The sequence below is a fragment of the Schistocerca americana genome, chromosome X, assembly GCF_021461395.2.
Source record: "Schistocerca americana isolate TAMUIC-IGC-003095 chromosome X, iqSchAmer2.1, whole genome shotgun sequence".
NCBI lineage: Eukaryota > Metazoa > Arthropoda > Insecta > Orthoptera > Acrididae > Schistocerca > Schistocerca americana.
In genome coordinates this window covers 8,432,224-8,504,312 of record NC_060130.1, presented here as the reverse complement: position 1 = coordinate 8,504,312, position 72,089 = coordinate 8,432,224, and positions in this window count along the sequence as shown.

Below are 72,089 nucleotides of genomic sequence, written 5' to 3'. Positions count from 1 at the left end.
TTGTACTTAAGTCGGCATTGTGCCATTTTAATTTTACTCCGATGCAATCTCTGTGTTTCATCGTCAATAAGAAGGTCAGAGGGATACAGTAAACCTGAAGTGACGAATCGGTATCTATAACTAGTGTCATATGAATGGTGCAAACATAGACAGGTAAGAAGAGTCAGTTTTCTTGTACATATGTCGGCATTGTGCCTTTTGCATTTAATTCCGATGCAATTTCTATGTTTCATCGTCAATAAGAAGGTCAGAGGGATACAGTATACCTGAAGTGAAGCATCGGAATCTATAACTAGTGTCACAGGAATGGTTCAAAACATAGACAGTAAGAAGAGTCAGTTTTCTTGTACTTAAGTCGGCGTTGTGCCTTTTGAATTTAATTCCAATGCAATTACTGTGTTTCATCGTCAATAAGACCGTCAGAGGGAATCAGTGAACCTGAAGTGAAGCATCGGAATCTATAACTAGTGTCACAGGAATGGTTAAAATCATAGACAGTAAGAAGAGTCAGTTTTCTTGTACTTAAGTCGGCATTGTGCCTTTTGTATTTAATTCCGATGCCATTTCAGTGTCTGATCGTCAATAAGAAGGTCAGAGGGATACAGTAAACCTGAAGTGAAGTATAGGAATCTATAACTAGTGTCACAGGAATGGTTCAAAACATAGACAGTAAGAAGAGTCAGTTTTCTTGTAATTAAATCGGCATTGTGCCATTTGTATTTAATTCCGATGCAATTTCTGTGTTTCATCGACAAGAAGAAGGTCAGACGGATACAGTAAACCTGAAGTGAAGCATCGGAATCTATAACTAGTGTCACAGGAATGGTTCAAGACATAGACAGCAAGAAGAGTCAGTTTTCTTGTACATAAGTCGGCATTGTGCCTTTTGTATTTCATTCCGAAGCAATTTCTGTTTTTCATCGTCAATAAGAAGGTCAGAGGGTTACAGTAAACCTGAAGTGAAGCATCGGAATCTATAACTACTGTCACAGGAATGGTTCAAAACATAGACAGTAAGAAGAGTCAGTTTTCTTGTACTGAAGTCGGCATTGTGCCTTTTGTATTTAATTCCGATGCAATTTCCGTGTTTCATCGTCAATAAGAAGGTCAAGGGGATACAGTAAACCTGAAGTGAAGCATCAGAATCTATAACTATTGTCAAAGGAATGGTTCAAAACATAGACAGTAAGGAGAGTCAGTTTTCTTGTACATAAGTCGGCATTGTGCCTTTAGTATTTAATTCCGATGCAATATCTGTATTTCATCGTCAATAAGAAGGTCAGAGGGATACAGTAAACCTGAAGTGAAGCATCGGAATGAATAACTACTGTCACAGGAATGGTTCAATACATAGACAGTAAGAAGAGTCAGTTTTCTTGTACTTAAGTCGGCATTGTGCCTTTTGTATTTAACTCCGATGCAATTTCTGTGTTTCATCGTCAATAAGAAGGTCAGAGGGATACAGTAAACCTGAAGTGAAGCATCGGAATCTGTAACTAGTGTCACAGGAATGGTTCAAACATAGACAGTAAGATGAGTCAGTTTTCTAGTACTAAAGTGGGCATTGTGCCTTTGGTATTTAATTATTCCGATGCAATTTCTGTGTTTCATCGTCAATAACAAGGACAGAGGGGTGCAGTAAACCTGAAGTGAAGCATCGGAATCTATACCTAGTGTCACAGGAATGGTTCAACTTTAGACAGTAAGAGGAGTCAGTTTTCTTGTACTTAAGTCGGCATTGTTCATTTTGTATTTAATTCCGATGCAATTTCTGCGTTCATCGTCAATAAGAAGGTCAGAGGGATACAGTAAACCTAAAGTGAAGCATCGGAATCTATAACTAATGTCACAGGAATGGTTCAAAACATAGTCAGTAAGAGGAGTCAGGTTTCTTGTACTGAAGTCTGCATTGTGCTTTTTGTATTTAATTCCGATGCATTTTCTGTGTTTCATCGTCAATAAGAAGGTCAGAGGGATACAGTAAACTTAAAGTGAAGCATCGGAATCTATATCTAGTGTCACAGGAATGGTTCAAAACATAGACAGTAAGAAGAGTCAGTTTTCTTGTACTTCAGTCGGCGTTGTGCCTTTTGTATTTAAATCCGATGCAATTTCTGTGTTTCATCGTCAATAAGAAGGTCTGAGGCATACAGTAAACCTGAAGTGAAGCATCGGAATCTATAACAAGTGTCACAGGAATGGTTCAAAACATAGACAATAAGAAGAGTCAGTTTTCTTGTACTTAAGACGGCATTGTGCCTTTTGTATTTAATTCCGATGCAATTTCAGTGTTTCATCGTCAATAAGAAGGTCAGAGGGATACAGTGAACCTGAAGTGATGCATTGGAATCAATAACTAGTGTCACAGGAATGGTTCAAACATAGACAGTAAGAGGAGACAGGTTTCTTGTACTTAAGTCGGCATTGTGCCTTTTGTATTTAATTCCGATGCAATTTCTGTGTTTCATCGTCAATAAGAAGGTCAGAGGGATACTGTAAACCTGAAGTGAAGCATCGGAATCTGTACCTAGTGTCACAGGAATGGTTCGTAGCATAGACAGTAAGAAGGGTCAGTTTTCTTGTACTATAGTCGGAATTGTGCCTTTTGTATTTAATTCCGATGCATGTTCCGTGTTTCATCGTCAATAAGAAGGTCAGAGGGATACAGTAAACCTGAAGTGAAGCATCGGAATCTATAACTAGTGTCACAGGAATGGTTCAAAACATAGACAGTAAGAAGAGCCAGTTTTCATGTACTTAAGTCGGCATTGTGCCTTTTGTATGTAATTCCGATGCAATATCTGTGTTTCATCGTCAATACGATGGTCAGAGGGATACAGTAAACCTGAAGTGATGCATCGGAATCTATAACTAGTGTCATAGGAATGGTTCAAAACATAGACAGTTAGAAGAGTCAGTTTCTTGTACTTAAGTCGACATTGTGCCTTTTATATTTAATTCCGAACCAATTTCTGTGTTTCTTCGTCAATACGAAGGTCACAGGAATACAGTAAACCTGAAGTGAAGCATGGGAATCTATAACTAGTGTTACACGAGTGGTTCAAAACATAGACTGTAAGAAGAGTCAGTTTTCTTGTACTTAAGTCGGCATTGTGCCATTTGTATTTTACTCCGATGCAATCTCTGTGTTTCATCGTCAATAAGAAGGTGAGAGGGACAAAGTAAACCTGAAGTGAAGCATCAGAATCTATAACTAGTGTCGCAGGAATGGTTCAAACCATAGACAGTAAGAAGAGTCAGTTTTCTTGTACCTAAGTCGGCATTGTTCCTTTTCTAATTCATTCCGATGCAATTTCTATGTTTCATCGTCAATAAGAAGGTCAGAGGGATACAGTGAACCTGAAGTGGGGCATCGGAATCTATAACTAGTGTCACAGGAATGGTTCAAATCATAGACGGTAAGAAGAGTCAGTTTTCTTGTACTTAAGTCGGCATTGTGCCACTTGTATTTAATTCCGATGCAATTTCTGTGTTTCGTCGTCAATAAGAAGGTCAAAGGGATACAGTAAACCTGAAGTGAAGCATCAGAATCTATAACTAGTGTCACAGGAATGGTTCAAGGCATAGACAGCAAGAAGAGTCAGTTTTCTTGTACTTAAGTCAGCATTGTTCCTTTTGTATTTAATTCCGAAGCAATTTCTTTGTTTCATCGTCAATAAGAAGGTCAGAGGATTACAGTAAACCTGATGTGAAGCATCGGAATCTATAACTAGTGTTACACGAGTGGTTCAAAACATAGACTGTAAGAAGAGTCAGTTTTCTTGTACTTAAGTCGGCATTGTGCCATTTTAATTTTACTCTGATGCAATCTCTGTGTTTCATCGTCAATAACAAGGTCAGAGGGATACAGTAAACCTGAAGTGAAGCAGCAGAATCTATAACTAGTGTCACAGGAATGGTTCAAAACATAGACAGTAAGAAGAGTCAGTTTTCTTGTACTTAAGTAGGCATTGTGCCTTTTGTATTTAATTCCGATGCAATTTCTGTGTTTCATCGTCAATAAGAAGGTCAGAGGGATACAGGAAACCTGAAGTGAAGCATCGGAATCTATAACTAGTGTCACAGGAATGGTTCAAACATAGACAGTAAGAAGAGTCAGTTTTCTTGTACTTAAGTCGGCATTGTGCCTTTTGTATTTAAATCTGATGCAATTTCTGTGTTTCATCGTCAATTTGAAGGTCAGAAAGATACAGTAAACCTGAAGTGAAGCATCGGAATCTATAACTAGTGTCACAGGAATAGTTCAAAACATAGACAGTAAGGAGAGTCAGTTTTCTTGTACTTAAGTCGGCATTGTGCCTTTAGTATTTAATTCCGATGCAATATCTGTATTTCATCGTCTAAAAGAAGGTCAGAGGTATACAGTAAACCTGAAGTGAAGCATCGGAATCTATAACTAGTGTCACAGGAATGGTTCATGACATAGACAGCAAGAAGAGTCAGTTTTCTTGTACTTAAGTCGGCATTGTGCCTTTTGTATTTAATTCCGTAGCAATTTCTGTGTTTCATCGTCAATAAGAAGGTCAGAGGGATACAGTAAACCTGAAGTGACGCATCGGTATCTATAACTAGTGTCATATGAATGGTGCAAACATAGACAGTAAGAAGAGTCAGTTTTCTTGTACATATGTCGGCATTGTGCCTTTTGCATTTAATTCCGATGCAATTTCTATGTTTCATCGTCAATAAGAAGGTCAGAGGGATACAGTATACCTGAAGTGAAGCATCTTAATCTGTAACTAGTGTCACAGGAATGGTTCAAAACATAGACAGTAAGAAGAGTCAGTTTTCTTGTACTTAAGTCGGCGTTGTGCCTTTTGAATTTAATTCCAATGCAATTTCTGTGTTTCATCGTCAATAAGACCGTCAGAGGGAATCAGTGAACACGAAGTGAAGCATCGGAATCTATAACTAGTGTCACAGGAATGGTTCAAATCATAGACAGTAAGAAGAGTCAGTTTTCTTGTACTTAAGTCGGCATTGTGCCTTTTGTATTTAATTCCGATGCCATTTCAGTGTCTGATCGTCAATAAGAAGGTCAGAGGGATATAGTAAACCTGAAGTGAAGTATCGGAATCTATAACTTGTGTCACAGGAATGGTTCAAAACATAGACAGTAAGAAGAGTCAGTTTTCTTGTACTGAAGTCGGCATTGTGCCTTTTGTATTTAATTCCGATGCAAATTCCGTGCTTCATCGTCAATAAGAAGGTCAGAGGGATACAGTAAACCTGAAGTGAAGCATCAGAATCTATAACTATTGTCACAGGAATGGTTCAAAACATAGACAGTAAGGAGAGTCAGTTTTCTTGTACATAAGTCGGCATTGTGCCTTTAGTATTTAATTCCGATGCAATATCTGTATTTCATCGTCAATAAGAAGGTCAGAGGGATACAGTAAACCTGAAGTGAAGCATCGGAATGAATAACTACTGTCACAGGAATGGTTCAAAGCATAGACAGTAAGAAGAGTCAGTTTTCTTGTACTTAAGTCGGCATTGTGCCTTTTGTATTTAATTCCGATGCAATATCTGTGTTTCATCGTCAATAAGAAGGTCAGAGTGATACAGTAAACCTGAAGTGAAGCATGGGAATCTATAACTAGTGTTACACGAGTGGTTCAAAACATAGACTGTAAGAAGAGTCAGTTTTCTTGTACTTAAGTCGGCATTGTGCCATTTGTATTTTACTCCGATGCAATCTCTGTGTTTCATCGTCAATAAGAAGGTGAGAGGGACAAAGTAAACCTGAAGTGAAGCATCAGAATCTATAAGTAGTGTCGCAGGAATGGTTCAAACCATAGACAGTAAGAAGAGTCAGTTTTCTTGTACCTAAGTCGGCATTGTTCCTTTTCTAATTCATTCCGATGCAATTTCTATGTTTCATCGTCAATAAGAAGGTCAGAGGGATACAGTGAACCTGAAGTGGGGCATCGGAATCTATAACTAGTGTCACAGGAATGGTTCAAATCATAGACGGTAAGAAGAGTCAGTTTTCTTGTACTTAAGTCGGCATTGTGCCACTTGTATTTAATTCCGATGCAATTTCTGTGTTTCGTCGTCAATAAGAAGGTCAAAGGGATACAGTAAACCTGAAGTGAAGCATCAGAATCTATAACTAGTGTCACAGGAATGGTTCAAGGCATAGACAGCAAGAAGAGTCAGTTTTCTTGTACTTAAGTCAGCATTGTTCCTTTTGTATTTAATTCCGAAGCAATTTCTTTGTTTCATCGTCAATAAGAAGGTCAGAGGAATACAGTAAACCTGATGTGAAGCATCGGAATCTATAACTAGTGTTACACGAGTGGTTCAAAACATAGACTGTAAGAAGAGTCAGTTTTCTTGTACTTAAGTCGGCATTGTGCCATTTTAATTTTACTCTGATGCAATCTCTGTGTTTCATCGTCAATAACAAGGTCAGAGGGATACATTAAACCTGAAGTGAAGCAGCAGAATCTATAACTAGTGTCACAGGAATGGTTCAAAACATAGACAGTAAGAAGAGTCAGTTTTCTTGTACTTAAGTAGGCATTGTGCCTTTTGTATTTAATTCCGATGCAATTTCTGTGTTTCATCGTCAATAAGAAGGTCAGAGGGATACAGGAAACCTGAAGTGAAGCATCGGAATCTATAACTAGTGTCACAGGAATGGTTCAAACATAGACAGTAAGAAGAGTCAGTTTTCTTGTACTTAAGTCGGCATTGTGCCTTTTGTATTTAAATCTGATGCAATTTCTGTGTTTCATCGTCAATTTGAAGGTCAGAGGGATACAGTAAACCTGAAGTGAAGGATCGGAATCTATTCCTAGTGTCACAGGAATAGTTCAAAGCATAGACAGTAAGAAGAGTCAGTTTTCTTGTACTTAAGTCGGCATTGTGCCTTTTGTATTTAATTCCGATGCAATTTCCGTGTTTCATCGTCAATAAGAAGGTCAGAAAGATACAGTAAACCTGAAGTGAAGCATCGGAATCTATAACTAGTGTCACAGGAATAGTTCAAAACATAGACAGTAAGGAGAGTCAGTTTTCTTGTACTTAAGTCGGCATTGTGCCTTTAGTATTTAATTCCGATGCAATATCTGTATTTCATCGTCTAAAAGAAGGTCAGAGGTATACAGTAAACCTGAAGTGAAGCATCGGAATCTATAACTAGTGTCACAGGAATGGTTCATGACATAGACAGCAAGAAGAGTCAGTTTTCTTGTACTTAAGTCGGCATTGTGCCTTTTGTATTTAATTCCGTAGCAATTTCTGTGTTTCATCGTCAATAAGAAGGTCAGAGGGATACAGTAAACCTGAAGTGACGCATCGGTATCTATAACTAGTGTCATATGAATGGTGCAAACATAGACAGTAAGAAGAGTCAGTTTTCTTGTACATATGTCGGCATTGTGCCTTTTGCATTTAATTCCGATGCAATTTCTATGTTTCATCGTCAATAAGAAGGTCGGAGGGATACAGTATACCTGAAGTGAAGCATCTTAATCTGTAACTAGTGTCACAGGAATGGTTCAAAACATAGACAGTAAGAAGAGTCAGTTTTCTTGTACTTAAGTCGGCGTTGTGCCTTTTGAATTTAATTCCAATGCAATTTCTGTGTTTCATCGTCAATAAGACCGTCAGAGGGAATCAGTGAACCTGAAGTGAAGCATCGGAATCTATAACTAGTGTCACAGGAATGGTTCAAATCATAGACAGTAAGAAGAGTCAGTTTTCTTGTACTTAAGTCGGCATTGTGCCTTTTGTATTTAATTCCGATGCCATTTCAGTGTCTGATCGTCAATAAGAAGGTCAGAGGGATACAGTAAACCTGAAGTGAAGTATCGGAATCTATAACTTGTGTCACAGGAATGGTTCAAAACATAGACAGTAAGTAGAGTCAGTTTTCTTGTACTTAAGTCGGCATTGTGCCATTTGTATTTAATTCCGATGCAATTTCTGTGTTTCATCGACAAGAAGAAGGTCAGAGGGATACAGTAAACCTGAAGTGAAGCATCGGGATCTATAACTACTGTCACAGGAATGGTTAAAACATAGACAGTAAGAAGAGTCTGTTTTCTTGTACTGAAGTCGGCATTGTGCCTTTTGTATTTAATTCCGATGCAAATTCCGTGCTTCATCGTCAATAAGAAGGTCAGAGGGATACAGTAAACCTGAAGTGAAGCATCAGAATCTATAACTATTGTCACAGGAATGGTTCAAAACATAGACAGTAAGGAGAGTCAGTTTTCTTGTACATAAGTCGGCATTGTGCCTTTAGTGTTTAATTCCGATGCAATATCTGTATTTCATCGTCAATAAGAAGGTCAGAGGGATACAGTAAACCTGAAGTGAAGCATCGGAATGAATAACTACTGTCACAGGAATGGTTCAAAACATAGACAGTAAGAAGAGTCAGTTTTCTTGTACTTAAGTCGGCATTGTGCCTTTTGTATTTAATTCCGATGCAATATCTGTGTTTCATCGTCAATAAGAAGATCAGAGTGATACAGTAAACCTGAAGTGAAGCATCGGAATCTATAACTACTGTCACAGGAATGGTTCAATACATAGACAGTAAGAAGAGTCAGTTTTCTTGTACTTAAGTCGGCATTGTGCCTTTTGTATTTAACTCCGATGCAATTTCTGTGTTTCATCGTCAATAAGAAGGTCAGCGGGATACAGTAAACCTGAAGTGAAGCAGCAGATTCTAAAACTAGTGTCATAGGAATGGTTCAAATCATAGACAGTAAGAAGAGTCAGTTTTCTTGTACTTATGTCGGCATTGTGCCTTTTGTATTTAATTCCGATGCAATTTCTGTGTTTCAGCGTGAATAAGAGGGTCAGAATGGTACAGTAAACATGAAGTGAAGAATCGGAATCTATAACTAGTGGTCACAGGCATGGTTCAAAGCAAAGACAGTAAGAAGAGTCAGTTTTCTTGTACTTATGTCGGCGTTGTGCCTTTTGTATTTAATTCCGATGCAATTTCTGTGTTTCATCGTCAATAAGAAGGTCTGAGGCATACAGTAAACCTGAAGTGAAGCATCGGAATCTATAACTAGTGTCACAGGAATGGTTCAGAACATAGACAGTAAGAAGAGTCAGTTTTCTTGTACTTAAGACGGCATTGTGCCTTTTGTATTTAATTCCGATGCAATGTCAGTGTTTCATCGTCAATAAGAAGGTCAGAGGGATACAGTGAACCTGAAGTGAAGCATCGGAATCAATAACTAGTGTCACAGGAATGGTTCAAACATAGACAGTAAGAGGAGTCAGGTTTCTTGTACTTAAGTCGGCATTGTGCCTTTTGTATTAAATTCCGATGCAATTTCTGTGTTTCATCGTCAATAAGAAGGTCAGAGGGATACAGTAAACCTGAAGTGAAGCATCGGAATCTATAACTAGTGTCACAGGAATGGTTCAAAGCATAGACAGTAAGAAGAGCCAGTTATCTTGTACTTAAGTCGGCATTGTGCCTTTTGTATTTAATTCCGATGCAATATCTGTGTTTCATCGTCAATACGAAGGTCAGAGGGATACAGTAAACCTGAAGTGATGCATCGGAATCTATAACTAGTGTCATAGGAATGGTTCAAAACACAGACAGTTAGAAGAGTCAGTTTTCTTGTACTTAAGGCGGCATTGTGCCTTTTGTATTTAATTCCGATGCAATTTCTGTGTTTCGTCGTCAATAAGAAGGTCAGAGGGATACAGAAAACCTGGAAGTGAAGCATCGGAATCTATAACTAGTGTCACAGGTATGGTTCAAAAATAGACAGTACGAAGAGTCAGTTTTCTTGTACTCAAGTCGGCATTGTGCCTTTTGTATTTAATTCCAATGCAATTTCTGTGTTTCATCGTCAAGAAGAAGGTCAGAGGGATACAGTAAACCTGAAGTGAAGCATCGGAAACTATTCCTAGTGTCACAGGAATGGTTCAAAGCATAGACAGTAAGAAGAGTCAGTTTTCTTGTACTTATATCGGCATTGTGCCTTTCGTATTTAATTCCGATGCAATTTCCGTGTTTCATCGTCAATACGAAGGTCAGAAAGATACAGTATACCTGAAGTGAAGCATCGGAATCTATAACTAGTGTCACAGGAATGGTTCAAACATAGACAGTAAGGAGAGTCAGTTTCTTGTACATAAGTCGGCATTGTGCCTTTAGTATTTAATTCCGATGCAATATCTGTATTTCATCGTCAAAAAGAAGGTCAGAGGGATACAGTAAACCTGAAGTGAAGCATCGGAATCTATAACTAGTGTCACAGGAATGGTTCAAAACATAGACAGTAAGATGAGTCAGTTTTCTTGTACTTAAGTCGGAATTGTGCCATTTGTATTTAATTCCGATGTCATTTCAGTGTCTGATCGTCAATAAGAGTTCTGAGGGATACAGTGAACCTGAAGTGAAGCATCGGAATCTATAACTAGTGTCACAGGAATGGTTCAAAACATAGACAGTAAGATGAGTCAGTTTTCTTGTACTTAAGTCGGAATTGTGCCATTTGTATTTAATTTCGATGCAATTTCTGTGTTTCATCGTCAAGAAGAAGGTCAGAGGGATACAGTAAACCTGAAGTGAAGCATCGGAATCTATAACTAGTGTCACAGGAATGGTTCAAGACATAGACAGAAAGAAGAGTCAGTTTTCTTGTAATGAAGTCGGCATTGTGCCTTTTGTATTTAATTCCGAAGCAATTTCTGTGTTTCATCGTCAATAAGAAGGTCAGAGGGATACAGAAAACCTGAAGTGAAGCATCGGCATCTATAACTACTGTCACAGGAATGGTTCAAAACATAGACAGTAAGAAGAGTCAGTTTTCTTGTACTTAAGTCTGCGTTGTGCCTTTTAAATTTAATTCCAATGCAATTTCTGTGTTTCATCGTCAATAAGAACGTCAGAGGGAATCAGTGAACCTGAAGTGAAGCATCGGAATCTATAACTAGTGTCACAGGAATGGTTCAAATCATAGACAGTAAGAAGAGTCAGTTTTCTTGTACTTAAGTCGGCATTGTGCCTTTTGTATTTAATTCCGATGCCATTTCAGTGTCTGATCGTCAATAAGAAGTTCAGAGGGATACAGTGAACCTGAAGTGAAGCATCGGAATCTATAACTAGTGTCACAGGAATGGTTCAAAACATAGACAGTAAGAAGAGTCAGTTTTCTTGTACTTAAGTCGGAATTGTGCCATTTGTATTTAATTCCGATGCAATTTCTGTGTTTCATCGTCAAGAAGAAGGTCAGAGGGATACAGTAAACCTGAAGTGAAGCATCGGAATCTATAACTAGTGTCACAGGAATGGTTCAAGACATAGACAGAAAGAAGAGTCAGTTTTCTTGTAATGAAGTCGGCATTGTGCCTTTTGTATTTAATTCCGAAGCAATTTCTGTGTTTCATCGTCAATAAGAAGGTCAGAGGGATACAGTAAACCTGAAGTGAAGCATCGGAATCTATAACTACTGTCACAGGAATTTTTCAAAACATAGACAGTAAGAAGAATCAGTTTTCTTGTACTTAGGTCGGCACTGTGCTTTTGTATTTAATTCCGATGCAATATCTGTGTTTCATCGTCAATACGAAGGTCAGAGTTATACAGTAAACCTGAAGTGAAGCATCGGAATCTATAACTAGTGTTACACGAATGGTTCAAATCATAGACTGTAAGATGAGTCCGTTTTCTTGTACTTAAGTCGGCATTGTGCCATTTGTATTTTACTGCAATGCAATCTCTGTGTTTCATCGTCAATAAGAAGGTGAGAGGGATACAGTAAACCTGAAGTGAAGCAGCAGAATCTATAACTAGTGTCACAGGAATGGTGCAAAACATAGACAGTAAGAAGAGTCATTTTTTCTTGTACTTAAGTCGGCATTGTGCCTTTTGTATTTAATTCCGATGTAATTTCTGTGTTTCATCGTCAATAAGAAGGTCAGAGGTATACAGTAAAGCTTGAAGTGAAGCATCGGAATCTATAAACTAGTGTCACAAGAATGGTTCAATCATAGACAGTAAGAAGAGACAGTTTTCTTGTACTTAAGTCGGCATAGTGCCTTTTGTATTTAATTCCGATGCAATTTCTGTGTTTCATCGTCAATAAGAAGGTCACAGGGATACTGTAAACCTGAAGTGAAGCATAGGAACCTATTCCTAGTGTCACAGGAATGGTTCAAAGCATTGACAGTAAGAAGAGTCAGTTTTTTTTGTACTTAAGTCGGCATTGTGCCTTTTGTATTTAATTCCGATGCAATATCTGTGTTTCATCGTCAATAAGAAGGTCAGAGGGATACAGTAAACCTGAAGTGAAGCATCGGAATCTATAACTAGTGTCACAGGAATGATTCAAAACATAGACAGTTAGAAGAGTCAGTTTTCTTGTGCTTAAGTCGGTATTGTGCCTTTTGTATTTAATTCCGATGCAATTTCTGTGTTTCATCGTCAATAAGAAGGTCAGAGGGATACAGTAAACCTGAAGTGAAGCATCGGAATCTATAACTAGTGTCACAGGAATGGTTCAAGACATAGACAGTAAGAAGAGTCAGTTTTCTTGTACTTAAGGTCGGCATTGTGCCTTTTGTACTTAATTCCGATGCAATTTCAGTATTTCATCGTCAATAAGAAGGTCAGAGGGATTTAGTGAACCTGAAGTGAAGCATCGGATTCTATAACTAGTGTCCCGGCAATGGTTCAAAACATAGACAGTATGAGGATCAGTTTTCTGGTACTTAAGTCGGCATTGTGCCTTTTGTATTTAATTCCGATGCAATTTCTGTGTTTCATCGTCAATAAGAAGGTCAGAGGGATACAGTAAACCTGCAGTGAAGCATCGAAATCTATAACTAGTGTCACATGAATGGTTCAAAACATAGGCAGTAAGAAGAGTCAGTTTTCTTGTACTAAAGTTGACTTTGTGCTTTTTGTATTTAATTCCGATGCAATTTCTGTGTATCATCGGTAATAAGAAGGTCAGAGGTATACAGTAAACCTGAAGTGAAGCATCGGAATCTATAACTAGTGTCACAGGTATGGTTCAAAGCATAGGCCGTAAGAAGAGTCAGTTTTCTTGTACTTATGTCGGCTTTGTGCTTTTGTATTTAATTCCGATGCAATTTCTGTGTTTCATCGTCAATAAGAAGGTCAGAGGGATACAGTAAACCTGAAGTGAAACATCGGAATCTATAACTAGTGTCACAGGAATGGTTCAAAACATAGACAGTAAGAAGATCAGTTTTCTTGTACTTAGGTCGGCATTGTGCCTTTTGTATTTAATCCGATGCAATTTCTGCGTTTCATCGTCAATTAGAAGGTCAGAGGGATACAGTAAACCTGCAGTGAAGCATCGGAATCTATAACTAGGGTCACATGAATGGTTCAAATCATAGAGCGTAAGAAGAGTCAGTTTTCTTGTACTTAAGTCGGCATTGTTCCTTTTGTATGTAATTCCGATGCAATTTCTGTGTTTCATCGTCAATAAGAATGTCAGAGGGATACAGTAAAGCTGAAGTGAAGCATCGGGATCTATAACTAGTGTCACAGGAATGGTTCAAAACATAGACAGTAAGAAGAGTCAGTTTTCTTGTACTTAAGTCGGCATTGTGCATTTTGTATTTAATTCCGATGCAATTTCTGTGTTTCATCGTCAATAAGAAGGTCAGAGGGATACACTAAAGCTGAAGTGAAGTATCGGAATGTATAACTAGTGTCACAGGAATGGTTCGAAACATAGACAGTAAGAAGAGTCAGTTTTCTTGTACTTAAGTCGGCATCGTGCCTTTTATATTTAATTCCGATGCAATTTCTATGTTTCATCGTCAATACGAAGGCCAGAGGGATACAGTAAACCTGAAGTGAAGCATCGGAATCTATTACTAGTGTTCCGGGAATGGTTCAAAACATAGACAGTATGAGGATCAGTTTTCTGGTACTTAAGTCGGCATTGTGCCTTTTGTATTTAATTCCGATGCAATTTCTGTGTTTCATCGTCAATAAGAAGGTCAGAGGGATACAGTAAACCTGAAGTAAAGCATCGGAATCTATAACGAGTGTCACATGAATGGTTCAAAACATAGACAGTAAGAAGAGTCAGTTTTCTTGTACTTAAGTCGGCATTGAGCATTTTGTATTTAATTCCGATGCAATTTCTGTGTTTCATCGTCAATAAGAAGGTCAGAGGGATACAGTAAACCTGAAGTAAAGCATCAGAATCTATAACTAGTGTCACAAGAATGGTTCAATCATAGACAGTTAGAAGAGTCAGTTTTCTTGTGCTTAAGTCGGTATTGTGCCTTTTGTATTTAATTCCGATGCAATCTCTGTGTTTCATCGTCAATAAGAAGGTCAGAGGCATACAGTAAAGCTGTAGTGAAGCATCGGAATCTTTAGCTAGTGTCACAGGAATGGTTCAATACATAGACAGTAAGAAGAGTCAGTTTACTTGTACTTCAGTCGGCATTGTGCCTTTTGTATTTAATTCCGATGCAATTTCAGTATTTCATCGTCAATAAGAAGGTCAGAGGGATTTAGTGAACCTGAAGTGAAGCATCGGATTCTATAACTAGTGTTCCGGGAATGGTTCAAAACATAGACAGTATGAGGATCAGTTTTCTGGTACTTAAGTCGGCATTGTGCCTTTTGTATTTAATTCCGATGCAATTTCTGTGTTTCATCGTCAATAAGAAGGTCAGAGGGATACAGTAAATCTGCAGTGAAGCATCGAAATCTATAACTAGTGTCACATGAATGGTTCAAAACATAGGCAGTAAGAAGAGTCAGTTTTCTTGTACTAAAGTTGACTTTGTGCCTTTTGTATTTAATTCCGATGCAATTTCTGTGTATCATCGGTAATAAGAAGGTCAGAGATATACAGTAAACCTGAAGTGAAGCATCGGAATCTATAACTAGTGTCACAGGTATGGTTCAAAACATAGACCGTAAGAAGAGTCAGTTTTCTTGTACCTATGTCGGCTTTGTGCTTTTGTATTTAATTCCGATGCAATTTCTGTGTTTCATCGTTAATAAGAAGGTCAGAGGGATACAGTAAACCTGAAGTGAAACATCGGAATCTATAACTAGTGTCACAGGAATGGTTCAAAACATAGACAGTAAGAATAGTCAGTTTTCTTGTACTTAAGTCGGCATTGTGCCTTTTGTATTTAATTCCGATGCAATGTCAGTGTTTCGTCGACAATAAGAAGGTCAGCGGGATATAGTGAACCTGAAGTGAAACATCGGATTCTATAACTAGTGTCACAGGAATGGTTCAAAACATAGACAGTAAGAAGATCAGTTTTCTTGTACTTAGGTCGGCATTGTGCCTTTTGTATTTAATCCGATGCAATTTCTGCGTTTCATCGTCAATTAGAAGGTCAGAGGGATACAGTAAAGCTGCAGTGAAGCATCGGAATCTATAACTAGGGTCACATGAATGGTTCAAATCATAGAGCGTAAGAAGAGTCAGTTTTCTTGTACTTATGTCGGCATTGTGCCTTTTGTATGTAATTCCGATGCAATTTCTGTGTTTCATCGTCAATAAGAATGTCAGAGGGATACAGTAAAGCTGAAGTGAAGCATCGGGATCTATAACTAGTGTCACAGGAATGGTTCAAAACATAGACAGTAAGAAGAGTCAGTTTTCTTGTACTTAAGTCGGCATTGAGCATTTTGTATTTAATTCCGATGCAATTTCTGTGTTTCATCGTCAATAAGAAGGTCAGAGGGATACAGTAAAGCTGAAGTGAAGCATCTGAATGTATAACTAGTGTCACAGGAATGGTTCGAAACATAGACAGTAAGAAGAGTCAGTTTTCTTGTACTTAAGTCGGCATCGTGCCTTTTATATTTAATTCCGATGCAATTTCTATGTTTCATCGTCAATACGAAGGCCAGAGGGATACAGTAAACCTGAAGTGAAGCATCGGAATCTATTACTAGTGTCGCAGGAATGGTTCAAAGCATATACAGGAAGAAGCGTCAGTTACCTTGTACTTAAGTCGGTATTGTGCATTTTGTATTTAATTCCGAAGCAATTTCTATGTTTCATCGACAATAAGAAGGTCGAAGGGATACAGTAAACCTGAAGTAAAGCATCGGAATCTATAACGAGTGTCACATGAATGGTTCAAAACATAGACAGTAAGAAGAGTCTGTTTTCTTGTACTTAAGTCGGCATTGTGCCTTTTGTATTGAATTCCGATGCAATTTCTGTGTTTCATCGTCAATAAGAAGGTCAGAGGGATACAGTATACCTGAAGTGAAGCATCGGAATCTATAACTAGTGTCACAGGAATGGTTCAAAACATAGACAGTAAGAAGAGTCTGTTTTCTTGTACTTAAGTCGGCATTGTGCCTTTTGTATTTAATTCCGATGCAATATCTGCGTTTCCTCGTCAATAAGAAGGTCAGAGGCATCCAGTAAACCTGAAGTGAAGCATCGGAATCTATAACTAGTGTCATAGGAATGGTTCAAAACATAGACAGTAAGAAGAGTCAGTTTTCTTATACTTAAGTCGGCTTTGTGCCTTTTGTATTTAATTCCGATGCAATTTCAGTGTTTCATCGTCAATAAGAAGGTCAGAGGGATACAGTAAACCTGAAGTGAAGCATCGGATTCTATAACTAGTGTCCCGGCAATGGTTCAAAACATAGACAGTATGAGGATCAGTTTTCTGGTACTTAAGTCGGCATTGTGCCTTTTGTATTTAATTCCGATGCAATTTCTGTGTTTCATCGTCAATAAGAAGGTCAGAGGGATACAGTAAACCTGCAGTGAAGCATCGAAATCTATAACTAGTGTCACATGAATGGTTCAAAACATAGGCAGTAAGAAGAGTCAGTTTTCTTGTACTAAAGTTGACTTTGTGCTTTTTGTATTTAATTCCGATGCAATTTCTGTGTATCATCGGTAATAAGAAGGTCAGAGGTATACAGTAAACCTGAAGTGAAGCATCGGAATCTATAACTAGTGCCACAGGTATGGTTCAAAGCATAGGCCGTAAGAAGAGTCAGATTTCTTGTACTTATGTCGGCTTTGTGCTTTTGTATTTAATTCCGATGCAATTTCTGTGTTTCATCGTCAATAAGAAGGTCAGAGGGATACAGTAAACCTGAAGTGAAACATCGGAATCTATAACTAGTGTCACAGGAATGGTTCAAAACATAGACAGTAAGAATAGTCAGTTTTCTTGTACTTAAGTCGGCATTGTGCCTTTTGTATTTAATTCCGATGCAATGTCAGTGTTTCGTCGACAATAAGAAGGTCAGCGGGATATAGTGAACCTGAAGTGAAACATCGGGTTCTATAACTAGTGTCACAGGAATGGTTCAAAACATAGACAGTAAGAAGATCAGTTTTCTTGTACTTAGGTCGGCATTGTGCCTTTTGTATTTAATCCGATGCAATTTCTGCGTTTCATCGTCAATTAGAAGGTCAGAGGGATACAGTAAACCTGCAGTGAAGCATCGGAATCTATAACTAGGGTCACATGAATGGTTCAAATCATAGAGCGTAAGAAGAGTCAGTTTTCTTGTACTTAAGTCGGCATTGTGCCTTTTGTATGTAATTCCGATGCAATTTCTGTGTTTCATCGTCAATAAGAATGTCAGAGGGATACAGTAAAGCTGAAGTGAAGCATCGGGATCTATAACTAGTGTCACAGGAATGGTTCAAAACATAGACAGTAAGAAGAGTCAGTTTTCTTGTACTTAAGTCGGCATTGTGCATTTTGTATTTAATTCCGATGCAATTTCTGTGTTTCATCGTCAATAAGAAGGTCAGAGGGATACACTAAAGCTGAAGTGAAGCATCGGAATGTATAACTAGTGTCACAGGAATGGTTCGAAACATAGACAGTAAGAAGAGTCAGTTTTCTTGTACTTAAGTCGGCATCGTGCCTTTTATATTTAATTCCGATGCAATTTCTATGTTTCATCGTCAATACGAAGGCCAGAGGGATACAGTAAACCTGAAGTGAAGCATCGGAATCTATTACTAGCTTCGCAGGAATGGTTCAAAGCATATACAGGAAGAAGCGTCAGTTACCTTGTACTTAAGTCGGTATTGTGCATTTTGTATTTAATTCCGAAGCAATTTCTATGTTCCATCGACAATAAGAAGGTCGAAGGGATACAGTAAACCTGAAGTAAAGCATCAGAATCTATAACTAGTGTCACAAGAATGGTTCAATCATAGACAGTTAGAAGAGTCAGTTTTCTTGTGCTTAAGTCGGTATTGTGCCTTTTGTATTTAATTCCGATGCAATCTCTGTGTTTCATCGTCAATAAGAAGGTCAGAGGCATACAGTAAAGCTGTAGTGAAGCATCGGAATCTTTAGCTAGTGTCACAGGAATGGTTCAATACATAGACAGTAAGAAGAGTCAGTTTACTTGTACTTCAGTCGGCATTGTGCCTTTTGTATTTAATTCCGATGCAATTTCAGTATTTCATCGTCAATAAGAAGGTCAGAGGGATTTAGTGAACCTGAAGTGAAGCATCGGATTCTATAACTAGTGTTCCGGGAATGGTTCAAAACATAGACAGTATGAGGATCAGTTTTCTGGTACTTAAGTCGGCATTGTGCCTTTTGTATTTAATTCCGATGCAATTTCTGTGTTTCATCGTCAATAAGAAGGTCAGAGGGATACAGTAAACCTGCAGTGAAGCATCGAAATCTATAACTAGTGTCACATGAATGGTTCAAAACATAGGCAGTAAGAAGAGTCAGTTGTTTGTACTAAAGTTGACTTTGTGCCTTTTGTATTTAATTCCGATGCAATTTCTGTGTATCATAGGTAATAAGAAGGTCAGAGATATACAGTAAACCTGAAGTGAAGCATCGGAATCTATAACTAGTGTCACAGGTATGGTTCAAAACATAGACCGTAAGAAGAGTCAGTTTTCTTGTACTTATGTCGGCTTTGTGCTTTTGTATTTAATTCCGATGCAATTTCTGTGTTTCATCGTTAATAAGAAGGTCAGAGGGATACAGTAAACCTGAAGTGAAACATCGGAATCTATAACTAGTGTCACAGGAATGGTTCAAAACATAGACAGTAAGAATAGTCAGTTTTCTTGTACTTAAGTCGGCATTGTGCCTTTTGTATTTAATTCCGATGCAATGTCAGTGTTTCGTCGACAATAAGAAGGTCAGCGGGATATAGTGAACCTGAAGTGAAACATCGGATTCTATAACTAGTGTCACAGGAATGGTTCAAAACATAGACAGTAAGAAGATCAGTTTTCTTGTACTTAGGTCGGCATTGTGCCTTTTGTATTTAATCCGATGCAATTTCTGCGTTTCATCGTCAATTAGAAGGTCAGAGGGATACAGTAAAGCTGCAGTGAAGCATCGGAATCTATAACTAGGGTCACATGAATGGTTCAAATCATAGAGCGTAAGAAGAGTCAGTTTTCTTGTACTTATGTCGGCATTGTGCCTTTTGTATGTAATTCCGATGCAATTTCTGTGTTTCATCGTCAATAAGAATGTCAGAGGGATACAGTAAAGCTGAAGTGAAGCATCGGGATCTATAACTAGTGTCACAGGAATGGTTCAAAACATAGACAGTAAGAAGAGTCAGTTTTCTTGTACTTAAGTCGGCATTGTGCATTTTGTATTTAATTCCGATGCAATTTCTGTGTTTCATCGTCAATAAGAAGGTCAGAGGGATACAGTAAAGCTGAAGTGAAGCATCTGAATGTATAACTAGTGTCACAGGAATGGTTCGAAACATAGACAGTAAGAAGAGTCAGTTTTCTTGTACTTAAGTCGGCATCGTGCCTTTTATATTTAATTCCGATGCAATTTCTATGTTTCATCGTCAATACGAAGGCCAGAGGGATACAGTAAACCTGAAGTGAAGCATCGGAATCTATTACTAGTGTCGCAGGAATGGTTCAAAGCATATACAGGAAGAAGCGTCAGTTACCTTGTACTTAAGTCGGTATTGTGCATTTTGTATTTAATTCCGAAGCAATTTCTATGTTTCATCGACAATAAGAAGGTCGAAGGGATACAGTAAACCTGAAGTAAAGCATCGGAATCTATAACGAGTGTCACATGAATGGTTCAAAACATAGACAGTAAGAAGAGTCTGTTTTCTTGTACTTAAGTCGGCATTGTGCCTTTTGTATTGAATTCCGATGCAATTTCTGTGTTTCATCGTCAATAAGAAGGTCAGAGGGATACAGTATACCTGAAGTGAAGCATCGGAATCTATAACTAGTGTCATAGGAATGGTTCAAAACATAGACAGTAAGAAGAGTCAGTTTTCTTATACTTAAGTCGGCTTTGTGCCTTTTGTATTTAATTCCGATGCAATTTCAGTGTTTCATCGTCAATAAGAAGGTCAGAGGGATACAGTAAACCTGAAGTGAAGCATCGGAATGAATAACTACTGTCACAGGAATGGTTCAAAACATAGACAGTAAGAAGAGTCAGTTTTCTTGTACTTAAATCGGCATTGTGCCCTTTGTATTTAATTCCGATGCAATATCTGTGTTTCATCGTCAATAAGAAGGTCAGAGGGATACAGTAAACCTGAAGTGACGCATCGGAATCTATAACTAGTGTCACAGGAATAGTTCAATACATAGACAGTAAGAAGAGTCAGTTTTCTTGTACTTAAGTCGCCATTGTGCTTTTTGTATTTAACTCCGATGCAATTTCTGTGTTTCATCGTCAATAAGAAGGTCAGAGGGATACAGTAAACCTGAAGTGAAGCAGCAGATTCTATAACTAGTGTCACAGGAATGGTTCAAATCATAGACAGTAAGAAGAGTCAGTTTTCTTGTACTTAAGTCGGCATTGTGCCTTTTGTATTTGATTCCGATGCAATTTCTGTGTTTTATCGTCAATAAGAAGGTCAGAGGGATACAGTAAACCTGAAGTGAAGCATCGGAATCTGTAACTAGTGTCACAGGAATGGTTCAAACATAGACAGTAAGATGAGTCAGTTTTCTTGTACTTAAGTCGGCATTGTGCCTTTTGTATTTAATTCCGATGCAATTTCTGTGTTTCATCGTCAATAACAAGGTCAGAGGGATACAGTAAACCTGAAGTGAAGCATCTGAATCTATAACTAGTGTCACAGGAATGGTTCAACTTTAGACAGTAAGAGGAGTCAGTTTTCTTGTACTTAAGTCGGCATTGTGCCTTTTGTACTTAATTCCGATGCAATTTCTGTGTTCATCGTCAATAAGAAGGTCAGAGGGATTGAGTAAACCTAAAGTGAAGCATCGGAATCTATAACTAATGTCACAGGAATGGTTCAAAACATAGACAGTAAGAGGAGTCAGAATTCTTGTACTTAAGTCGGGATTGTGCCTTTTGTATTTAATTCCGAAGCAATTTCTTTGTATCATCGTCAATAAGGAGGTCAGAGAGATACAGTAAACCTGGAGTAAAGCATCGGAATCCATAACTAGTGTCACAGGAATGGTTGAAAACATAGACAGTAAGAAGAGTCCGTTTTCTTGTACTTAAGTCGGCATTGTGCCTTTTGTATTAAATTCCGATGCAATTTCTGTGTTTCATCGTGAATAAGAGGGTCAGAGGGATACAGTAAACCTGAAGTGAAGCATCGGAATCTATAACTAGTGTCACAGGAATGGTTCAAAACATAGACAGTAAGAAGAGTTAGTTTTCTTGTACTTAGGACGGCATTGTGCCTTTTGTATTTAATTCCGATGCAATTTCCGTGTTTCATCGTCAATAAGAAGGTCAGAGGGATCCAGTAAACCTGAAGTGAAGCATCGGAATCTATAACTAGTGTCACAGGAATGGTTCAAAACATAGACAGTAAGAAGAGTCAGTTTTCTTGTACTTAAGTCGGCATTGTGCCTTTTGTATTTAATTCCGATGCAATGTATGTGTTTCATCGTCAATGCGAAGGTCAGAGGGATACAGTAAACCTGAAGTGAAGCATCGGAATCTATAACTAGTGTCATAGGAATGGTTCAAAGCATAGACAGTTAGAAGAGTCAGTTTTCTTGTACTTAAGTCGGTATTGTGAATTTTGTATTTAATTCCGATGCAATTTCTGTGTTTCATCGTCAATAAGAAGGTCGGAGGGATACAGTAAACCTGAAGTGAAGCATCGGAATCTATAACTAGTGTCACAGGATTGGTTCAAAACATAGACAGTAAGAAGAGTCTGTTTTCCTGCACTTAAGTCGGCATTGTGCCTTTTATATTTAATTCCGATGCAATTGCTTTGTTTCATCGTCAATAAGAATGTCAGAGGGATTCAGTAAAAATGAAGTGAAGCATCGGAATATTTAACTAGTGTCACAGGAATGGTTCAAAACACAGGCAGTAAGAAGAGTCAGTTATCTTGTACTTAAGTCGGCATTGTGCCTCTTGTATTTAATTCCGAAGCAATTTCTGTGTTTCATCGTCAAGAAGAAGGTCAGAGGGATACAGTAAACCTGAAGTAAAGCATCGGAATCTATAACGAGTGTCACAGGAATGGTTCAAAATATAGACAGTAAGTAGAGTCAGTTTTCTTGTACTTAAGTGGGCATTGTACCTTTTGTATTTAATTCCGATGCAATTTCTGTGTTTCATCGTCAATAAGAAGGTCAGAAGGATACAATAAACCTGATGTGAAGCGTCGGAATCTATAACGAGTGTCACAGCATTGGTTTAAAACATAGACAGTATGAAGAGTCAGATTTCTTGTACTTAAGTCGGCTTTGTGCCTTTTGTATTTAATTCCGATGCAATTTCTGTGTTTCATCGTCAATAAGAAGGTCAGAGGCATACAGTAAACCTGTAGTGAAGCATCGGAATCTTTAGCTAGTGTCACAGGAATGGTTCAATACATAGACAGTAAGAAGAGTCAGTTTACTTGTACTTCAGTCGGCATTGTGCCTTTTGTATTTAATTCCGATGCAATTTCAGTATTTCATCGTCAATAAGAAGGTCTGAGGGATTTAGTGAACCTGAAGTGAAGCATCGGATTCTATAACTAGTGTCCCGCGAATGGTTCAAAACATAGACAGTATGAGGATCAGTTTTCTGGTACTTAAGTCGGCATTGTGCCTTTTGTATTTAATTCCGATGCAATTTCTGTGTTTCATCGTCAATAAGAAGGTCAGAGGGATACAGTAAACCTGCAGTGAAGCATCGAAATCTGTAACTAGTGTCACATGAATGGTTCAAAACATAGGCAGTAAGAAGAGTCAGTTTTCTTGTACTAAAGTTGACTTTGTGCCTTTTGTATTTAATTCCTATGCAATTTCTGTGTATCATCGGTAACAAGAAGGTCAGAGGTATACAGTAAACCTGAAGTGAAGCATCGGAATCTATAACTAGAGTCACAGGTATGGTTCAAAACATAGACCGTAAGAAGAGTCAGTTTTCTTGTACTTATGTCGGCTTTGTGCTTTTGTATTTAATTCCGATGCAATTTCTGTGTTTCATCGTCAATAAGAAGGTCAGAGGGATACAGTAAACCTGAAGTGAAACATCGGAATCTATAACTAGTGTCACAGGAATGGTTCAAAACATAGACAGTAAGAATAGTTAGTTTTCTTGTACTTAAGTCGGCATTGTGCCTTTTGTATTTAATTCCGATGCAATGTCAGTGTTTCGTCGACAATAAGAAGGTCAGCGGGATATAGTGAACCTGAAGTGAAACATCGGATTCTATAACTAGTGTCACAGGAATGGTTCAAAACATAGACAGTAAGAAGATCAGTTTTCTTGTACTTAGGTCGGCATTGTGCCTTTTGTATTTAATCCGATGCAATTTCTGCGTTTCATCGTCAATTAGAAGGTCAGAGGGATACAGTAAACCTGCAGTAAAGCATCGGAATCTATAACTAGGGTCACATGAATGGTTCAAATCATAGAGCGTAAGAAGAGTCAGTTTTCTTGTACTTAAGTCGGCATTGTGCCTTTTGTATGTAATTCCGATGCAATTTCTGTGTTTCATCGTCAATAAGAATGTCAGAGGGATACAGTAAAGCTGAAGTGAAGCATCAGGATCTATAACTAGTGCCACAGGAATGGTTCAAAACATAGACAGTAAGAAGAGTCAGTTTTCTTGTACTTAAGTCGGCATTGTGCATTTTGTATTTAATTCCGATGCAATTTCTGTGTTTCATCATCAATAAGAAGGTCAGAGGGATATAGTAAAGCTGAAGTGAAGCATCGGAATGTATAACTAGTGTCACAGGAATGGTTCGAAACATAGACAGTAAGAAGAGTCAGTTTTCTTGTACTTAAGTCGGCATCGTGCCTTTTATATTTAATTCCGATGCAATTTCTATGTTTCATCGTCAATACGAAGGCCAGAGGGATACAGTAAACCTGAAGTGAAGCATCGGAATCTATTACTAGTGTCGCAGGAATGGTTCAAAGCATATACAGGAAGAAGCGTCAGTTACCTTGTACTTAAGTCGGTATTGTGCATTTTGTATTTAATTCCGAAGCAATTTCTATGTTTCATCGACAATAAGAAGGTCGAAGGGATACAGTAAACCTGAAGTAAAGCATCGGAATCTATAACGAGTGTCACATGAATGGTTCAAAACATAGACAGTAAGAAGAGTCTGTTTTCTTGTACTTAAGTCGGCATTGTGCCTTTTGTATTGAATTCCGATGCAATTTCTGTGTTTCATCGTCAATAAGAAGGTCAGAGGGATACAGTATACCTGAAGTGAAGCATCGGAATCTATGACTAGTGTCACAGAAATGGTTCAAAACATAGACAGTATGAAGAGTCTGTTTTCTTGTACTTAAGTCGGCATTGTGCCTTTTGTATTTAATTCCGATGCAATATCTGCGTTTCCTCGTCAATAAGAAGGTCAGAGGCATCCAGTAAACCTGAAGTGAAGCATCGGAATCTATAACTAGTGTCATAGGAATGGTTCAAAACATAGACAGTAAGAAGAGTCAGTTTTCTTATATTTAAGTCGGCTTTGTGCCTTTTGTATTTAGTTCCGATGCAATTTCAGTGTTTCATCGTCAATAAGAAGGTCAGAGGGATACAGTGAACCTGAAGTCAAGCATCGGAATCTATAACTAGTGTCACAGGAATGGTTCAAAGCATAGACAGTGAGAAGAGTCAGTTTTCTTGTACTTAAGTCGGCATCGTGCCTTTCGTATTTAATTCAGATGCAATTTCTGTGTTTCATCGTCAATAAGAAGGTCAGAGGTATACAGTAAACCTGAAGTGAAGCATCGGAATGTATAACTAGTGTCACAGGTATGGTTCAAAACATAGACAGTAAGAAGAGTCAGTTTTCTTGTACTTAAGTCAGCATTGTGCCTTTTGTATTTAATTCCGATGCAATTTCTGTGTTTCATCGTCTATAAGAAGGTCTGAGGCATACAGTAAACCTGAAGTGAAGCATCGGAATCTATAACTAGTGTCACAGGAATGGTTCAAAACATAGACAGTAAGAAGAGTCAGTTTTCTTGTACTTAAGACAACATTGTGCCTTTCGTATTTAATTCCGATGCAATTTCAGTGTTTCATTGTCAATAAGAAGGTCAGAGGGATACAGTGAACCTGAAGTGAAGCATCGGAATCTATAACTAGTGTCACAGGAATGGTTCAGAAGACAGTAACAAGAGTCAGGTTTCTTGTGCTTAAGTCGGCATTGTACCTTTTGAATTTAATTCCGATGCAATTTCTGTGTTTAATCGTCAATAAGAAGGTCAGAGGGATACTGTAAACCTGAAGTAAAGGATCGAAATCTATACCTAGTGTCACAGGAATGGTTCAAAGCATAGACAGTAAGAAGAGTCAGTTTTCTTGTACTTTAGTCGGAATTGTGCTATTTGTATTTAATTCCGATGCAATTTCCGTGTTTTATCGTCAATAAGAAGGTAAGAGGGATACAGTAAACCTGAAGTGAAGCATCGGAATCTATAACTAGTGTCACAGAAATGGTTCAAATCATACACAGTAAGAAGAGTCAGTTTTCTTGTACTTAAGTCGGCATTGTGCCTTTTGTATTTAATTCCGATGCAATATCTGTGTTTCATCCTCAATAAGAAGGTCAGAGGGATGCAGTAAACCTGAAGTGGAGCATCGGAATCTATAACTAGTGTCACAGGAATGGTTCAAACATAGACAGTTAGAAGAGTCAGTTTTCTTGTTCTTAAGTCGGCATTGTGCCTTTCGTATTTAATTCCGATGCAATTTCTGTGTTTCATCGTCAATAAGAAGGTCAGAGGCATACAATGAAACTGAAGTGAAGCATCGGAATCTATAACTAGTGTCACAGGAATGGTTCAATACATAGACAGTACGAAGAGCCAGCTTACTTGTACTCAAGTCGGCATTGTGCCTTTTGTATTTAATTCCGATGCAATTTCAGTATTTCATCGTGAATAAGAAGGTCAGAGGGATTTAGTGAACCTAAAGAGAAGCATCGGATTCTGTAACTAGTGTCACAGGAATGGTTCAAAACATAGACAGTAAGAGGATCAGTTTTCTTGTACTTAAGTCGGCATTGTGCTTTTTGTGTTTAATCCGATGCAATTTCTGTGTTTCATCGACAATAAGAAGGTCGGTGGGATACGGTAAACCTGAAGTGAAGCATCGGAATCTATAACTAGTGTCACAGGAATTGTTCAAAACATAGACAGTAAGAAAAGTCAGTTTTCTTGTACTTAAGTCGGCATTGTGCCTTTTCTATTTAATTCCGATGCAATGTCTGTGTTTCATCGACATTAAGAAGGTCAGAGGGATACAGTAAACCTGCAGTGAAGCATCGGAATCTATAACTAGTTTCACATGAATGGTTCAAAACATGGACAGTAAGAAGAGTCAGTTTTCTTGTACTAAAGTTGACATTGTCAATGTTGTATTTAATTCCGATGCAATTTCTGTGTTTCATCAATAATAAGAAGGTCAGAGGGATACAGTAAACCTGAAGTGAAACTTCGGAATCTATAACTAGTGTCACAGGAATGGTTCAAATCATAGACAGTAAGAAGAGTCAGTTTTCTTGTACTTAAGTCGGCATTGTGCCTTGTGTATTTAATTCCGATGCAATTGCTGCGTTTCGTCGACAATAAGAAGGTCAGAGGGATATAGTGAACCTGAAGTGAAAGATCGGATACTATAACTAGTGTCACAGAAATGGTTCAAAACATAGACAGTAAGAAGATCAGTTTGCTTGTACTTCAGTCGGCATTGTGCCTTTTGTATTTAATCCGATGCAATTTCTGTGTTTCATCGTCAATTAGAATGTCAGAGGGATACAGTAAACCTGCAGTGAAGCATCGGAATCTATAACTAGTGTCACATGAATGGTTCAAAGCATAGACAGTAAGAAGAGTCAGTTTTCTTGTCCTTTAGTCGGCATTGTGCCTTTTGTATTTAATTCCGATGGGATTTCTGTGTTTCATCGTCAATAAGGAGGTCAGAGGGATACAGTAAACCTGAAGTGAAGCTTCGGAATCTATAACTCGTGTCACAGGAATGGTTCAAAACATAGACAGTAAGAAGAGTCAGTTTTCTTCTACTGAAGTCGGCATTGTGCCTTTTCTATTTAATTCCTATGCAATTTCTGTGTTTCATCGTCAATAAGAAGGTCAGAGGGATACAGTAAACCTGAAGTGAAGCATCGGAATCTATAACTAGGGTCACAGGAATGGTTCAAAATATAGACAGTAAGAAGAGTCTGTTTTCTTGTACTTAAGTCGGTATTGTGCCTTTTGTATTTAATTCCGTTGCAATTTCTGTGTTTCATAGTTAATAAGAATGTCAGAGGCATACAGTAAACTTGAAGTGAACCATCGGAATCCATAACTAGTGTCACAGGAATGGTTCAAAACGTAGACAGTAAGAAGAGTCAGTTTTCTTATACTTAAGTCGGCTTTGTGCCTTTTGTATTTAATTCCGATGCAATTTCAGTGTTTCGTCGTCAATAAGAAGGTCAGAGGGATACAGTGAACCTGAAGTGAAGCATCGGAATCTATAACTAGTGTCACAGGAGTGGATCAAAGCATAGACAGTAAGAAGAGTCAGTTTTCTTGTACTTAAGTCGGCGTTGTGCCTTTCGTATTTAATTCCGATGCAACTTCTGTGTTTCATCGTCAATAAGAAGGTCAGAGGGATACAGTAAACCTGCAGTGAAGCATCGGAACCTATAACTATTGCCACATGAATGGTTCAAAACATAGACAGTAAGGAGAGTCAGTTTTCTTGTACTTAATTCGGCATTGTGCCTTTTGTATTTAATTCCGATTCAATTTCTGTGTTTCATCGTCAATAAGAATGTCAGAGGTATACAGTAAACCTGAAGGTAAGCATCGGAATCTATAACTAGTGTCACAGGAATGGTTCAAATCATAGACAGTAAGAAGAGTCAGTTTTCTTGTACTACAGTCGGCATTGTGCCTTTTGTTTTTAATACCGATGCAATTTCTGTGTTTCATCGTCAATACGAAGGTCAGATTGATACAGTAAAGCTGAAGTGAGACATCGGAATTTATAACTAGTGTCACAGGAATGGTTGAAAACATAGACAGTAAGAAGAATCAGTTTTTCTTGTACTTAAGTCGGCATTGTGCCTTTTATATATGATTCCGATGCAATATCTGTGTTACATCGTCAATAAGATGGTCAGACGGATACAGTATGCCTGAAGTGAAGCATCGGAATCTATAATTAGTGTCACATGAATGGTTCAAAACATAGACAGTGAGAAGAGTCAGTTTTCTTTTACTTAAGTAGGCATTGTGCCTTTTGTATTTAATTCCGATGCAATTTCTGCGTTTCATCGTCAATAAGAAGGTCACAGTGATACAGTAAACCTGAGGTGAAGCATCGGAATCAATAACTAGTGTCACAGGAATGGATCAAAACATAGACAGTAAGAAGGGTTAGTTTTCTTGTACTTAACTCGGCTTGTGCCTTTTGTATTTAATTCCGATGCAAATTCTGTGCTTCATCGTCAATAAGAAGGTCGGAGGCATACAGTAAACCTGAAGCGAAGCATCGGAATTTATAACTAGTGTCACTGGAATGGTTCAAAACATAGACAGTAAGAAGAGTTAGTTTTATTGTACTTAAGTCGGCATTGTGCCTTTTGTATTTACTTTCGATGGAATTTCAGTGTTTCATCGTCAAAAAGAAGGTCAGAGGGATACTGTGAACCTGAAGTGAAGCATCGGAATCTATAACTAGGGTCATAGGAATGGTTCAAGACATAGAAATTAAGAAGAGTCAGTTTTCTTGTACTTAAGTCGGCATTGTGCATTTTGTATTTTATTTGCGATGCAATTTCTGTGTTTCTTCGTCATTACGAAGGTCAGAGGGATACAGTAAACATGAAGTGAAGCATCGGAATCTATAACTAGTGTCACAGGAATGGTTCAAAACATAGACAGTAAGAGGAGTCAGTTTTCTTGTACTTAAGTCGGCAATGTGCCTTCTGTATTTAATTCCGATGCAATTTCTGTGTTTCAGTCGTCAATAAGAAGGTCAGAGGGATACAGTAAACCTGAAGTGAAGCATCGGAATCTATAACTAGTGTCACATAAATGGTTCAAAACATAGACAGTAAGAAGAGTCAGTTTTCCTGTACTTAAGTCGGCATTGTGCCTCTTGTATTTAATTCCGATGCAATTTCTGTGTTTCATCGTGAATATGAAGGTCAGAGGGATACAGTAAACCTTAAGTGAAGCAACGGAATCTATAACTAGTGTCACATGAATGGTTCAAAACACAGACAGTAAGAAGAGTCAGTTTTCTTGTACTTAAGTCGGCATTGTGCCTTTTGTATTTTATTCCGATTCAAATTCTCTGTTTCATCGTCAATAATAAGGTCAGAGGGATACAGTAACCCGGAGGTGAAGCATTGGAATCTATAACTAGTGTCACAGGGATGGTTCAAACATAGACAGTAAGAAGAGCCAGTTTTCTTGTACTTAAGTCGGCATTGTGCCTTTTGTATTTAATTCCGATGCAATTTCTGTGTTTCATCGTCAATAAGAAGGTCAGAGGTATACAGTAAACCTGAAGTGAAGCATCGGAATCTATAACTAGTGTCACAGGTATGGTTCAAAACATAGACAGTAAGAAGAGTCAGCTTTCTTGTACTTAAGTCGGCATTGTGCCTTTTGTATTTAATTCCGATGCAATTTCTGTGTTTCAGTCGTCAATAAGAAGGTCAGAGGGATACAGTAAACCTGAAGTGAAGCATCGGAATCTATAACTAGTGTCACATAAATGGTTCAAAACATAGACAGTAAGAAGAGTCAGTTTTCTTGTACTTAAGTCAGCATTGTGCCTTTTGTATTTCATTCCGATGCAATTTCGGCGTTTCATCGTCAATAAGAAGGTCAGAGTGATACAGTAAACCTGAAGTGAAGCATCGAAATCTATAACTAGTGTCACATGAATGGTTCAAAACACAGACAGTAAGAAGAGTCAGTTTGCTTGTACTTAAGTCGGCATTGTAAATTTGTATTTAATTCCGTTGCAATTTCTGTGTTTCATCGTCAATAACAAGGTCAGAGGGATACAGTATACCTGAAGTGAAGCATCGGAATCTATAACTAGTGTCACAGGAATGGTTCATAACATAGACAGTAAGAAGAGTCAGTTTTCTTGTACATAAGTCGGCATTGTGCCTTTTGTATTTTATTCCGATGCAATTTCTGTGTTTCATCGTCAATAATAAGGTCAGAGGGATACAGTAAACCGGAGGTGAAGCATCGGAATCTATGACTAGTGTCACAGGAATGGTTCAAACATAGACAGTAAGAAGAGCCAGTTTTCTTGTACTTAAGTCGGCATTGTGCCTTTTGTATATAATTCCGATACAATTTCTGTGTTTCATCGTCAATATGAATGTCAGAGGGATACAGTAAACCTGAAGTGAAGCATCGGGATCTATAATTAGTGTCACAGGAATGATTCAAAACATAGACAGTAAGAAGGGTCAGTTTTCTTGTACTTAAGTCGGCATTGTGCCTTTTGTATTTAATTCCGATGCAATTTCTGTGTTTCATCGTCAATAAGAAGGTCAGAGGTATTCAGTAAACCTGAAGTGAAGCATCGGAATCTATAACTAGTGTCACAGGTATGGTTCAAAACATAGACAGTAAGAAGAGTCAGCTTTCTTGTACTTAAGTCGGCATTGTGCCTTTTGTATTTCATTCCGATGCAATTTCAGCGTTTCATCGTCAATAAGAATGTCAGAGGGATACAGTAAACCTGAAGTGAAGCATCGGGATCTATAACTAGTGTCACAGGAATGGTTCAAAGATAGACAGTAAGAAGGGTCAGTTTTCTTGTACTTAAGTCGGCATTGTGCCTTTTGTATTTTATTACGATGCAATTTCTGTGTTTCATCGTCAATAATAAGGTCAGAGGGATACAGTAAACCGGAAGTGAAGCATCAGAATCTATAACTAGTGTCACAGGAATGGTTCAAACATTGACAGTAAGAAGAGCCAGTTTTCTTGTACTTAAGTCGGCATTGTGCCTTTTGTATTTAATTCCGATGCAATATCTGTGTTTCATCGTCAATAAGAAGGTCAGAGGGATACAGTAAACCTGAAGTGAAGCATCGGAATCTAAAATCGGTCTCACAGGAAAGTTTCAACGCATAGACAGTAAGAAGAGCCAGTCTTTTTGTACTTGAGTCGGCATTGTGCCTTTTGATTTTAATTCCGATGCAATTTCTGTCTTTCATCGTCAATAAGAACGTCAGAGGGATACAGTAAACCAGAAGTGAAGCATCGCAATCTATAACTAGTGTCACGGGAATGCTTCAAAACATAGACAGTAAGAAGAGTCAGTTTTCTTGTATTTAAGTCGGCATTGTGCCTTTTCAATTTAATTCTGATGGAATTTCTGTGTTTCATCGTCAATAAGAAGGTCAGAGGGATACAGTAAACCTGAAGTGAAGCATCAGAATCTATAACTAGTGTCACAGGAATGGTTCAAAACATAGACAGTAAGAAGAGCAAGTCTTCTTGTCCTTGATTCGACATTGTGCCTTTTGTATTTAATTCCGATGCAATTTCTGTGTTTCATCGTCAATAAGAAGGTCAGAGGGATACAGTAAAGCTGAAGTGAAGCATCGGAATCTGTAACTAGTGTCACAGGAATAGTTCAAAACATAGACAGTAAGAAGAGTCAGTCTTCTTGTACTTAAGTCGGCATTGTGCCTTTTGTATTTAATTCCGAAGGAATATTAGTGTTTCATCGACAATAAGAAGGACAGAGGGATACAGTAAACCTGGAGTGTAGCATCGGGATATACAACTAGTGCCACAGGAATGGTTCAAACATAGAAAGTAAGAAGAGTCAGTTGTCTTGTACTTAAGTCGGCATTGTGCCTCTTGTATTTAATTCCGATCCAATTTCTGTGTTTCATCGTGAATAAGAAGGTCAGAGGGATACAGTAAACCTGAAGTGAAGCTTCGCAATCTATAACTAGTGTCACATGAATGGTTCAAAATACAGACAGTAAGAAGAGTCAGTTCTCTTGTACTTAAGTCGGCATTGTACCTTTTGTGTTTAATTCCGTTGCAATTTCTGTGTTTCATCGTCAATAACAAGGTCAGAGGGATACAGTAAACCTGAAGTGAAGCATCGGAATCTATAACTGGTGTCACAGGAATGGTTCAAAACATAGACAGTAAGAAGAGTCCGTTTTCTTGTACTTAAGTTGGCATTGTGCCTTTTCTATTTAATTCCCATACAATTTCTGTGTTTCATCGTCAGTAAGAAGGTCAGAGGGATACAGTAAACCTGAAGTGAAGCATCGGAATCTATAACTAGTGTCACAGGAATGGATCAAAACATAGACAGTAAGAAGAGTCAGTTTTCTTGTACTTCAGTCGGCATTGTGCTTTTTGTTTTTAATTCCGATGCAATTTCTGTGTTTTATCGTCAATAAGAAGGTCAGAGGGATACAGTAAACCTGAAGTGAAGCATCGGAATCAGTAACTAGTGTCACAGGAATGATTCAAACATAGACAGTAAGATGAGTCAGTTTTCTTGTACTTAAGTCGGCATTGTGCCTTTTGTATTTGATTCCGATGCAATTTCTGTGTTTTATCGTCAATAACAAGGTCAGAGGGATACAGTAAACCTGAAGTGAAGCATCGGAATCTATAACTAGTGTCACAGGAATGGTTCAAACCATAGTCAGTTAGAAGAGTCAGCTTTTCTTGTACTTAAGTCGGCATTGTGCCTTTTATATATAATTCCGATGCAATTTCTGTGTTTCATCGTCAATAAGATGGTCAGAGGGATACAGTAAACCTGAAGTGAAGCATCGTAATCTATAATTAGTGTCACATGATTTGTTCAAAACGTAGACAGTAAGAAGCGTCAGTTTTCTTGTACTTAAGTCGGCATTATGCCTTTTGTATTTAATTCCGATGCAATTTCTGTGTTTCATCGTCAATAAGAAGGTCAGAGGGAAACAGTAAACCTGAAGTGAAGCATCGGAATCTAAAACCGGTCTCCACAGGAAAGTTTCAAAGCATAGACAGTAAGAAGAGCCAGTCTTCTTGTACTTGAGTCGGCATTGTGCCTTTTGATTTTAATTCCGATGCAATTTCTGTGTTTCATCGTCAATAAGAAGGTCAGAGGGATACAGTAAACCTGAAGTGTAGCATCGGGATATACAACTAGTGTCACAGGAATGTTTCAAATCATAGGAAGTAAGAAGAGCCAGTTTTTTTGTACTTAAGTCGGCATTGTGCCTTTTGTATTTTATTACGATGCAATTTCTGTGTTTCATCGTCAATAATAAGGTCAGAGCGATAGAGTACACCGGAAGTGAAGCATCGGAATCTATAAGTAGTGTCACAGGAATGGTTCAAACATTGACAGTAAGAAGAGCCAGTTTTCTTGTACTTAAGTCGGCATTGTGCCTTTTGTATTAAATTCCGATGCAATATCTGTGTTTCATCGTCAATAAGAAGGTCAGAGGGATACAGTAAACCTGATGTGAAGCATCGGAATCTATAGCTAGTGTCACAGAAATGGTTCAAAACATAGATAGTAAGAAAAATCAGTTTTCATGTACTTAATCGGCATTGTGCCTTTTCTATTTAATTCCGATGCAATATCTGTGTTTCATCGTCAATAAGAAGGTCAGAGGGAAACAGTAAACCTGAAGTGAAGCATCGGAATCTAAAACCGGTCTCCACAGGAAAGTTTCAAAGCATAGACAGTAAGAAGAGCCAGTCTTCTTGTACTTGAGTCGGCATTGTGCCTTTTGATTTTAATTCCGATGCAATTTCTGTCTTTCATCGTCAATAAGAAGGTCAGAGGGATACAGTAAACCAGAAGTGAAGCATCGGAATCTGTAACTAGTGTCACGGGATGGCTTCAAAACATAGACAGTAAGAAGAGTCAGTTTTCTTGTATTTAAGTCGGCATTGTGCCTTTTCAATTTAATTCTGATGCTATTTCTGTGTTTCATCGTCAATAAGAAGGTCAGAGGGATACAGTAAACCTGAAGTGAAGCATCAGAATCTATAACTAGTGTCACAGGAATGGTTCAAAACATAGACAGTAAGAAGAGCAAGTCTTCTTGTACTTGAGTCGGCATTGTGCCTATGTATTTAATTCCGATGCAATTTCTGTGTTTCATCGTCAATAAGACGGTCAAAGGGATACAGTAAACCTGAAGTGAAGCATCGGGATCTATAACTAGTGTCACAGGCATGGTTCAAAACATAGGTAGTAGTAAGAGCCAGTATCTTGCCCTTGATTCGAAATTGTGCTTTTTGTATTTAATTCCGATGCAATTTCTGTGTTTCATCGTCAATAAGAAGGTCAGAGGGATACAGTAAAGCTGAAGTGAAGCATCGGAATCTACAACTAGTGTCACAGGAATAGTTCAAATCATAGACAGTAAGAAGAGTCAGTCTTCTTGTACTTAAGTCGGCATTGTGCCTTTTGTATTTAATTCCGATGCAATTTCTGTGTTTCATCTTCAATAAGGTCAGAGGGATACAGTAAACCTGAAGTGAAGCATCGGGATCTATAACTAGTGTCACAGGAATGGTTCAAAGCATAGACAGTAGGAAGAGCCAGTCTTCTTGTTCTTGATTCGTCATTGTGCCTTTTCTATTTAATTCCCATGCAATTTCTGTGTTTCATCGTCAATAAGAAGGTCAGAGGGATACAGTAAACCTGAAGTGAAGCATCGGAATCTAAAACTAGTGTCACGGGAATACTTCAAAACATAGACAGTAAGAAGAGTCAGTTCTCTTGTAGATAAGTCGGCATTGTGTCTTTTCTATTTAATTCTGATGCAATTTCTGTGTTTCATCGTCAATAAGAAGGTCAGAGGGATACAGTAAACCTGAAGAGAAGCATCGGAATCTATAACTAGTGTCACAGGATTGGTTCAAAACATAGACAGTAAGAAGAGCTAGTCTTCTTGTACTTGAGTCGGCATTGTGTCCATGTAATTAATTCCGATGCAATTTCTTCGTTTCATCGTCAATAAGACGGTCAGAGGGATACAGTAAACCTGAAGTGAAGCATCGGAAACTATAACTAGTGTCACAGGAATGGCTCAAAGCATAGACAGTAATAAAAGTCAGTCTTCTTGTACTTAAGTCGGCACTGTGCCTTTTGGATTTAATTCCGTTGCAAATTCTTTGTTTCATCGTCAATAAGAAGGTCAGAGGCATTCAGTAAACCATAAGTGTAGCATCGGGATATACAACTAGTGTCACAGGAATGGTTCAAATCATAGGAAGTAAGAAGAGTCAGTTTTCTTGTACTTAAGTCGGCATTGTGCCTTTTGTATTTTATTACGATGCAATTTCTGTGTTTCATCGTCAATAATAAGGTCAGAGGGATACGGTAAACCGGAAGTGAAGCATCGGAATCTATAACTAGTGTCACACGAATGGTTCAAACATTGACAGTAAGAAGAGCCAGTTTTCTTGTACTTAAGTCGGCATTGTGCCTTTTGTATTTAATTCCGATGCAATATCTGTGTTTCATCGTCAATAAGAAGGTCAGAGGGATACAGTAAACCTGATGTGAAGCATCGGAATCTATAACTAGTGTCACAGAAATGGTTCAAAACATAGATAGTAAGAAAAATCAGTTTTCACGTACTTAATGGGCATTGTGCCTTTTCTATTTAATTCCGATGCAATTTCTGTGTTTCATCGTCAATAAGACGGTCAAAGGGATACAGTAAACCTGAAGTGAAGCATCGGGATCTATAACTAGTGTCACAGGAATGGTTCAAAACATAGGCAGTAGGAAGAGCCAGTCTTCTTGCCCTTGATTCGACATTGTGCTTTTTGTATTTAATTCCGATGCAATTTCTGCGTTTCACCGTCAATAAGAAGGTCAGAGGCATTCAGTAAACCTGAAGTGAAGCATCGAAATCTATAACTAGTGTCACAGGAATGGTTCAAATCATAGACAGTAAGAAGTGTCAGTCTTCTTGTACTTAAGTCGGCATTGTGACTTTTGTATTTAATTCCGAAGGAATATCAGTGTTTCATCGACAATAAGAAGGACAGAGGGATACAGTGATCATGAAGTGAAGCATCGGAATCTATAACTAGTGTCACAGGGATGGTTCAAAACTTAGACAGTAAGAAGAGTCAGTTTTCTTGTACTTAAGTAGGCATTGTGCCTTTTGTATTTAACTCCAATGATATTTCTGTGTTTAATCGTCAATATGAAGGTCAGAGGGATACAGTAAACCTGAAGTGAAGCATCGGAATCTATAACTAGTGTCACATAATGGTTCAAAACATAGACAGTAAGACGAGTCAGTTTTCTTCTACTTAAGGCGGCATTGTGCCTTTTCTATTTAATTCCCACGCAATTTCTGTGTTTCATCGTCAATAAGAAGGTCAGAGGGATACAGTAAACCTGAAGTGAAGCATCGGAATCTATAACTAGTGTCACAGGAATGGTTCAAAACATAGACAGTAAGAAGAGTCAGCTTTTCTTGTACTTAAGTCGGCATTGTGCCTTTTATGTATAATTCCGATGCTGTTTCTGTGTTTCATCGTCAATAAGATTGTCGGAGGGATACAGTAAACCTGAAGTGAAGCATCGTAATCTCTAATTAGTGTCACATGAATGGTTCAAAACGTAGACAGTAAGAAGAGTCAGTCTTCTTGTACTTAAGTCGGCATTGTGCCTTTTGTATTTAATTCCGAAGGAATATCAGTGTTTCATCGACAATAAGAAGGACAGAGGGATACAGTGATCATGAAGTGAAGCATCGGAATCTATAACTAGTGTCACAGGAATGGTTCAAAGCATAGATAGTAAGAAGAATCAGTTTTCATGTTCTTAAGTCGGCATTGTGCCTTTCCTATTTAATTCCGATGCAATTTCTGTGTTTCATCGTCTATACTAAGGTCAGAGGGATACAGTAAGCCTGAAGTGAAGCATCGGGATCTATAACTAGTGTCACAGGAATCGATCAATACAAAGACAGTAAGAAGAGCCAGTCTTCTTGAACTTGAGTCGGCATTGTGCCTTTTGTATTTCATTTCGATGCAAATTCTGTGCTTCACCGTCAATAAGAAGGTCAATGGGATACAGTAAAGCTGAAGTGAAGCATCGGAATCTATAACTAGTGTCACAGGAATGGTTCAAAACATAGACAGTAAGAAGAGTCTGTTCTCTTGTACTTCAGTCGGCATTGTGCTTCTGTATTTAATTTCGATGCAATTTCTGTGTTTCATCGACAATAAGAAGGTCAGAGGGATACAGCAAACCTGAAGCGAAGCATCGGAATCTATAACTAGTGTCACAGGAATGGTTCAAAGCATAGACAGTTAGAGGAGCCAGGCTTCTTGTACTTGAGTCGGCATTGTGCCTTTTGTACTTCATTCCGATGCAATTTCAGTGTTTCATCGTCAATAAGAAGGTCAGTGGGATACAGTAAACCTGAAGTGAAGCATCGGAATCTATAACTAGTGTCACAGGAATGGTTCAAAACATAGACAGTAAGAAGAGTCAGTTCTCTTGTACTTTAGTCGGCATTGTGCTTTTGTATTTAATTCCGATGCATTTTCTGTGTTTCATCGCCAATAAGAAGGTCAGAGGGATACAGTAAACCTGAAGTGAAGCATCGGAATCTATAACTAGTGTCACAGGATTGGTTCAAAGCATAGACAGTAAGAGGAGACAGTCTTCTTGTACTTGAGTCTGCATTGTGCCTTTTGTATTTAATTCCGATTCAATTTCTATGTTTCATCGTCAGTAAGAAGGTCAGAGGGATACAGTAATTCCGAAGTGAAGCATCGGAATCTGTAACTAGTGTCACAGGAATGGTTCAAAACATAGACAGTAGGAACAGACAGTTCTCTTTGACGTAAGTCCGCATTGTGCTTTTGTATTTAATTCCGATGCAATTTCTGTGTTTCATCGTCAATAAGAAGGTCACAGGGATACAGTAAACCTGAAGTGAAGCATCGGAATCTATAACTAGTGTCACAGGAATGGTTCAAAACATAGACAGTAAGAAGAGCCAGTATTCTTGTACTTGAGTCGTCATTTTGCCTATGTATTTCATTCCGATGCAATTTCTGTGTTTCATAGTCCATAACACGGTCAGAGGGATACAGTAAACCTGAAGTGAAGCATCGGAATCTATAAATTGTGTCACAGGAATGGTTAAAAACATAGACAGTAGGAAAAGTCAGTCTTCTCGTACTTGATTCGGCATTGTGCCGTTTGTATTTAATTCCGATGCAATTTCTGTGTTTCATCGTCAATAAGAAGGTCCAAGGGATACAGTAAACTTATAGTGAAGCATCAGAATCTAAAACTGGTCTCACAGGAAATGTTCAAAACATAGTCAGTAAGAAGAGTCAGTCTTCTTGTACTTAAGTCGGCATTGTGACTTTTGTATTTAATTCCGATGCAATTTCTGTGTTTCATCGTCAATAAGAAGGTCCAAAGGGATACAGTAAACCTGAAGTGAAGCATCGGAATCTAAAACTGGCCTCACAGGAGAGGTTCAAAACATAGGCAGTAAAAAGAGTTAGTTTTCTTGTACGTAAGTCAGCATTGTGCCTTTTCTATTTAATTCTGATTCAATTTCTGTGTTTCGTCGTCAATAAGAAGGTCCAAGTGTTACAGTAAACCTGAAGTGAAGCATCGGAATCTAAAACCAATCTCTCAGGAAAGCTTCAGAGCATAAACAGTAAGAAGAGCCAGTCATCTTGTACTTGAGTCGGCAATGTGCCTTTTGTATTTCATTCCGATGCAATTTCTGTGTTTCATTGTCAATAAGAAGGTCAGAGGGATACAGTAAACCTGAAGTGAAGCATCTTAATCTATAACTAGTGACACAGAAATGGTTCAAAACATAGACAGTAAGAAGAGTCAGTTTTCTTGTACGTAAGTCGGCATTGTGCCTTTTGTATTTAATTCCGCTGCAATTTCTGTGTTTAATCGTCAATAAGAAGGTCAGAGGGATACGGTAATACATATAGTCAAGCACCGGAATCAAAACTGGTCTCACACATAATGTTCAAAACATAGTCAGTAAGAAGGGTCAGTCTTCTTGTACTTAAGTCGGCATTGTGCCTTTTCTATTTAATACCGATGCAATTTCTCTGTTTTGTCGTCAATAGGAAGGTCCAAGGGATACATTAAACCTGAAGTGAAGCATCGGAATCTAAAGCCGGTCTCACAGGAAAGGTTCAAAGCATAGACAGTAAGAAGAGCCAGTCTTCTTGAACTTGATTCGGCATTGTACCTTTTGTAATTAATTCCGATGCAATTTCTGAGTTTCATCGTCAATAAGAAGGTCTGAGGGATACAGTAAACCTGAGGTGAAGCATCGCAATCTATAACTAGTGTCACAGGAATGGTTCGAAGCATAGACTGTAAGAAGTGTCAGTCTTCTTGTACTTACGTCGGCAATGTGACTTTTATATTTAATACCGATGCAATTTCCGTGTTTCATCGTCAATTAGAAGGTGCAAAGGGATACTGTAAACCCGAAGTGAAGCATCGGAATCTATAACTAGTGTCACAGAAATGGTTCATAACATAGACAGTAGGAAGAGTCAGTCTTCTTGTACTTGAGTCGGCATTGTGCCTTTTGTATTTAATTCTGATGCAATTTCTGTGTTTCATCGTCAATAAGAAGGTCAGAGAGATACAAAAAACCTGAAGGGGACCATCGGAATCTATAACTAGTGTCACAGGAATGGTTCAAAACATGGACAGTAAGAAGAATCAGTTTGCTTGTACTTAATTCGGCATTGTGCATTTTGTATTCAATTGCGATGCAATTTCTGTGTTTCATCGTCAATAAGAAGGTCAGAGCGATACAGTAAACCTGAAGTGAAGCATCGGAATCGATAACTAGTGTCACAGGAATGGTTCAAGACACAGACAGTATGAAGAGTTAGATTTCTTGTACTTAAGTCGGCATTGTGCTTTTTGTATTTAATTCCGATGCAATTTCTGTGTTTCATCGTGAATAAGAGGGTCAGAGGGATACAGTAAACCTGAAGTGAAGCATCGAAATCCATAACTAGTGTCACAGGAATGGTTCAAAACAAAGTCAGTGAGAAGAGTCAGTTTTCTCGTACTTAAGTCGGCATTTTGCCTTTTGTATTTAATTCCGTTGCAATTTCTGTGTTTCATCGTCAATAAGATGGTCCATGGGATACAGTAAACATATAGTGTAGCATCGGAATCTAAAATTAGTCTCACAGGAAATGTTCAAACATAGTCAGTAACAAGAGTCAGTCTTCTTGTACTTAAGTCGGCATTGTGCGTTTTGTGTTTAATTCCGATGCAATTTCTGTGTTTCATCGTCAATAAGAAGGTCCAAGGGATACAGTAAACATATAGTGAAGCATCGGAATCTTAAACCGGTCTCAAAGGAAAGTTTCTAGACATAGACAGTAAGAAGAGCCAGTCTTCTTCTACTTAAGTCGGCATTGTGCCTTTTGTATTTAATTCCGATGCCATTTCCGTGTTTCATCGTCAATAAGAAGGTCAGAGAGATACAGTAAACCTGAAGTGAAGCATCAGAACCTATAACTAGTGTCACAGGATTGGTTTTAAACATAGACAGTAGGAAGAGTCAGTCTTCTTGTACTTAAGTCGGCATTGTGCCTTTTGTATTTAATTCCGATGCAATTTCTGTGTTTCATCGTCAATAAGAAGGTCCAAGGGATACAGTATACCTGAAGTGAAGCATCGGAATCTATAACTAGTGTCACAGGAATGTTTCAAAACATAGACAGTAAGAAGAGTCAGTTATCTTGTACTTAAGTCGGCATTGTGCCTTTTCTATTTAATTCCGATGCAACTTCTGTGTTTCATCGTCAATAAGAGGGTCAGAGGGATACAGTTAACCAGAAGTGAAGCATCGGAATCTATAATTAGTGTCACAAGAATGGTTCAAAGCATAGACAGAAATAAGAGCCAGTCTGCTTGTACTTGAGCCACAATTGTGATTATGTATTTAATTCCGATGCAATTTATGTGTTTCATCGTCAATAAGAAGGTCAGAGGGATACAGTAAACCTGAAGTGAAGCATCGGAATCTATAACTAGTGTCACAGGAATGGTTCAAAACATAGACAGTAGGAAGAGTAGTTCTCTTGTAGTTAATTCGGCATTGTGCTTTTGTATTTGATTCCGATGCAATTTCTGTGTTTCATCGTCAATAAGAAGGTCCAAGTGTTACAGTAAACCTGAAGTGAAGCATCGGAATCTAAAACCAATCTCTCAGGAAAGCTTCAGAGCATAAACAGTAAGAAGAGCCAGTCATCTTGTACTTGAGTCGGCAATGTGCCTTTTGTATTTAATTCCGATGCAATTTCTGTGTTTCATTGTCAATAAGAAGGTCAGAGGGATACAGTAAACCTGAAGTGAAGAATCTTAATCTATAACTAGTGACACAGAAATGGTTCAAAACATAGACAGTAAGAAGAGTCAGTTTTCTTGTACTTAAGTCGACATTGTACCTTTTCTCCTTAATTCCGATGCAATTTCTGTGTTTCGACGACAATAAGAAGGTCCATGGGATACAGTAAACCTGAAGTGAAGCATCGGAATCTAAAACCGGTATCACAGGAAAGGTTCAAAACACAGGCAGTAAGAAGAGCCAGTCTTCTTATACTTGAGTCGGCATTGTGCATTTTGTATTTAATTCCGCTGCAATTTCTGTGTTTAATCGTCAATAAGAAGGTCAGAGGGATACGGTAATACATATAGTCAAGCACCGGAATCAAAAACTGGTCTCACACATAATGTTCAAAACATAGTCAGTAAGAAGAGTCAGTCTTCTTGTACTTAAGTCGGCATTGTGCCTTTTCTATTTAATACCGATGCAATTTCTCTGTTTTGTCGTCAATAGGAAGGTCCAAGGGATACATTAAACCTGAAGTGAAGCATCGGAATCTAAAGCCGGTCTCACAGGAAAGGTTCAAAGCATAGACAGTAAGAAGAGCCAGTCTTCTTGAACTTGATTCGGCGTTGTACCTTTTGTAATTAATTCCGATGCAATTTCTGAGTTTCATCGTCAATAAGAAGGTCAGAGGGATACAGTAAACCTGAGGTGAAGCATCGCAATCTATAACTAGTGTCACAGGAATGGTTCGAAGCATAGACTGTAAGAAGTGTCAGTCTTCTTGTACTTACGTCGGCAATGTGACTTTTATATTTAATACCTATGCAATTTCCGTGTTTCATCGTCAATTAGAAGGTCCAAAGGGATACTGTAAACCCGAAGTGAAGCATCGGAATCTATAACTAGTGTCACAGGAATGGTTCATAACATAGACAGTAGGAAGAGTCAGTCTTCTTGTACTTGAGTCGGCATTGTGCCTTTTGTATTTAATTCTGATGCAATTTCTGTGTTGCATCGCCAATAAGAAGGTCAGAGGGATACAGTAAACCTGAAGTGAAGCATCGGAATCTATAACTAGTGTCAAAGGAATGGTTCAAAACCTAGACAGTTGGAAGAGCCAGTCTATTTGTACTTGAGTCGGCATTGTGCTTTTTGTATTTAATTCCGATGCAACTTCAGTGTTTCATCGTCAATAAGATGGTCAGAGGGATACAGTAAACCTGAAGTGAAGCATCGGAATCTATAACTAGTTTCACAGGAATGGTTCAAAGCATAGTCAGTAAGAAGAGTCAGTCTTCTTGTACTTAAGTCGGCATTGTGCCTTTTGTATTTAATTCCGATGCCATTTCTGTGTTTCATCGTCAATAAGAAGGTCAGAGCGATACAGTAAACCTGAAGTGAAGTATCGGAATCGATAACTAGTGTCACAGGAATGGTTCAAGACACAGACAGTATGAAGAGTTAGATTTCTTGTACATAAGTCGGCATTGTGCTTTTTGTATTTAATTCCGATGCAATTTCTGTGTTTCATCGTGAATAAGAAGGTCAGAGGGATACAGTAAACCTGAAGTGAAGCATCGAAATCCATAACTAGTGTCACAGGAATGGTTCATAACAAAGTCAGTGAGAAGAGTCAGTTTTCTCGTACTTAAGTCGGCATTTTGCCTTTTGTATTTAATTCCGATGCAGTTTCTGTGTTTCATCGTCAATAAGAAGGTCCATGGGATACAGTAAACATATAGTGTAGCATCGGAATCTAAAATTAGTCTCACAGGAAATGTTCAAACATAGTCAGTAAGAAGAGTCAGTCTTCTTGTACTTAAGTCGGCATTGTGCGTTTTGTGTTTAATTCCGATGCAATTTCTGTGTTTCATTGTCAATAAGAAGGTCCAAGGGATACAGTAAACATATAGTGAAGCATCGGAATCTTAAACCGGTCTCAAAGGAAAGTTTCTAGACATAGACAGTAAGAAGAGCCAGTCTTCTTCTACTTAAGTCGGCATTGTGCCTTTTGTATTTAATTCCGATGCCATTTCCGTGTTTCATCGTCGATAAGAAGGTCAGAGAGATACAGTAAACCTGAAGTGAAGCATCAGAACCTATAACTAGTGTCACAGGATTGGTTTTAAACATAGACAGTAGGAAGAGTCAGTCTTCTTGTACTTAAGTCGGCATTGTGCCTTTTGTATTTAATTCCGATGCAATTTCTGTGTTTCATCGTCAATAAGAAGGTCCAAGGGACACAGTATACCTGAAGTGAAGCATCGGAATCTATAACTAGTTTCACAGGAATGGTTTAAAACATACACAGTAAGAAGAGCCAGTCTTCTTGTACTTGAGTCGGAATTGTGCCTATGTATTTAATTCCGATGCAATTTCTGTGTTACTTCGTCAATAAGAAGGTCAGAGGGATACAGTAAACCTGAAGTGAAGCATCGGAATCTATAACTAGTGTCACAGGAATGTTTCAAAACATAGACAGTAAGAAGAGTCAGTTATCTTGTACTAAAGTCGGCATTGTGCCTTTTCTATTTAATTCCGATGCAACTTCTGTGTTTCATCGTCAATAAGAAGGTCAGAGGGATACAGTAAACCTGAAGTGAATCATCGGAATCTATAACTAGTGTCATGGTAATGCTTCAAAACATAGACAGTAAGAAGAGTCAGTTTTCTTGTACTTAACCCGGCATTGTGCCTTTTATATTTAATTCCGATGCAATATCTGTGTTTCATCGTCAATAAGAAGGTCAGAGAGATACAGTAAACCTGAAGTGAAGCATCGGAATCTATAACTAGTGTCACAGGAATCTTTCAAAACATAGACAGTAAGAAGAGCTAGTCTTCTTGTACTTGAGTCGGCATTGTGCCTATGTATTTAATACGTATGCAATTTCTGTGTTTCATCGTCAATAAGAAGGTCAGAGGGATACAGTAAACCTGAAGTGAAGCATCGGAATCTATAACTAGTGTCAAAGGAATGGTTCAAAACCTAGACAGTAGGAAGGGCCAGTCTTCTTGTACTTGAGTCGGCATTGTGCCTTTTGTATTTAATTCCGATGCAACTTCTCTGTTTCATCGTCAATAGGAAGGTCAGAGGGATACAGTAAACCTGAAGTGAAGCATCGTAATGTGTAACTAGTGTCACAGGAATGGTCCAAAACATGGACAGTAGGAAGAGTCAGTTTTCTTGTACTTAGGTCGGCATTGTGGCTTTTCTATTTAATTCCAATGCAATATCTGTGTTTCGTCATCAATAAGAAGGTCCAAGGGATACAGTAAACCTTAAGTGAAGCATCGGAATCTAAAACCGGTCTCACAGGAAAGTTTCAAATCATAGACAGTAAGAAGAACCAGACTTCTTCTACTTGATTCGGCATTGTGCCTGCTGTATTTAATTCCGATGCAATTTCTGTATTTCATCGTTAATACGAAGGTCAGAGAGATACAGTATACCTGAAGTGAAGCATCGGAATCTATAACTAGTGTCACAGGAATGGTTAAAACCTTAGACAGTAAGAAGAGTCAGTTTTCTTGTACTTAAGTCGGCATTGTGCCTTTTCTATTTAATTCTGATGCAATTTCTGGGTTTCATCGGCAATAAGAAGGTCAGAGGGATACAGTAAACCTGAAGTGAAGCATCGGAATCTATAACTAGTGTCACAGGAATCTTTCAAAACATAGACAGTAAGAAGAGCCAGTCTTCTTGTAACTGAGTCGGCATTGTGCCTATGTATTTAATACCTATGCAATTTCTGTGTTTCATCGTCAATAAGAAGGTCAGAGGGATACAGTAAACCTGAAGTGAAGCATCGGAATCTATAACTAGTGTCAAAGGAATGGTTCAAAACCTAGACAGTTGGAAGAGCCAATCTATTTGTACTTGAGTCGGCATTTTGCTTTTTGTATTTAATTCCGATGCAACTTCAGTGTTTCATCGTCAATAAGATGGTCAGAGGGATACAGTAAACCTGAAGTGAAGCATCGGAATCTATAACTAGTTTCACAGGAATGGTTCAAAGCATAGTCAGTAAGAAGAGTCAGTCGTCTTGTACTTAAGTCGGCATTGTGCCTTTTGTATTTAATTCCGATGCCATTTCTGTGTTTCATCGTCAATAAGAAGGTCAGAGCAATACAGTAAACCTGAAGTGAAGTATCGGAATCGATAACTAATATCACAGGAATAGTTCAAAACACAGACAGTATGAAGAGTTCGATTTCTTGTACTTAAGTCGGCATTGTGCTTTTTGTATTTAATTCCGATGCAATATCTGTGTTTCATCGTCAATAAGAAGGTCAGAAGGAGACAGTAAACCTGAAGTGAAGCATCGAAATCCATAACTAGTGTCACAGGAATGGTTCAAAACAAAGACAGTGAGAAGAGTCAGTTTTCTCGTACTTAAGTCGGCATTTTGCCTTTTGTATTTAATTCCGATGCAATTTCTGTGTTTCATCGTCAATAAGAAGGTCCAGGGATACAGTAAACCTGAAGTGAAGCATTGGAATCTAAAACTAGTGTCACAGGAATGGTTCAAAACATAGTCAGTAAGAAGAGTCGGTCTTCTTGTACTTAAGTCGGCATTGTGCCTTTTGTATTTAATTCCGATGCCATTTCTGTGTTTCATCGTCAATAAGAAGGTCAGAGAGATACAAAAAACCTGAAGGGGACCATCGGAATCTATAACTAGTGTCACAGGAATGGTTCAAAATATAGACAGTAAGAAGAATCAGTTTTCTTGTACTTAATTCGGCATTGAGCATTTTGTATTCAATTGCGACGCAATTTCTGTGTTTCATCGTCAATAAGAAGGTCAGAGCGATACAGTAAACCTGAAGTGAAGCATCGGAATCGATAACTAATGTCACAGGAATGGTTCAAGACACAGACAGTATGAAGAGTTAGATTTCTTGTACTTAAGTCGGCATTGTGCTTTTTGTATTTAATTCCGATGCAATTTCTGTGTTTCATCGTGAATAACAAGGTCAGAGGGATACAGTAAACCTGAAGTGAAGCATCGAAATCCATAACTAGTGTCACAGGAATGGTTCAAAGCAAAGTCAGTGAGAAGAGTCAGTTTTCTCGTACTTAAGTCGGCATTTTGCCTTTTGTATTTAATTCCGATGCAATTTCTGTGTTTCATCGTCAATAAGAAGGTCCATGGGATACAGTAAACATATAGTGTAGCATCGGAATCTAAAATTAGTCTCACAGGAAATGTTCAAACATAGTCAGTAAGAAGAGTCAGTCTTCTTGTACTTAAGTCGGCATTGTGCGTTTTGTGTTTAATTCCGATGCAATTTCTGTGTTTCATCGTCAATAAGAAGGTCCAAGGGATACAGTAAACATATAGTGAAGCATCGGAATCTTAAACCGGTCTCAAAGGAAAGTTTCTAGACATAGACAGTAAGAAGAGCCAGTCTTCTTCTACTTAAGTCGGCATTGTGCCTTTTGTATTTAATTCCGATGCCATTTCCGTGTTTCATCGTCAATAAGAAGGTCAGAGAGATACAGTAAACCTGAAGTGAAGCATCAGAACCTATAACTAGTGTCACAGGATTGGTTCTAAACATAGACAGTAGGAAGAGTCAGTCTTCTTGTACTTAAGTCGGCATTGTGCCTTTTGTATTTAATTCCGATGCAATTTCTGTGTTTCATCGTCAATAAGAAGGTCCAAAGGATACAGTATACCTGAAGTGAAGCATCGGAATCTATAACTAGTTTCACAGGAATGGTTTAAAACATACACAGTAAGAAGAGCCAGTCTTCTTGTACTTGAGTCGGAATTGTGCCTATGTATTTAATTCCGATGCAATTTCTGTGTTACTTCGTCAATAAGAAGGTCAGAGGGATACAGTAAACCTGAAGTGAAGCATCGGAATCTATAACTAGTGCCACAGGAATGTTTCAAAACATAGACAGTAAGAAGAGTCAGTTATCTTGTACTTAAATCGGCATTGTGCCTTTTGTATTTAATTCCGATGCAACTTCTGTGTTTCATCGTCAATAAGAGGGTCAGAGGGATACAGTTAACCAGAAGTGAAGCATCGTAATGTGTAACTAGTGTCACAGGAATGGTTCAAAACATAGACAGTAGGAAGAGTCAGTTTTCTTTTACTTAATTCGGCATTGTGCCTTTTGTATTTAATTCCGATGCAATCTCTGTGTTTCATCGTCATTACGAAGGTGAGAGATATACAGTATACCTGAAGTGAAGGATCGGAATCTATAACTAGTGTCACAGGAATGGCTAAAAACATAGACAGTAAGAAGAGTCAGTTTTCTTGTACTTAAGTCAGCATTGTGCCTTTACTATTTAATTCTGATTCTATTTCTTTGTTTCGTCGTCTGTAAGCTGGTCCAAGGGATACAGTAAACCTAAAGTGAAGAATCGGAATCTGAAACCGGTCTCACAGGAAAGCTTCATAACATAGACAGTAAGAAGAGCCAGTCTACTTGTACTTGAGTCGGCATTGTGCCTTTTCTATTTAATTCCGATGCAATTTCTGTCTTTCATCGTCAATACGAAGGTCAGAGGGATACAGAAAACCTTAGGTGAAGCATCGGAATCTATAACTAGTGTCACAGGAATGGTTCAAAACATAGAAAGTAAGATGAGTCAGTTTTCTTGTACTTAAGTCGGCATTGTGCCTTTTCTATTTAATTCCGATAGAATTTCATTGTTTCGACGTCAATAAGAAGGTCCATGGAATACAGTAAACCTGAATTGAAGCATCGGAATCTAAAACCGGTTTCACAGGAAAGGTTCTAAACATAGTAAGTATTAAGAGTCAGTCTTCTTGTACTTAAGTCGGCATTGTGCCTTTTCTATTTAATTCCGATGCAATTTCTGTGTTTCCTCGTCAATAAGAAGCTCCAGGGGATACGGTAAACCTGAAGTCAAGTATCGAAATCGATAACTAGTGTCACAGGAATGGTTCAAAATATAGACAGTAAGAAGAGTCAGTCTTTTTGTACTTAAGTCGGCATTGTGCCATTTCTATTTAATTCCGATGCAATTTCTGTGTTTCATTGTGAATAAGAATGTCAGCGGGATACAGTAAACCTGAAGTGAAGCATCGAAATCTATAACTAGTGTCACAGGAATGGATCAAACCATAGACAGTAGGAAGAGTCAGTCTTCTTGTACTTAAGTCGGCATTGTGCCTTTTCTATTTAATTCCGATGCAATATCTGTGTTTCGTCGTCAATAAGAAGGTCCAAGGGATACAGTAAACCAGAAGTGAAGCATCGGAATCTATAACTAGTATCAAAGGAATGGTTCAAATTATAGACAGAAGGAAGAGTCAGTCTTCTTGAACTTAAGTCGGCATTGTGCCTCTTCTATTTAAATCCGATGCAATTTCTGTGTTTCGTCGTCAATAAGAAGGTCCAAGCGATACAGTAAACATACAGAGAAGCATGGGAATCTAAAACTGGTCTCATGGGAAATGTTCAAAGCATAGTCAGTAAGAAGAGTAAGTCTTCTTGTACTTAAGTTGGCATTCTGCCTTTTCTATTTAATTCCGATGCAATTTCTGTGTTTCATCGTGAATAAGAAGGTCAGAGGGATACAGTAAACCTGAAGTGAAGCATCGAAATCCATAACTAGTGTCACAGGAATGGTTCAAAACAAAGTCAGTGAGAAGAGTCAGTTATCTCGTACTTAAGTCGGCATTTTGCCTTTTGTATTTAATTCCGATGCAATTTCTGTGTTTCATCGTCAATAAGAAGGTCCATGGGATACAGTAAACATATAGTGTAGCATCGGAATCTAAAATTAGTCTCACAGGAAATGTTCAAACATAGTCAGTAAGAAGAGTCAGTCTTCTTGTACTTAAGTCGGCATTGTGCGTTTTGTGTTTAATTCCGATGCAATTTCTGTGTTTCATCGTCAGTAAGAAGGTCCAAGGGATACAGTAAACATATAGTGAAGCATCGGAATCTTAAACCGGTCTCAAAGGAATGTTTCTAGACATAGACAGTAAGAAGAGCCAGTCTTCTTCTACTTAAGTCGGCATTGTGCCTTTTGTATTTAATTCCGATGCCATTTCCGTGTTTCATCGTCAATAAGAAGGTCAGAGAGATACAGTAAACCTGAAGTGAAGCATCAGAACCTATAACTAGTGTCACAGGATTGGTTTTAAACATAGACAGTAGGAAGAGTCAGTCTTCTTGTACTTAAGTCGGCATTGTGCCTTTTGTATTTAATTCCGATGCAATTTCTGTGTTTCATCGTCAATAAGAAGGTCCAAAGGATACAGTATACCTGAAGTGAAGCATCGGAATCTATAACTAGTTTCACAGGAATGGTTTAAAACATACACAGTAAGAAGAGCCAGTCTTCTTGTACTTGAGTCGGAATTGTGCCTATGTATTTAATTCCGATGCAATTTCTGTGTTCCTTCGTCAATAAGAAGGTCAGAGGGATACAGTAAACCTGAAGTGAAGCATCGGAATCTATAACTAGTGCCACAGGAATGTTTCAAAACATAGACAGTAAGAAGAGTCAGTTATCTTGTACTTAAATCGGCATTTTGCCTTTTCTATTTACTTCCGATGCAACGTCTGTGTTTCATCGTCAATAAGAGGGTCAGAGGGATACAGTTAACCAGAAGTGAAGCATCGTAATGTGTAACTAGTGTCACAGGAATGGTTCAAAACATAGACAGTAGGAAGAGTCAGTTTTCTTGTACTTAGGTCGGCATTGTGGCTTTTCTATTTAATTCCAATGCAATATCTGTGTTTCGTCATCAATAAGAAGGTCCAAGGGATACAGTAAACCTGAAGTGAAGCATCGGAATCTAAAACCGGTCTCACAGGAAAGTTTCAAATCATAGACAGTAAGAAGAACCAGACTTCTTCTACTTGAGTCGGCATTGTGCCTTTTGTATTTAATTCCGATGCAATTTCTGTATTTCATCGTTAATACGAAGGTCAGAGAGATACAGTATACCTGAAGTGAAGCATCGGAATCTATAACTAGTGTCACAGGAATGGTTAAAAACATAGACAGTAAGAAGAGTCAGTTTTCTTGTACTTAAGTCGGCATTGTGCCTTTTCTATTTAATTCCGATGCAATTTCTGGGTTTCACCGTCAATAAGACGGTCCAAGGGATACAGTAAACATATAGTGAAGCATCGGAATCTAAGATTAGTCTCACAGGAAATGTTCAAAACATAGTCAGTAAGAAGAGTCAATCTTCTTGTACTTAAGTCGGCATTGAGCGTTTTGTATTTAATTCCTATGCAATTTCTGTGTTTCATCGTCAATAAGAAGGTCAGAGGGATACAGTAAACATATAGTGAAGCATTCGAATCTAAAATTAGTCTCATAGGAAATGTTCAAAAGATAGTCAGTAAGAAGAGTCAATCTTCTTGTACTTAAGTCGGAAATGTGCCTTTTGTATTTAATTCCGATGCAATTTCTGTGTTTCATCGTCAATACGAAGGTCAGGCAGATACAGTATACCTGAAGTGAAGCTTCGGAATGTATAACTAGTGTCACAGGAATGTTTGAAAGCATAGACAGTAAAAAGAGTCAGTTTTCTTGTACCTAAGTCGGCATTGTGCCTTTTCTATTTAATTCCGATGCAATTTCTGTGCTTCATCGTCGATAAGAAGGTCCAAGGGATACAGTAAACCTGAAGTGAAGCATCGGAATCTGAAACCGGTCTCACAGGAAAGCTTCATAACATAGACAGTAAGAAGAGCCAGTTTACTTGTGCTTGAGTCGGCATTGTGCCTTTTGTATTTAATTCCGATGCAATTTCTGTCTTTCATCGTCAATAAGAAGGTCAGAGAGATACAGTAAACCTAGAGTGAAGCATCGGAATCTATAACTAGTGTCACAGGAATGGTTCAAAACATAGACAGTAAGAAGAGTCAGTTTTCTTGTACTTAATTCGGCATTGTGCCTTTTGTATTTAATTCCGATGCAATCTCTGTGTTTCATCGTCATTACGAAGGTGAGAGATATACAGTATACCTGAAGTGAAGGATCGGAATCTATAACTAGTGTCACAGGAATGGCTAAAAACATAGACAGTATGAAGAGTCAGTTTTCTTGTACTTAAGTCAGCATTGTGCCTTTACTATTTAATTCTGATTCTATTTCTTTGTTTCGTCGTCTGTAAGCTGGTCCAAGGGATACAGTAAACCTAAAGTGAAGAATCGGAATCTGAAACCGGTCTCACAGGAAAGCTTCATAACATAGACAGTAAGAAGAGCCAGTCTACTTGTACTTGAGTCGGCATTGTGCCTTTTCTATTTAATTCCGATGCAATTTCTGTCTTTCATCGTCAATACGAAGGTCAGAGGGATACAGAAAACCTTAGGTGAAGCATCGGAATCTATAACTAGTGTCACAGGAATGGTTCAAAACATAGAAAGTAAGATGAGTCAGTTTTCTTGTACTTAAGTCGGCATTTTGCCTTTTCTATTTAATTCCGATACAATTTCATTGTTTCGACGTCAATAAGAAGGTCCATGGAATACAGTAAACCTGAAGTGAAGCATCGGAATCTAAAACCGGTCTCACAGGAAAGGTTCTAAACATAGTAAGTATTAAGAGTCAGTCTTCTTGTACTTAAGTCGGCATTGTGCCTTTTCTATTTAATTCCGATGCAATTTCTGTGTTTCCTCGTCAATAAGAAGGTCCAGGGGATACGGTAAACCTGAAGTCAAGTATCGAAATCGATAACTAGTGTCACAGGAATGGTTCAAAATATAGACAGTAAGAAGAGTCAGTCTTTTTGTACTTAAGTCGGCATTGTGCCATTTCTATTTAATTCCGATGCAATTTCTGTGTTTCATTGTGAATAAGAATGTCAGCGGGATACAGTAAACCTGAAGTGAAGCATCGAAATCTATAACTAGTGTCACAGGAATGGATCAAACCATAGACAGTAGGAAGAGTCAGTCTTCTTGTACTTAAGTCGGCATTGTGCCTTTTCTATTTAATTCCGATGCAATATCTGTGTTTCGTCGTCAATAAGAAGGTCCAAGGGATACAGTAAACCAGAAGTGAAGCATCGGAATCTATAACTAGTATCAAAGGAATGGTTCAAAATATAGACAGAAGGAAGAGTCAGTCTTCTTGAACTTAAGTCGGCATTGTGCCTCTTCTATTTAAATCCGATGCAATTTCTGTGTTTCGTCGTCAATAAGAAGGTCCAAGCGATACAGTAAACATACAGAGAAGCATGGGAATCTAAAACTGGTCTCATGGGAAATGTTCAAAGCATAGTCAGTAAGAAGAGTAAGTCTTCTTGTACTTAAGTTGGCATTCTGCCTTTTCTATTTAATTCCGATGCAATTTCTGTGTTTCATCGTGAATAAGAAGGTCAGAGGGATACAGTAAACCTGAAGTGAAGCATCGAAATCCATAACTAGTGTCACAGGAATGGTTCAAAACAAAGTCAGTGAGAAGAGTCAGTTTTCTCGTACTTAAGTCGGCATTTTGCCTTTTGTATTTAATTCCGTTTCAATTTCTGTGTTACATCGTCAATATGAAGGTCAGAGGGATACATTAAACCTAAAGTGAAGCATCGGAATCTAAAACTGGTCTCACAGGAAATGTTCAAAACATAGTCAGTAAGAAGAGTAAGTCTTCTTGTACTTAAGTAGGCATTGTGCCTTTTCTATTTAATTCCGATGCAATTTCGGTGTTTCGCCGTCAATAAGAAGGTCCAAGGGATACAGCAAACCGGAAGTGAAACATAGGAATATATAACCAGTGTCACAAGAAAGGTTCAAAACATAGACGGTAAGAAGAGTCAGTCTTTTTGTACTTAAGTCGCCATTGTGCCTATTGTATTTAATTCTGATGCAATTTCAGTATTACATCGTCAATAAAAAGTCAGAGGGATACAGTAAACCTAAAGTGAAGCATCGGAATCTATAACTAGCGGCACAGGAATGGTTCAATACACAGTCTGTAAGATGAGTCAGTCTTCTTGTACTTAAGTCGGCATTGTGCTTTTTCTATTTAATTCCGATGCAATTTCTGGGTTTCATCGTCAATAAGAATGTCAGAGGGATACAGTAAACCTGAAGTGAAGCATCGGGATCTATAACTTGTGTCACAGGAATGGTTCAAAACATAGACAGTAGGAAGAGTAGTTCTCTTGTACTTAATTCGGCATTGTGCTTTTGTATTTGATTCCGATGCAATTTCTGTGTTTAATCGTCAATAAGAAGGCAGAGGGATACAGTAAACCTGAAGTGAATCATCGGAATCTATAACTAGTGTCATGGGAATGCTTCAAAACATAGACAGTAAGAAGAGTCAGTTTTCTTGTACTTAACCCGGCATTGTGCCTTTTATATTTAATTCCGATGCAATATCTGTGTTTCATCGTCAATAAGAAGGTCAGAGAGATACAGTAAACCTGAAGTGAAGCATCGGAATCTATAACTAGTGTCACAGGAATTTTTCAAAACGTAGACAGTAAGAAGAGCTAGTCTTCTTGTACTTGAGTCGGCATTGTGCCTATGTATTTAATACGTATGCAATTTCTGTGTTTCATCGTCAATAAGAAGGTCAGAGGGATACAGTAAACCTGAAGTGAAGCATCGGAATCTATAACTAGTGTCAAAGGAATGGTTCAAAACCTAGACAGTAGGAAGAGCCAGTCTTCTTGTACTTGAGTCGGCATTGTGCCTTTTGTATTTAATTCCGATGCAACTTCTGTGTTTCATCGTCAATAAGAAGGTAGAGGGATACAGTAAACCTGAAGTGAAGCATCGTAATGTGTAACTAGTGTCACAGGAATGGTTCAAAACATAGACAGTAGGAAGAGTCAGTTTTCTTGTACTTAGGTCGGCATTGTTACTTTTCTATTTAATTCCAATGCAATATCTGTGTTTCGTCATCAATAAGAAGGTCCAAGGGATACAGTAAACCTGAAGTGAAGCATCGGAATCTAAAACCGGTCTCACAGGAAAGTTTCAAATCATAGACAGTAAGAAGAACCAGACTTCTTCTACTTGAGTCGGCATTGTGCCTTTTGTATTTAATTCCGATGCAATTTCTGTATTTCATCGTTAATACGAAGGTCAGAGAGATACAGTATACCTGAAGTGAAGCATCGGAATCTATAACTAGTGTGACAGGAATGGTTAAAAACATAGACAGTAAGAAGAGTCAGTTTTCTTGTACTTAAGTCGGCATTGTGCCTTTTCTATTTAAATCCGATGCAATTTCTGGGTTTCACCGTCAATAAGACGGTCCAAGGGATACAGTAAACATATAGTGAAGCATCGGAATCTAAAATTAGCCTCACAGGAAATGTTCAAAACATAGTCAGTAAGAAGAGTCAGTCTTCTTGTACCTAAGTCGGCATTGAGCGTTTTGTATTTAATTCCTATGCAATTTCTGTGTTTCATCGTCAATAAGAAGGTCAGAGGGATACAGAAAACACATAGTGAAGCATTCGAATCTAAAATTAGTCTCATAGGAAATGTTCAAAAGATAGTCAGTAAGAAGAGTCAATCTTCTTGTACTTAAGTCGGAAATGTGCCTTTTGTATTTAATTCCGATGCAATTTCTGTGTTTCATCGTCAATACGAAGGTCAGGCAGATACAGTATACCTGAAGTGAAGCTTCGGAATGTATAACTAGTGTCACAGGAATGTTTGAAAGCATAGACAGTAAAAAGAGTCAGTTTTCTTGTACCTAAGTCGGCATTGTGCCTTTTCTATTTAAATCCGATGCAATTTCTGTGCTTCATCGTCGATAAGAAGGTCCAAGGGATACAGTAAACCTGAAGTGAAGCATCGGAATCTGAAACCGGTCTCACAGGAAAGCTTCATAACATAGACAGTAAGAAGAGCCAGTTTACTTGTGCTTGAGTCGGCATTGTGCCTTTTGTATTTAATTCCGATGCAATTTCTGTCTTTCATCGTCAATAAGAAGGTCAGAGAGATACAGTAAACCTAGAGTGGAGCATCGGAATCTATAACTAGTGTCACAGGAATGGTTCAAAACATAGACAGTAAGAAGAGTCAGTTTTCTTGTACTTAATTTGGCATTGTGCCTTTTGTATTTAATTCCGATGCAATCTCTGTGTTTCATCGTCATTACGAAGGTGAGAGATATACAGTATACCTGAAGTGAAGGATCGGAATCTATAACTAGTGTCACAGGAATGGCTAAAAACATAGACAGTAAGAAGAGTCAGTTTTCTTGTACTTAAGTCAGCATTGTGCCTTTACTATTTAATTCTGATTCTATTTCTTTGTTTCGTCGTCTGTAAGCTGGTCCAAGGGATACAGTAAACCTAAAGTGAAGAATCGGAATCTGAAACCGGTCTCACAGGAAAGCTTCATAACATAGACAGTAAGAAGAGCCAGTCTACTTGTACTTGAGTCGGCATTGTGCCTTTTCTATTTAATTCCGATGCAATTTCTGTCTTTCATCGTCAATACGAAGGTCAGAGGGATACAGAAAACCTTAGGTGAAGCATCGGAATCTATAACTAGTGTCACAGGAATGGTTCAAAACATAGAAAGTAAGATGAGTCAGTTTTCTTGTACTTAAGTCGGCATTGTGCCTTTTCTATTTAATTCCGATACAATTTCATTGTTTCGACGTCAATAAGAAGGTCCATGGAATACAGTAAACCTGAAGTGAAGCATCGGAATCTAAAACCGGTCTCACAGGAAAGGTTCTAAACATAGTAAGTATTAAGAGTCAGTCTTCTTGTACTTAAGTCGGCATTGTGCCTTTTCTATTTAATTCCGATGCAATTTCTGTGTTTCCTCGTCAATAAGAAGGTCCAGGGGATACGGTAAACCTGAAGTCAAGTATCGAAATCGATAACTAGTGTCACAGGAATGGTTCAAAATATAGACAGTAAGAAGAGTCAGTCTTTTTGTACTTAAGTCGGCATTGTGCCATTTCTATTTAATTCCGATGCAATTTCTGTGTTTCATTGTGAATAAGAATGTCAGCGGGATACAGTAAACCTGAAGTGAAGCATCGAAATCTATAACTAGTGTCACAGGAATGGATCAAACCATAGACAGTAGGAAGAGTCAGTCTTCTTGTACTTAAGTCGGCATTGTGCCTTTTCTATTTAATTCCGATGCAATGTCTGTGTTTCGTCGTCAATAAGAAGGTCCAAGGGATACAGTAAACCAGAAGTGAAGCATCGGAATCTATAACTAGTATCAAAGGAATGGTTCAAAATATAGACAGAAGGAAGAGTCAGTCTTCTTGAACTTAAGTCGGCATTGTGCCTCTTCTATTTAAATCCGATGCAATTTCTGTGTTTCGTCGTCAATAAGAAGGTCCAAGCGATACAGTAAACATACAGAGAAGCATGGGAATCTAAAACTGGTCTCATGGGAAATGTTCAAAGCATAGTCAGTAAGAAGAGTAAGTCTTCTTGTACTTAAGTTGGCATTCTGCCTTTTCTATTTAATTCCGATGCAATTTTTGTGTTTCGTCGTCAATAAAAAGTCCAAGGGATACAGCAAACCTGAAGTGAAACATAGGAAAATATAACTAGTGTCAAAGGAGAGGTTCAAAACATAGACAGTAAGAAGAGTCAGTCTTCTTGTACTTAAGTTGCCATTGTGCCTATTGTATTTAATTCCGTTTCAATTTCTGTGTTACATCGTCAATATGAAGGTCAGAGGGATACATTAAACCTAAAGTGAAGCATCGGAATCTAAAACTGGTCTCACAGGAAATGTTCAAAACATAGTCAGTAAGAAGAGTAAGTCTTCTTGTACTTAAGTAGGCATTGTGCCTTTTCTATTTAATTCCGATGCAATTTCGGTGTTTCGTCGTCAATAAGAAGGTCCAAGGGATACAGCAAACCGGAAGTGAAACATAGGAATATATAACCAGTGTCACAAGAAAGGTTCAAAACATAGACGGTAAGAAGAGTCAGTCTTTTTGTACTTAAGTCGCCATTGTGCCTATTGTATTTAATTCTGATGCAATTTCAGTATTACATCGTCAATAAAAAGTCAGAGGGATACAGTAAACCTAAAGTGAAGCATCGGAATCTATAACTAGCGGCACAGGAATGGTTCAATACACAGTCTGTAAGATGAGTCAGTCTTCTTGTACTTAAGTCGGCATTGTGCTTTTTCTATTTAATTCCGATGCAATTTCTGTGTTTCATCGTCAATAAGAATGTCAGAGGGATACAGTAAACCTGAAGTGAAGCATCGGAATCTATAACTAGTGTCTCAGGAATGGTTCAAAACATATACAGTAGGAAGAGTCAGTCTTATTGTACCTATTTCGGCATTGTGCCTTTTCTATTTATTTCCGATGCAATTTCTGTGTTTCGTCGTCAATAAGAAGGTCAGAGGGATACAGTAAACCTGAAGTGAAGCATCGAAATCTATAACTAGTGTCACAGGAATGGTTCAAAACATTGGCAGTAGGAAGAGTCAGTCTTCTTGTACTTAAGTCGGCATTGTGCCTTTTGTATTTAATTTCGAGGCAATTTCTGTGTTTCATCGTCAATAAGAAGGTCCAAGGGATACTGTGAACATATAGTGAAGCATCGGAATCTGAAACTGGTCCACAGGAAATGTTCGAAACAAAGTCAATAAGAAGAGTCAGTCTTCTTGGACATGAGTCGGCATTGTGCCTTTTCTATTTAATTCGATGCAATTTCTGTGTTTCGTCGTCAATAAGAAGGTCCTGGGGATACAGTAAACATGAAGTCAAGCATCGGAATCGATAACTAGTGTCACAGGAATGGTTCAAAATATAGACAGTAAGAAGAGTCAGTCTTCTTGCACTTAAGTCGGCATTGTGCCTTTTCTATTTAATTCCGAATCAATTTCTGTGTTTCATCGTCAATAAGAATGTCAGAGGGATACAGTAAACCTGAAGTGAAGCATCGAAATCTAAAACTAGTGTCACAGGAATGGTTCAAAACATAGGCAGTGAGAAGAGTCAGTCTTCTTGTACTTAAGTCTGCATTCTGCCCTTTCTATTTAATTCCGATGCAATTTCTGTGTTTTGACGTCAATAAGAAGGTCCAGGGGATATAGTAAACCTGAAGTGAAGCATCGGAATCTCTAACTGGTGTCACAGGAAAGGTTCAAAATATAGACAGTAAGAAGAGTCAGTCTTCTAGTACTTAAGTCGGCATTGTGCCTTTTCTATTTAATTCGGATTCAATTTCTGTGTTTCATCGTCAATAAGAATGTCGGAGGGATACAGTAAACCTGAAGTGAAGCATCGGAATCTATAACTAGTGTCTCAGGAATGGATCAAAACATATACAGTAGGAAGAGTCAGTCTTCTTTACTTAAGTCGGCATTGTGCCTTTTCTATTTAATTCCGATGCAATATCTGTGTTTCGTCGTCAATAAGAAGGTCTAAGGGATGCAGTAAAACTGAATTGAAGCATCGGAATCTATAACTAGTGTCACAGGAAAAGTTCAAATCATAGACAGTAATAAGAGTCAGTCTTCTTGTACTTAAGTCGGCATTGTGCCTTTTGTATTTAACTTCGATGCAATTTCTGTGTTTCATCATCAATAAGAAGGTCAGAGGGATACAGTAAACCTGAAGTGTAGCATCGGAATTTATTACTAGTGTCACAGGAATGGTTCAAAACATAGACCGTAGAAAGAGTCAGTCTTATTGTACTTATTTCGGCATTGTGCCTGTTCTATTTAATTCCGATGCAATTTCTGTGTTTCGTCGTCAATAAGAAGGTCAGAGGGATACAGTAAACCTGAAGTGAAGCATCGCAATCTATAACTAGTGTCACAGGAATGGTTCAAATCGTAGGCAGTAGGAAGGGTCAGTCTTCTTGTCCTTAAGTCGGCATTGTGCCTTTTCTATTTAATTCCGATGCAATTTCTGCGCTTTGTCGTCAATAAGAAGGTCCAAGGGATACAGTAAACCTGAAGTGAAGCATCGGAATCTATAACTAGTGTCACAGGAAAGGTTCAAAACATAGACAGTTAGAAGAGGCTGTCTTCTTGTACTTAAGTCGGCATTGTGCCTTTTCTACTTAAATCCGATGCAAGTTCTGTGTTTGATCGTCAATAAGAAGTTCCAAGGGATAGAGTAAACGTGAAGTGAAGCATCGGAATCTATAACTAGTGTCAAAGGAAAGGTTCAAAACATAGACAGAAGGAAGAGTCAGTCTTTTTGAACTTAAGTCGGCATTGTGCCTCTTCTATTTAAATCCGATGCAAGTTCTGTGTTTCGTCGTCAATAAGAAGGTCCAAGGGATGCAGTAAATCTGAATTGAAGCATCGGAATCTATAGCTAGAGTCACAGGAAATGTTCAAAACATATTCAGAAAGAAGAGCAAGTCTTCTTGTACTTAAGTTGGCATTGTGCCTTTTCTATTTAATTCCGATGCAATTTCTGTGTTTCGTCGTCAATAAGAAGGTCCAAGGGATACAGCAAACCTGAAGTGAAACATAGGAATATATACCTAGTGTCACAGGAAAGGTTCAAAACATAGACAGTAACAAGAGTCGGTCTTCTTGTACTTAAGTCGCCATTGTGCCTTTTGTATTTAATTCCGATGCAATTTCTGCGTTAAATCGTCAATAAGAAGGTCAGAGGGATACAGTAATCCTAAAGTGAAGCATCGGAATTTGTAACTAGTGTCACAGGAATGGTTCAAAACACTGTCTGTAAGATGAGTCAGTCTTCATGTACTTAAGTCGGCATTGTGCTTTTTCTATTTAATTCCGATGCAATTTCTGTGTTTCGTCGTCAAGAAGAAGGTCCAAGGGATACAGTAAACCTGAAATGAAGCATCGGAATCTATAACTAGTGTCACAGGAATGTTTCAAAACATAGAGAGCAGGAAGAGTTAGTTTTCTTGAACTGAAGTCGGCATTGTGCCTTTTCTATTTAATTCCGATGCAGCTTCTGTGTTTCATCGTCAATAAGAATGTCAGAGGGATACAGTGAACCTGAGGTGAAGCATCGGAATCTATAACTAGTGTCTCAGGAATGGTTCAAAACATATACAGCAGGAAGAGTCAATCTTCTTTACTTAAGTCGGCATTGTGCCTTTTCTATTTAATGCCGATGCAATTTCTGTGTTTCGTCGTCAATAAGATTGTCCAAGGGATGCATTAAATCTGAATTGAAGCATCGGAATCTATAGCTAGTGTCACAGGAAAAGTTCAAACATAGACAGTAAGAAGAGTCAGTCTTCTTGTACTTTAGTCGGCATTGTGCCTTTTGTATTTCATTCCGATGCAATATTTGTGTTTCATCGTCAATAAGAAGGTCAGAGGGATACAGTTAACCTGAAGTGTAGCATCGGAATTTATAACTAGTGTCACAGGAATGATTCAAAACATAGACAGTAGGAAGAGTCAGTCTTATTGTACTTCATTTGCATTGTGCCTTTTCTATTTAATTCCGATGATATTTCTGTGTTTCGTCGTCAACAAGAAGGTCCAAGGGATACAGTAAACCTGAAGTGAAGCAACGCAACCTAAAACCGGTCTCACAGGAAAGGCTCAAAACATAGAGAGTAAGAAGAGAGAGTCATCTTGTATTTGAGTCGGCATTGTGCCTTTCGTATTTAATTCCGATGCAATTTCTGTGTTTCATCGTCAATAAGAAGGTCACAGGGATACAGTAAACCTGAAGTGAAGCATCGGAGTCTATAACTAGTGTCACAGGAATGGTTAAAACATAGACAGTTGTTGTGTTTCATCGTCAATAAGAAGGTCCAAGGGATACAGTAAACATATAGTGAAGCATCGGAATCGAGAACTGGTCTCACAGGAAATGTTCACAACATAGTCAGTAAGAAGTGTCTGTCTTCTTGTACTTAAGTCGGCATTGTGCCGTTTGTATTTAATTCAGATGCAATTTCTGTGTTTCATCGTCAATAAGAAAGTCAGAGGGATACAGAAAACCTGTAGTGAAGCATCGGAATCTATAACTAGTGTCACAGGAATGGTTCAAAACATAGACAGTAAGAAGAGTCAGTTTTCTTCTACTTAAGTCGGTATTGTGCCTTTTCTATTTATTTCCGATGCAATTTCTGTGTTTCATCGTCAATGAGAATGACAGAGGGATACAGTAAACCTGAAGTGAAGCATCGGAATCTATAACTAGTGTCACAGGAAAAGTTCAAAACATAGACAGTAAGAAGAGTCAGTCTTCTTGTACTTAAGTCGGCATTGTGCCGTTTGTATTTCATTCAGATGCAATTTCTGTGATTCATCGTCAATAAGAAAGTCAGAGGGATACAGTAAACCTGAAGTGAAGCATCGGAATCTATAACTAGTGTCACAGGAATGGTTAAAACATAGACAGTAGGGAGAGTCAGTCGTTTTGTACTTAAGTCGGCATTGTGTTTTTTGTATTTAATTGCGATGCAATATCTGTGTTTCGTCGTCAATAAGAAGTTCCAAGGCATACAGTGAACCTGAAGTGAAGCATCGGAATCTATAACTAGTGTCACAGGAATGATTCAAAACATAGACAGTAAGAAGAGTCAGTTTTCTTGTACTTAAGTCGGCATTGTGCCTTTTCTATTTATTTCCGATGCAATTTCTGTGTTTCATCGTCAATAAGAATGTCAGAGGGATACAGTAAACCTGAAGTGAAGCATCGGATTCTATAACTAGTGTCTCAGGAATGGTTCAAAGCATATACAGTAGTAAGAGTCAGTCTTCTTTACTTAAGTCGGCATTGTGCCTTTTCTGTTTAATTCCGATGCAATTTCTGTGTTTCGTCGTCAATAAGAAGGTCCAAGGGATGCAATAAATCTGAATTGAAGGATCGGAATCTATAGCTAGTGTCACAGGAAAAGTTCAAAACATAGACAGTAAGAAGAGTCAGTCTTCTTGTACTTAATTCGGCATTGTGCCTTTTCTATTTAATTCAAATGCAATTTCTGTGCTCGTCGTCAATAAGAAGGTCAGAGGGATACAGTAAACCTGAAGTGAAGCATCGGAATCTATATCTAGTGTCACATGAAAGGTTCAAAACATAGACAGTAAGAAGAGTCAGTCTGCTTGGACATGAGTCGGCATTGTGCCATTTGTATTTAATTCCGATGCAATTACTGTGCTTCATCGTCAATACGAAGGTCAGAGGGATACAGTAAACCTGAAGTGAAGCATCGGAATCTATAACTAGTGTCACAGGAATGGTTCAAAACATACACAGCAAGGAGAGTCAGTCTTCATGTACTTAAGTCGGCATTGTGCCTTTTGTATTTATTTCCGATGCAATTTCTGTGTTTCATCGTCAACAAGAAGGTCCAAGGGATACAGTAAACATATAGTGAAGCATCGGAATCTAAAACTGGTCTCACAGGAAATGTTCAAATCATAGTCAGTAAGAAGAGTCAGTCTTCTTGTACTTTTGTCGGCATTGTGCGTTCTCTATTTAATTCCGATGCAATATCTGTGTTTCGTCGTCAATAAGAAGGTCCAAGGGATACAGTCAACCTGAAGTGAAGCATCGGAATCTATAACTAGTGTCACAGAAAAGGTTCAAAACATAGACAGTAAGAAGAGTCAGTCTTATTGTACTTAAGTCGGCATTGTGTTTTTTGTATTTAATTCCCATGCAATATCTGTGTTTCGTCGTCAATAAGAAGTGCCAAGGGATACAGTGAACCTGAAGTGAAGCATCGGAATCTATAACAAGTGTCACAGGAATGGTTCAAAACATAGACAGTAAGAAGAGCCAGTCTTCTTGTACTTAAGTCGGCATTGTGCCTTTTCTATTTATTTCCGATGCAATTTCTGTGTTTCATCGTCAATAAGAATGTCAGAGGGATACAGTAAACCTGAAGTGAAGCATCGGAATCTATAACTAGTGTCTCAGGAATGGTTCAAAGCATATACAGTAGTAAGAGTCAGTCTTCTTTACTTAAGTCGGCATTGTGCCTTATGTATTTCACTCCGATGCAATTTCTGTGTTTCATCGTCAATAAGAAGGTCAGAGGGATACAGTAAACCTGAAGTGTAGCATCGGAATTTATAACTAGTGCCGCAGGAATGGTTCAAAACATAGATAGTAGGAAGAGTCAGTCTTATTGTACTTAATTCGGCATTGGCCCTTTTCTATTTAATTCCGATGCAATTTCTGTGTTTCGTCGTCAATAAGAGGGTCAGAGGGAAACAGTACACCTGAAGTGAAGCATCGAAATGAATAACTAGTGTCACAGGAATGGTTCAAAACATAGGCAGTAAGAAGTGTCAGTCTCCTTGTACTTAAGTCGGCATTGTGCCTTTTGTATTTAATTCCGATGCGATTTCTGTGTTTCATCGTCAATAAGAAGGTCCAAGGGATACAGTAAACATATAATGAAGCGTCGGAATCTAAAACTGGTCTCACAGGAAATGTTCAAAACATAGTCAGTAAGAAGAGTCAGTCATCTTGTACTTAAGTCGGCAATGTGCTTTTTCTATTTAATTCCGATGCAATTTCTGTGTTCCGTCGTCAATAAGAAGGTCCAAGGGCTACATTAAACCTGAAGTGAAGCAACGGAATCTAAAACCGGTCTCACAGGAAAGGCTCAAAACATAGAGAGTAAGAAGATAGAGTCATCTTGTATTAGAGTCGGCATTGTGCCTTTTGTATTTAATTCCGATGCAATTTCTGTGTTTCATCGTCAATAAGAAGGTTACAGGGATACAGTAAACCTGAAGTGAATCATCGGAGTCTATAACTAGTGTCACAGGAATGGTTACAACATAGTCAGTAGGAAGAGTCAGACTTCTTGTACTTAAGACGGCATTGTGCCTCTTGTATTTAATTCCGATGCAGTTTCTGTGTTTCATCGTCAATAAGAAGGTCCAAGGGATACAGTAAACAAATAGTGAAGCATCGGAAACCAAAACTGGTCTCACAGGAAATGTTCACAACATAGTCAGTAAGAAGAGTCAGTCTTCTTGTACTTAAGTCGGCATTGTGCCGTTTGTATTTAATTCCGATGCAATTTCTGTGTTTCATCGTCAATAAGAATGTCAGAGGGATACAGTAAACCTGAAGTGAAGCATCGGAATCTATAACTAGTGTCATAGGAATGGTTCAAAGCATAGACAGTAGGAAGATTCAGTCTTCTTGTACTTAAGTCGGCATTGTGCCTTTTCTATTTAATTCAAATGCAATTTCTGTGTTTCGTCGTCAATAAGAAGGTCAGAGGGTTACAGTAAACCTGAAGTGAAGCGTCGGAAGCCATATCTAGTGTCACGGGAAAGGTTCAAAACATAGACAGCAAGAAGAGTCAGTCATCTTGGACATGAGTCAGCATTGTGCCATTTGTATTTAATTCCGATGCAATTACTGTGCTTCATCGTCAATAAGAAGGTCCAAGGGATACAGTAAACCTGAAGTGAAGCTTCGGAATCTATAACTAGAGTCACAGGAATGGTTCAAAACATAGACAGTAGGAAGAGTCAGTCTTCTTGTACTTAAGTCGGCATTGTGCATTTTTTATTTAATTCCGATGCAATTTCTGTGTTTCATCGTCAATAAGAAGGTCAGAGGGATACAGTAAACCTGAAGTGAAGCATCGGAATCTATAACTAGTGCCACAGGAATGGTTCAAAACATTATTCAGTAGGAAGTGTCAGTCTTCTTGTACCTAAGTCGGCATTGTGCCTTTTCTATTTAATTCCGATGCAATTTCTGTCTTTCGTCGTCAATAAGAAGGTCCAAGGGATACAGTAAACCTGAAGTGAAGCATCGGAATCTATAACTAGTGTCACAGATAAGGTTCAAAACATAGACAGTAATAAGAGGCAGTCTTCTTGTACTTAGGTCGGCATTGTGCCTTTTCTACTTAATTCCGATACAATTTCTGGTTTCATCGTCAATAAGAAGGTCCAAGGGATACAGTAAACCTGAAGTGAAGCATCGGAATCTATAACTAGTGTCAAAGGAAAGGTTCAAAACATAGACAGAAGGAAGGGTCAGTCTTCTTGAACTTAAGTCGGCATTGTGCCTCTTCTATTCAAATCCGATGCAATTTCTGTGTTTCGTCGTCAATAAGAAGGTCCAAGGGATACAGTAAACATACAGTGAAGCATCGGAATCTAAAACTGGTCTCACAGGAGATGTTCAAAACATAGTCAGTAAGAAGAGTAAGTCTTCTTGTACTTAAGTTGGCATTGTGCCATCTCTATTTAAATCCGATGCAATTTCTGTGTTTCGTCGCCAATAAGAAGGTCCAAGGAATACTACAAACCTGAAGTGGAACATAGGAATATATAACTAGTGTCACAGGAAAGGTTCAAAACATAGACAGTAAGAAGAGTCAGTCTTCTTGTACTTAAGTCGCCATTGTGCCTTTTGTATTTAATTCCGATGCAATTTCTGCGTTACATCGTCAACAAGAAGGTCAGAGGGATACTGTAAAGCCAAAGTGAAGCATCGGAATCTATAACTAGTGTCACAGGAATGGTTCAAAGCACAGTCTGTAAGATGAGTCAGTCTTCATGTACTTAAGTCGGCATTGTGCTTTTTCTATTTAATTCCGATGCAATTTCTGTGTTTCGTCGTCAATAAGAAATTCCAAGGGATACAGTGAACCTGAAGTGAAGCATGGGAATCTATAACTAGTGTCACAGGAATGGTTCAAAACATAGAGAGTAGGAAGAGTTAGTCTTCTTGATCTTATGTCGGCATTGTGCCTTTGCTATTCAATTCCGATGCATCTCCTGTGTTTCATCGTCAATAAGAATGTCAGAGGGATACAGTGAACCTGAAGTGAAGCATCGGAATCTATAACTAGTGTCTCAGGAATGGTTCAAAACATATACAGTAGGAAGAGTCAGTCTTCTTGTACTTAAGTCGGCATTGTGCCATTTCTATTTAATTCCGATGCAATATCTGTGTTTCGTCGTCATTAAGAAGGTCCAAGGGATACAGCAAACCCGAAGTGAAGCATCGGAAGCTATATCTAGTGTCACAGGAAAGGTTCAAAACATAGACAGTAAGAAGAGTCAGTCATCTTGGACATGAGTGAGCATTGTGCCATTTGTATTTAATTCCGATGCAATTACTGTGCTTTATCGTCAATAAGCAGGTCAGAGGGATACAGTAAACCTGAAGTGAAGCATCGGAATCTATAACTAGTGTCACAGGAATGGTTCAAATCATACACAGCAAGAAGAGTCAGTCTTCTTGTACTTAAGTCGGCATTGTGCATTTTGTATTTAATTCCGATGCAATTTCTGTGTTTCGTCGTCAATAAGAAGGTCCAAGGGATACAGTAAACATATAGTGAAGCATCGGAATCTAAAACTGGTCTCACAGGAAATGTTCAAAACATAGTCAGTAAGAAGAGTCAGTCTTCTTGTACTTATGTCGGCATTGTGCCTTTTCTATTTAATTCCAATGCAATTTCTGTGTTTCGTCGTCAATAAGAAGGTCCAAGGGATAGAGTAAACCTGAAGTGAAGCATCGGAATCTAAAACCGGACTCACAGGAAAGGTTCAAAACGTAGAGACTAAGAAGTGTCAGTCATCTTGTATTTGAGTCGGCATTGTGCCTTTTGTATTTAATTCCGATGCAATTTCTGTGTTTCCTCGTAAATAAGAAGGCCAAAGGGATACAGTAAACCTGAAGTGAAGCATCGCAATCTATAACTAGTGTCACAGGAATGGTTTAAAACATAGGCACGGAAGAGTCAGTCTTCTTGTACTTAAGTCGGCATTGTGCCTTTTGTATTTAATTCCGATGCAATTTCTGTGTTTGATCGTCAATAAGAAGGTCCAAGGGATACAGTAAACCTGAAGTGAAGCATCGGAATCTATAACTAGAGTCACAGGAATGGTTCAAAACATAGACAGTAGGAAGAATCAGTCTTCTTGTACTTAAGTCGGCATTGTGCATTTTTTATTTAATTCCGATGCAATTTCTGTGTTTCATCGTCAATAAGAAGGTCAGAGGGATACAGTAAACCTGAAGTGAAGCATCGGAATCTTTAACTAGCGTCACAGGAATGGTTCAAAACATTATTCAGTAGGAAGTGTCAGTCTTCTTGTACTTAAGTCGGCATTGTGCCTTTTCTATTTAATTCCGATGCAATTTCTGTGTTTCGTCGTCAATAAGAAGGTCCAAGGGATACAGTAAACTTGAAGTGAAGCATCGGAATCTATTACTAGTGTCACAGATAAGGTTCAAAATATAGACAGTAAGAAGAGGCAGTCTTCTTGTACTTAAGTCGGCATTGTGCCTTTTCTACTTAATTCCGATGCAATTTCTGGTTTCATCGTCAATAAGAAGGTCCAAGGGATACAGTAAACCTGAAGTGAAGCATCGGAATCTATAACTAGTGTCAAAGGAAAGGTTCAAAACATAGACAGAAGGAAGGGTCAGTCTTCTTGAACTTAAGTCGGCATTGTGCCTTTCTACTTAATTCCGATGCAATTTCTGTGTTTCGTCGTCAATAAGAAGGTCCAAGGGATACAGTAAACCTGAAGTGAAGCATCGGAATCTATATCTAGTGTCACAGATAGGGTTCAAAACATAGACAGTAAGAAGTGGCAGTCTTCTTGTACTTAAGTCGGCATTGTGCCTTTTCTACTTAATTCCGATGCAATTTCTGGTTTCATCGTCAATAAGAAGGTCCAAGGATAAGTAAACCTGAAGTGAAGCATCGGAATCTATAACTAGTGTCACAGGAATGGTTCAAACCATACACAGCAAGAAGAGTCAGTCTTCTTGTACTTAAGTCGGCATTGTGCCTTTTATATTTAATTCCGATGCAATTCCTGTGTTTCGTCGTCAATATAAGGTCCAAGGGATACAGTAAACATATAGTGAAGCATCGGAATCTAAAACTGGTCTCACAGGAAATGTTCAAATCATAGTCAGTAAGAAGCGTCAGTCTTTTTGTACTTATGTCGGCATTGTGCCTTTTCCATTTAATTCCGATGCAATTTCTGTGTTTCGTCGTCAATAAGAAGGTCCAAGGGATAGCGTAAACCTGAAGTGAAGCATCGGAATCTAAAACCGTACTCACAGGAAAGGTTCAAAACATAGAGAGTAAGAAGAGTCAGTCATCTTGTATTTGAGTCGGCATTGTGCCTTTTCTATTTAATTCCGATGCAATTTCTGTGTTTCATCGTCATGAAGAAGGTCAGAGGGATACAGTAAACCTGAAGTGAAGCATCGGAATCTATAACTAGTGTCACAGGAATGGTTAAAACATAGACAGTAGGAAGAGTCAGTCGTTTTGTACTTACGTCGGCATTGTGTCTTTTGTAATTAATACCGATGTAATTTCTGTGTTTCGTCGTCAATAAGAAGGTCCAAGGGATACAGTAAACCTGAAGTGAAGCATCGGAATCTATATCTAGTGTCACAGGAATGGTTTAAAACATAGACACGGAAGAGTCAGTCTTCTTGTACTTAAGTCGGCATTGTGCCTTTTGTATTTAATTCCGATGCAATTTCTGTGTTTCATCGTCAATAAGAAGGTCCAAGGGATACAGTTAACCTGAAGTGAAGCTTCGGAATCTATAACTAGAGTCACAGGAATGGTTCAAAACATAGACAGTAGGAAGAGTCAGTCTTCTTGTACTTAAGTCGGCATTGTGCATTTTTTATTTAATTCCGATGCAATTTCTGTGTTTCATCGTCAATAAGAAGGTCAGAGGGATACAGTAAACCTGAAGTGAAGCATCGGAATCTATAACTAGTGTCACAGGAATAGTTCAAAACATTATTCAGTAGGAAGTGTCAGTCTTCTTGTACCTAAGTCGGCATTGTGCCTTTTCTATTTAATTCCGATGCAATTTCTGTGTTTCGTCGTCAATAAGAAGGTCCAAGGGATACAGTAAACCGGAAGTGAAGCATCGGAATCTATAACTAGTGTCACAGATAAGGTTCAAAACATAGACAGTAAGAAGAGGCAGTCTTCTTGTACTTAGGTCGGCATTGTGCCTTTTCTACTTAATTCCGATGCAATTTCTGGTTTCATCGTCAATAAGAAGGTCCAAGGGATACAGTAAACCTGAAGTGAAGCATCGGAATCTATAACTAGTGTCAAAGGAAAGGTTCAAAACATAGACAGAAGGAAGGGTCAGTCTTCTTGAACTTAAGTCGGCATTGTGCCTCTTCTATTTAAATCCGATGCAATTTCTGTGTTTCGTCGTCAATAAGAAGGTCCAAGGGATACAGTAAACATACAGTGAAGCATCGGAATCTAGAACTGGTCTCACAGGAGATGTTCAAAACATAGTCAGTTAGAAGAGTAAGTCTTCTTGTACTTAAGTTGGCATTGTGCCATCTCTATTTAATTCCGATGCAATTTCTGTGTTTCGTCGCCAATAAGAAGGTCCAAGGAATACAGCAAACCTGAAGTGGAACATAGGAATATATAACTAGTGTCACAGGAAAGGTTCAAAACATAGACAGTAAGAAGAGTCAGTCTTCTTGTACTTAAGTCGCCATTGTGCCTTTTGTATTTAATTCCGATGCAATTTCTGCGTTACATCGTCAACAAGAAGGTCAGAGGGATACTGTAAAGCCAAAGTGAAGCATCGGAATCTATAACTAGTGTCACAGGAATGGTTCAAAGCACAGTCTGTAAGATGAGTCAGTCTTCATGTACTTAAGTCGGCATTGTGCTTTTTCTATTTAATTCCGATGCAATTTCTGTGTTTCGTCGTCAATAAGAAGGTCCAAGGGATACAGTGAACCTGAAGTGAAGCATGGGAATCTATAACTAGTGTCACAGGAATGGTTCAAAACATAGAGAGTAGGAAGAGTTAGTCTTCTTGATCTTATGTCGGCATTGTGCCTTTTCTATTCAATTCCGATGCATCTCCTGTGTTTCATCGTCAATAAGAATGTCAGAGGGATACAGTGAACCTGAAGTGAAGCATCGGAATCTATAACTAGTGTCTCAGGAATGGTTCAAAACATATACAGTAGGAAGAGTCAGTCTTCTTTAGTTAAGTCGGCATTCCTTTTTTCTATTTAATTCCGATGCAATTTCTGTGTTTCGTCGTCAATAAGAAGGTCCAAGGGATGCAGTAAATCTGAATTGAAGTATCGGAATCTATAGCTAGTGTCACAGGAAAAGTTCAAAACACAGACAGTAAGAAGAGTCAGTCTTCTTGTACTTAAGTCGGCATTGTGCCTTTTCTATTTAATTCCGATGCAATATCTGTGTTTCGTCTTCATTAAGAAGGTCCAAGGGATACAGTAAACTCGAAGTGAAGCATCGGAAGCTATATCTAGTGTCACAGGAAAGGGTCAAAACATAGACAGTAAGAAGAGTCAGTCTTCTTGGACATGAGTGAACATTGTGCCATTTGTATTTAATTCCGATGCAATTACTGTGCTTTATCGTCAATAAGCAGGTCAGAGGGATACAGTAAACCTGAAGTGAAGCATCGGAATCTATAACTAGTGTCACAGGAATGGTTCAAATCATACACAGCAAGAAGAGTCAGTCTTCTTGTACTTAAGTCGGCATTGTGCATTTTGTATTTAATTCCGATGCAATTTCTGTGTTTCGTCGTCAATAAGAAGGTCCAAGGGATACAGTAAACATATAGTGAAGCATCGGAATCTAAAACTGGTCTCACAGGAAATGTTCAAAACATAGTCAGTAAGAAGAGTCAGTCTTCTTGTACTTATGTCGGCATTGTGCCTTTTCTATTTAATTCCAATGCAATTTCTGTGTTTCATCGTCAATAAGAAGGTCCAAGAGATACAATAAACCTGAAGTGAAGCATCGGAATCTATAACTAGTGTCAAAGGAAAGGTTGAAAACATAGACAGAATGAAGGGTCAGTTTTCTTGAACTTAAGTCGGCATTGTGCCTTTTCTACTTAATTCCGATGCAATTTCTGTGTTTCGTCGTCAATAAGAAGGTCCAAGGGATACAGTAAACCTGAAGTGAAGCATCGGAATCTATATCTAGTGTCACAGATAGGGTTCAAATCATAGACAGTAAGAAGTGGCAGTCTTCTTGTACTTAAGTCGGCATTGTGCCTTTTCTACTTAATTCCGATGCAATTTCTGGTTTCATCGTCAATAAGAAGGTCCAAGGGATACAGTAAACCTGAAGTGAAGCATCGGAATCTATAACTAGTGTCACAGGAATGGTTCAAATCATACACAGCAAGAAGAGTCAGTCTTCTTGTACTTAAGTCGGCATTGTTCCTTTTATATTCAATTCCGATGCAATTCCTGTGTTTCGTCGTCAATAAAAGGTCCAAGGGATACAGTAAACATATAGTGAAGCATCGGAATCTAAAACTGGTCTCACAGGAAATGTTCAAATCATAGTCAGTAAGAAGCGTCAGTCTTCTTGTACTTATGTCGG